General features: G+C 32.9%; 1 protein-coding gene across 1 annotated transcript; it reads left to right on the forward strand.

The window, feature by feature from the left end:
- Window positions 1–6,262: 6,262 nt before the first annotated feature.
- Window positions 6,263–37,563, forward strand: LOC145240275 (uncharacterized). Its single transcript, XM_080103856.1, has 6 exons — window positions 6,263–6,334; window positions 13,709–13,838; window positions 24,043–24,461; window positions 31,989–32,239; window positions 35,163–35,281; window positions 36,877–37,563. Exons 1-6 carry the CDS (start codon window positions 6,263–6,265, stop codon window positions 37,431–37,433), a joined length of 1,548 nt encoding a protein of 515 aa, XP_079959982.1. The 3' UTR covers window positions 37,434–37,563.
- Window positions 37,564–60,000: the final 22,437 nt, after the last annotated feature.

Here is a 60,000-nt window from a genome sequence, read left to right on the forward strand (position 1 = left end):
CAAGAACGTCTACTCGTATGATGTTAAGAGTTGATATTTATTTGCTTCCCCACGAAAGCCAATTAAACGCAAGGTGGTTTTTAATGTGGGAGAAAATGTCTCAGCATGAAGGGTTTCCCCCGACATTGACCAAGGACTAATTAACTTAATTTAAGTGAATCATCAGAACAGATACTACACTTTGATCCCGGATATATTTATTTGCTTCCCCACTGAGCAAATTAGGCACAATGCTGTTTTTTTAATGTGGAGAGATTTGGGCAATGGGGACCAGCTCCCCGGGGAGTAGGAGAGCTGGATAGTGACAATTGGTAAGAAGGGTTTCTTCTACAATTACCAATAACTGATTACCAATGGTAATGGTCTTATATGTAGGGTTTCCCCCACATATAGTCTTTGATTGCAGTATGTACATTGACCAGAAGATTGCCACAAGGGAAATGGCGTTTGATTGCAGCATTTGCCGGAACAGATATAACACTTTGATCTTGGCTGTATTTATTTGCTTCCCCACTGAGCAAATTAGGCACAAGGCCGTTTTTTAATGTGGAGAGAAGGATGAGGTGGAGGGAAAAGGGGACCAACTCCCGATGGGTGGGAAATGGGAGCTGGATAGTGGCAATTGGTATGAAGGGGTTCCCCTACATTGACCAAGGTTACCCCCATATATGGTCTTGTTGCAGGGTATTTATTTGCTCCCCCACCGAACAAATTAGGCACAAAGCCGATTTTAAAAGTGAGGAGTGAAGGGGAAGTGGGGACCAACAAACTGGGGACTAGGGGAGCTGGATAGTGACAATTGGTATGAAGGGTTGTCCCTACATTGACCAAGGTCTTATATGTGGGGTTGCCCCCACATATGGCCTTTGCTTGTAGTATCTGCCGGAACAGATACTAAACTTTGATCTTGGCCCGAAGGCTAAGAACATCTGCTCTTAAGAGTTGGTATTTATTTGCTCCCCCACTGAGCAAATTAGGCACAAGGTCGATTTTTAATGTGAGGAGTGAAGGGGAAATGGGGACCAACTCCCCGGAGCTGGATAGTGACAATTGGTATGAAGGGTTGACCCTACATTGACCAAGGTCTTATATGTGGGGTTGCCCCCACATATGGTCTTTGCTCGCAGTATCTGCCGGAACAGGGTGTTTATTTGCTCCCCCACTGAGCAAATTAGGCACAAGGCCGATTTTTAATGTGAGGAGTAAAGGGAAAATGGGTACCAACTCCCCGGGGAGTAGGGGAGTTGGATAGTGACAATTGGTATGAAGGGTTGCCCCTACATTGACCAAGGTTTATATGTGGGGTCGCCCCCAAATATGGTCTTTGCTTGTAGTATCTGCCGGAACAGATGGTATTTATTTGCTCCCCCACCGAGCCAATTAGGCACGAGGCCGATTTTTAATGTGAGGAGTGAAGGGAGGGGAAAGGGAAAAAGGGGACCAGCTCCCGAGAGGTGGGAAATGGGAGCTGGTTAATGGTCAGGCATGTGGGGTTGCCCCCACATCTGGTCTTTGCTAGTCATAGCTTGCAGCATCTGCCGGAACAGATGGTATTTATTTGCTCCCCCACCGAGCAAATTAGGCACAAGGCCAATTTTTAATGTGAGGAGTGAAGGGAGGGGGAAGGGAAAAAGGGGACCAGCTCCCGAGAGGTGGGAAATGGGAGCTGGTTAAAGGTCAGGCATGTGGGGTTTCCCCCACATCTGGTCTTTGCTAGTCATAGCTAGTCATAGCTTGCAGCATCTGCCGGAACAGATACTACACTTTGATCTTGGCCTGAAAGCTAAGAACATCTGCTCTTAAGAGTTACTACGAGAGTAGTAAGTCTGAAAAAGAAAACTGTCATGATAATGCTCATGTTCAGTGCGCAGTCTAGTTTAACCGGAAGTAGCGAAACGTAAACTAAACACTCTCGCTTCCCTTATTTTTTCCTTTAGTCCCCACATTTCATAAGCGATGTTTCTCACAAAGCCGGTAGAATTGCTGGTTTCTATGTAAGAATCTATCCATCAACATGGACATAAGGTTATGATTATAAACTGATTACAAATTTTATCCACACTCTCACATTCGCAAATCAAAATATAAAATTTTATAATCCTTTTCGGACTTAGATCTCCCTCTTTCGAAACTTTACTTCCTTCAGAAGCCTTTTTTTCTCCCCCCCCCCTCCCCGACAACAACTACGCCTTGGAATATTTTGAAATTTTGCACAAACGTTAAACATGATATAAGTAAAAGTAACAGAACGGATTTTCAAGAAAAACTCCGGTTGGTCCCCTAGAGGTGCATTTCAGGTAAAAATGGCTAAAATTGACACTATTGTGCTTATTATTATTATTGATGCCTTGATTTTTATAAAACTTTCTGAAAAGTTGTCACTAACTGATTTCTATATAATTGTGTTTGTCTATGCTTCGCGATAACTCTTGGGTGTGCCCCAGCGGCTCTTTTAGGGCCAATAAAAACACTCCATCTTTGGGACTATTTTACCATATTTGTCCAAAATTTTCTGTGTGTGTCTATTTAAGTTTTGCATGGTGCTGAACTCAAATTTAAACATGTTAAGGCCTATGATGGACTTAGTTATTTTTTTTGCAGTGTGTAGGACTCAAATTTACATATGTTAAGCTCTAAAACTGCACCATTTGTTCATTTTCGCCAGGATTTTACGTACCCTGGGGATTTTGGGGGCTAAATGGGGGCGGTCAAATGCTGAACTTTGTCATTTTCTTAAGCCTCGTTCACTGTGCACTCACGGAGGACCATGCATGCTTCACTTTTTGTTATTAATATCAAACGTTAAAGATGGTTGTTGTTTTTACGCTTGCTTGAGCATTTCTGTTATGGAGACATTTTAGCTATTGAGGGAAAAATAAGTTAAATGTCTTGTATGTCGTAGGGTTGCTGATGATTGGAGAAGGGCCAGTTGTCTTTTGATTTGCATATGCATATTATTATGCATATTAACGATTATTTAAGAGCATTTCGCCTGGCTTTGTTTTATGCCTCCTACCGGAAGTGAGTGATTTGCAAATGTGTCGATTACTGGTTATTTAAGAGAATTTTCACGCTAAATGTTATCAAAGGCAAGATAAGTTACTTTTCTACCCAACTGGATATGTTTTAGTGTTTATATTTAATGTAACATGTTTATTCAGCTCGAAAAACATAGTGTTTACCGACGTATTGGAACATTCAAAATGGCGGGCGACTCTCTCTCTCTCTCTCTCGGAGACGATGAGTTTGGGAAAAGGAGTTATAAATATAAAACCAGTCAAAATAGTGTTAAAAACCTGCCGAATATATGTCAGCCTCTGTCACGGTAACATATATTGAGCGAGTTTTTAACAGTATTTTGTCTTGTTTTTTATTTATAACTCATTTTCCCAAAGTTACCGCCTTAAAGAGAGAGTCGGCTGCCATTTTAAATTTTCCAATACATCTGTATGTTTTTCAAGCTGAATAAATATGTTACATTAAATGTAAACACTAAAAACATATCTAGTTAGGTAGAAAAGTAACTTATTTTGCCTTTGATAACATTTATTTGTTATATATTTGTTTTATGACAACTTTTTCGTATCTACGTGTACAGTAAAACAAACCCCAAGTTCATAATCTTTCTCCTGGCAGAGTTGAAATCGCGATCTAGCAATATTTCGCAGCTTTTTTTACATCTGACTCAACATTGATCTATTAACTATCCCTTAACATCGATTTTTTTTACAAAGTAGTCATCACTTATAAAGGCCATTCCAGGATAAGGGTTAATGAATGTACGGTAATCAATGAGACGATATCGTAGTAATCATTAGTAGTAGAAATTTGATAAATTGGATGACTTAAGGGGACGGCTCATCAAGAGCTTGTTTACGTTGGACTTTTTCGACACTTTTGTTACATCAAATAAATCATAAACCAACCACAAGACACTTCTCTACGGTGTCGTGATTCAACTGCATACCCTCCCCCCCCATTTTTAAAGCTGGCTATAATGTGGTTTTCGTAAATTTGATGATAGACACTAGTTATTCAATTTATTCCTTATTAACATTGTCTATCTAGCTAATCTCTCATTGTTGTAATCTTTAAAATAGATTCATTCGCTAAGCTTAAATATTTTTTTGTATCAATGCTATATTTTTGAAACTTTTAGATTTTAGAGTTAGATACATGTTTAGAAATGACCGCGGTAATCTTTTTATATAAGTTCAGCTTACCGCGGTAATCTTTTTATATAAGTTCCTGAATTTTATCCATACGTGCCGAGAAACTATTGTAGCAATTCATCTTCAGTTTCATTTCCGCTTCAGTTTCTAAACGCTTGCTTAAACGTATATGTAAATCTTTCTGCTTGGCCAATATTAGATCTTGGATTGTGTGGAGTACCTGTCTTCTGAGAAATTGAAAGCTATTTGCATAAATCTCCAAATTCTTTCGTCGTAAATTCTGTTACCTTATCAGAAATAATTTTATCATGGATACCAAATCTTGGAAAAATTTGGTGACAAATGTTTATATTGATTTTGCACGTCGGTTCTTACATTTGACAACATCTAATCACTTCGCAAAGCTATCTTTCACAATAGGGTGGTAAAATCTAATCATTTGGCATGTATAATCAATATATAATATTGATCACAGCCTACTCGTTTTCGACCACGGGTTACTTTTTACGTGTGTTACTGCAACACGTCCTTTTTTGTATCTCTCGGGTCAAATTTTTCTTTTATTTTTATTCTTTCTTTCTTCCTCGCTGCATATAATTTAAAACGACGTAAAAAAGGCAGCAACAATTAAAAAGTGAGCGAAAAATAAAGACATTAGAGAGAGACAACAAAAGTGAAGCGCAAACAAGAAGTTCAAGCTTTAATGAAAAAGCAAAAATCAATGTCAAATTAAGCCACAAATAGAATGAACAAATACGAAGTTAGTTCGACTGCACCAGCTTCTAACATTTCAGTTACTTTATATGAACGCCTAAATAACGATGATGATGATGATGATGATAATAATAATAATAATAATAATAAAAAATTAACTGAACTTGCAAAACGGTATTAGAATGTCACTCAAAAACTAATGCATGATGTATTACTAAAGAAACGCAGACCTTGTAAATGACTGGAGATATGCTCTACCTAATCCGTAGCCCCAAACAGAAGTCTCAAAATCTTATAGTTTCTAAGAATAGACGACGCCATTCAGGGCTTTGTGAAGTTAAGATTTGGAAGGGGTGCTGTGGTGTGAACCGCCTACGGGTAATAATAAACTCTTCTACTCTAACTATAAAGACCAGGAGAATAAATCTCTCGGCGTTAGCACACAAGTCATGCGCACTTGACAGTCTGGCTGATGCATATCCACACTCATTTGTTGTGCTTAGTTTTTTTTTTATTCAATATATTCTGTTTTCACTGCATTCCGAGTTGTGTCTTTCTTGGGGACTCTTATGAACCACACAACCTTTTTCTATATTTACGTCATTTATTTATTCACACCACTCACTCATTCATTCTTTTTCTCATATGTTGATACTATTGCAGATACTACTCTAGGATCTTCATTTTCTACTATGCTTACGTCATTTATTTATTCATCGCTTAATCATCTTATATGCTGCAATTACTACTACTTTAGCCTTTTCCTTTTCTCTACAGTTACGTCATTTATTTATCTATATCGTTCACTCACCCCTTTTCTAATATAATGTAGCTATTACAACGAATACCATAGCCTTTTCGTTTTCTTCTATATTTACGTCGTTTGTTTATTTACACCATCCAATCTTCTTATCTGCTCTTTCTATTACTATAATTTGAGCGTTTCCCTTTCTTCTATATTTACGACATTTATTTATTTAAGCCACTCATTCTTATCATATGCTGCTGCTTTTACAACTGCTACTTCAGCCTTTTCTTTTTCTTCTATATTCACGTTATTTTTTTATTTGTATCATCATCTTACTCTATCGTTCTGCTGCAGCCGCTGCTGCTGCTGCTGCTACTACTACTACTACTACTACTTTTTATTGTCGGCTTTTCCCGACACTTTACGTCTCATTCGTTCTACCTCCTGTCATCTAAAACGTTCAATGTGCAAACTAAACAGCAAGATTACCGATTACCGGTCCCAAGGAAAGAACCAGCGGAGAATATCTGCAATCCTGACTAACGACATAGAGCAGCAAACAAGATCTATAGACCTCTGCTTCCACCCTCCTTCAATGCAGATATGAAAACCTTGAACTTTACAAATTATGCTTGGATTCTATTATAACGAAGAGGACAATAAGAAAGCTGTGGCAACGTCTGCTCAGAAAATCGACGCAGTAAATTCGTCATTCTCAGTCGTTTCTGCGCTGGGGGTGATTGGTCTCCGTGGGAACTGGGACAGATACAGTTAATAAAAAAACAAGAAATAGATAGGTAAGTAGCTAGATAGGTAGGTAGCTAGGTGGGTAGAGAGAGAGAGAGAGAGAGAGAGAGAGAGAGAGAGAGAGAGAGAGAGAGAGAGAATAAGAGGGGGTGAGGATATGGGAGTGCTATAAACGCCTGGGGTTACGCCGCCTGTCACATATATTTATTGCCTTTCTCAACTGAATTGATTTATTCCCTAGGAATGTCCGTAGGGGTCCGTCCGAATTTACCGATGAGCTTTACCCTTTCAAAGCTATGCAGGCAGATTTTTTTTTCTCTTGAATATATATATTTTAGGTATGGAATATATATGTACTATTTCAGTTTTATTAATTATTTCTATATTTACAAAGTTACTTTATATATATATATATATATATATATATATATATATATATATATGTACAGAGTGGAACGATAAATTTGTCGCCCTAAAGAAAACAATACTACAGCTTTATTTAAAAATTTTCATTGAAAAAATCAATTCAGATAACTTGATTATGTAGTAGAGCTGACGTCTATTTAATGCAGTCGCCTTCAGCATAAATCATCGCTTCGATACGGGTCCGGAACTGGGAGCATGCCTTTTCCACAAGCGCCGGTAAGGGCTCGGCAAATACATGGCAGATGGCGGCGATCAGGCTGGCTTTGGTGTTGTGGGAGGTCATGTTGGTGATGTTCTCGACATATGACCAAACGATGTAGTCCAGCGGGTTCAGGTCGGGAAAGGAGGATGCAGTGAGAGAAGGGTACGAAGTTGTAGGATTGCTTCTGAAACCAAGCCTGGGTCTCTTTGGACTTGTGGGGCGCGCGCCGAGTCCTGCTGTCACACCCAGAGTCTGCCGGCGGCTAGATGATCACGACAATTTTCAGCACATCCAAGTACACTTTGGTGTTGACTTTCATACCGACTTTGAAGATGTGAGGTGGAATGATGTGGCGTTCACTTGAAACCACACCAAAGACCATAACCGTGGCTGGAAACTTTGTTTTCATCACGCTAGGCACGCCCCTGTTATTCGTGGCAACCCAGCGATGTATTTTAAGGATGCTGTCAATGGTCCTGTTTTCATAACTTCGATCGGTAGAAAATATGAGTTGTACAGTGACGCATCTCTAGATGTATCAGAAACTTTGTGAAAAATATTGAATAATTCGACCACCTGTCTTTCCAAGCTTATAACTACTCGAAAAATGTAATTCAAACCCTAATTTATTTTTCAATTAAAAGAGCAAGGACCAAGGTTTCATTTAAAAAACAATAAAAAACAAAACAAACAAAAAACAAACAACATGTTAAAAAAAAAAAGGTTTTAAATTTCGGACTTTGCAGGTAATTTTCTAAAAAACACTACTTTTTTTGTTTTAAATTTGAATATATTATTCATTGATCTTTTATCTTCAATTCGTGATATATAAAACTTTGGTGAGTAAATTAATTATTTACTTTTTAATAGACATTTCAAAATGGGGGAGGGGTGTGAATTCAAACAAAACGTTTGTCTAAAATATTATATTCGGTTTATTGGAAAGAGCATAAAATTTCACATTGACCCTGAAAATATCGTAAAAATAGAATCAATAAAAAAATTTGGATAGATTTTTAAAGTTTAAATACTGAGCTCGTAAAATTCAATTAATTTCATTACTGTTTTTTTAAAAAATAATATTTCTATTACTTTTTATACAACTTTAATAGTTTATTTTGGAAGTATAATCCATGAAGAAAATAAACAACCCACTTTTAAAAGAGAAATTACGAGTTTTTTATATTTTATTCGCAGTTTCGTGTTAGGGGTGTCAAAAACTCCTACAAAAATTCTGATACACCTAGCGCATCTCCGATCTCGCTCGTTGAACATTGTGTCACTTTCAGACATGATTAAAGGCTCCTATCGCTTTTGAGATTTGTACACTAGCCAACTAGTAGATGTTTTACAACAAAAAAGGAAACCGGTTTTCATCAAACGGAAATGGAATCATGTCGTCTTTTCTAGGGCGACAATTTTATCCACTATATATATATATATATATATATATATATATATATATATATATATATATATATATATATATATATAATGAAATTTTTACCCTTCACCAGACTATCCATTCACGTGAAATCACTTTTTTTATTCACCCTATTCCCTCTGCTTCCCTTTTTGTTATCAAGTAAGATCTATTGCTTACTTGTAGTTTCATTTAATACTTTTGCAAGCAAAATCCGATCCCGCAGTTTGCTAAATCCTACCCTCTGATGAGAAGGAAAGTATTTCTTCGAAACTCCGCGGATTAAGGACTATCCATTTACTTAGTGTTTCATTTTTCAAATTAAATATGTTTTTAACACTTTTTCAAAGTGTTTTTAAACATGTTTTATTAACTACTTTTTCTTATATATATATATATATATATATATATATATATATATATATATATATATATACCAGCAGGCCGCTCGGACGTAAAATCCGCTTAAAGTACGACATGTTACTTTATGCAGATTTCGTATTTACATTCTGAGTTGTACAGTGTGAAAACTGTACCGTAAATCCCTTGTAAAATCAATAGAGGTATTTCTCTATTGATTAGTATATTGTACCCTATATATAGTAGTTATTTCAAAAGTTTTTTTCTTTAAATATAGCTTAGGTATCACTAGCTAGACTCGAAACCAAAACTCTCTAGCGGTATTCGCTACCATGTGAGATAACAATACATCCATATCAAAATGTAACAAATGAACGCAGATAAACGTATAAATGTATATTTGCACATGCGTAGAGCATGCACATTACGTCGAACTATGCCTGCCACGTTTCAGTTTTTCAATTTTGACACCTTAGCAGCTAATTTTTTCGGCTAAAACCCAAATCGATTTTTTTCCACACGCCCGAATACGCCATATATCACGTTACAAGTCTGTAGATAAAAAAAAATTGATAGAGTAGGTTGGTAGAAACTGTTCCACAGATTGACAGTCTCTTTTATAATATATATAAATATATAGCATTTGTAAAACTTTCTTTGCATCTCAATCAACATTACCCTTTAAAATGACTCCTTTTAAAGATTTTCCAATATGCTGAAAACGAATATCACATTAAATTTTGTGCAGACAAGTAGGTTAGTTTTTTTACTCTTCAATGTAATTACACTGGTGGCTATGTTTTTTCTCCAACGAAAAAGTACTAATGCGTGTTAAAAAACAACACCCCTCTTCATGTAAAGAATGGTTTTTATTATATAATGGATTGGAAAAAATGTCTTGATCGTCATAAAAGTACTTGTCTGCGCAAAATCTAAACGTGATATTCGTTTTCAGCACAGCCAGCAATCTTCCAAAGTCGTGATTTTAAAGGTGAGTATTAAGGCAGAAAGAAAATAAAAAAATTACCATAATGAACGGATCATTATGAATTTGGGAATATATAAAAGCAAATGTGACTTCAATTGTCCAGATATTATTTCACTCTCCAAAGGCCGGTAGATGTGACACAAGAGTCGGCGGAATGTGTAATTGGAGAGCCAGTGCTCTAAAGGAAGAGTACTATTGCTTGCAATAACTGCATGGGTAGCCTCTGCATTTTCCGGCAGAGGAGGAGCATTGGGTGATTAGAAATAAACTAACCCATTCTCAAAGAGAGAATCAAAGCTTGGGAGAATGGATGTCCTAGAAATGCACAGTACTAACAACATACTGAAGTCAACAAGAAAAGATTCATTTCAGAAATGGCCTTGACCTTATTGACTTTGGTGCAGAGGGAAAACCTGTCGGCTGGAATTGTTCAGACAATCAATGATTTCAACTAAATCCCAAATTGATTGAAAACGATCTATTGAAAGTAAATTACAAAAACGCATGAAATTGTCAATAAAACATTTTTACAATCCAATCATATTTGCTACAAAACTCTCGCTTAGTTTGAACCATAAATGTTGAGCAGTCTTTCACTCGCTACTTCAGAGGCTCCAACCGAAAGATGTTTTTAAGACTCTATCTCTTTAAATGTGTAGATCTCTGTTCCACTTGATTCGGTTCACCGGATATATTCGCCATGTTGTTTTTGAAGTTCGTTTTCATGAGCTTAGCGGCTCATAAGGTTAGTGAAATTATTGAAATATTCATAAGAACCCAGTTTCTTTACGTGTTGTACATAAGACCTTGATATTTATTTCCGTTTGTTTTCTTTACCAACAACCCCAGTTGGGCATAAGTAGCAGATGGTTCCCAAAAGAAATCGTCTACATTAAATCGTTTACAATATACAAAGTGAGTCAGAAGTAATCGGGTAGTCAGTATGTAATAACCCCTTCCTAAAAAAATGCCATCAATAGAATTGATGATGATATTCATAATCATGTCTTCAATTTAACTATATTTCGTACAAATGACCTCTCGTACATGCCCGCGTTATTAGTTTTTGTCTTACAGCCATACAGTTATATAAGGAATCACTTTGGTGATCGTCTTATTAGTAAGAAGTCTGATCTTTAATATATATATATATATATATATATATATATATATATATATATATATATATATACAGTAACTTCAGTTTCCAGAATTTTTTGTACAGGCATTTAAAATTGTCATAGACTCTTGAAAATTCAGTATGTTATTGCTATACATCTTATGAGATGACTGACCAATTTTTATAGTTTCAGGTTCAAATGAACAGCTACAACAGGAATTGAAATAAATACACGCTACTAAAACCTGGTTGTCACAGATGGTGAATTTCAAAAATGCAATCTGGACGCGAAGACACGCTAGAAGAACGATATGCAATAAAATTCTGCTTTAAACTTGAAAAAAAAGTGCAACAGAAACGTATGGAATGCTTCAAACTGCTTTCGAATTATCTTGCATTACATGAATTGAGCATCAGTCTTTGAGCGGCATAAGAGATTTAAGGAAGGCAGGGAGTTTGTGAGAGATGATGAGAGGTGTGAGAGGAGTAAGGAAGTCAGAACACCACAGTTGATTGGCCAAATAAATAATTTCGTCGATAAGGACTGTTGTGTGCCCATAGACACAATAAGTGCACAGTTTGATGTCAGTGTGAGAACTGTACACACAATTATTCGCGAGGAACCGAAAATACGAAAGATTTACGCGAAGTTTGTTCCAAGGGTGTTCTATCCTTATCATAGACTATTTGATTAAGAGTTCCTCACCGTCTCTATAGTCCATACCTTGCTCCTTCTGACTTTTGGTTACTCCCTAAGCTCAAGAAAAACCTTAGAGGCTATCGTTATGAGGCAATTGAGAAGATGAAAGAGGCTGTGACGAAAGTCATTGACACGCTCACACAAGAGAACTTCCATGGACTTTCATGGGGCCTCCCAGAAATTGTTGGAACGGTACAACAAGTGCATCGAAGCCAGAGAATATTATTTGGAAGGGGACTAAAGATTCATGTGTATACTATCAATAAAAGTGCCCATTCGAAAAAAGTCTGGATTTTTTTTGAAGGCATCTCGCATATAAAGAATCACTTTGGGGATCGTCTCATTAGTAAGATGTCTCATTTTTAATGGGCTTCACATTTACCTAACATTAACCTCTCAAAACTATCCATGAACTGAAGAGATTGATTGCTGCTCAAATCAATATCAAGGGAGGAATACGTCAGAGTTATTTGCAATTTTGCGCGCTGTATCCAGGCGTGTTTATTATTGGACGGCGACAAAAGAACGATTGTTGGGTATTCAGGACTGAAATATAGTGGGCAAGTTAAAGTACAGACTGAAATTTATTTCTATCAAATATGGTTGGACCTTTTAAAAATTACTTCACTCTCTAAAACTAAAAGAAAATTCCATGAACAGATTTTATTTCCTGAATCTGTCCGTCTGTGGAATACAGTACTTGTAAGGATCCTTCTTACTGACCATATTATATAGTGTTCGAGCAGAACAGTAAGTCTATCTATCTATCTATCTATCTATCTATCTATCTATCTATCTAACTGGCGAAGTAAAAAAGAGGGGTGAAGCTATGTTTCGATAAGGTTATCAAAACATGTCGGACCTTGTCACACTGTGAACTGATCAAGTTTGCAGAGAAGGTCTGAACAGCTGACCAGTAGAACGTGTCGTATGTCACTTGTTCCGGGTTGCTGGAGCAAAGTGTTGTGTCAGATTTCAGACGTCAAACAGACCGGATGGATTAACGGATCGTCTCCCCACTCCGAGATGAGTTGACGTGTCTCAAAATGGAGACTAGAGAAACGAAGATGTTAGAGATACTCACTTTCCATTCTTCGGCATAACAACGCCTGGGAAGTGAAATAAAATCTCATATAAAACTAATCATCGTCTTGGATCCTTTGAAACATCTTTGTCCAACAGATTCCAGCTTCATTCAAGGACGCATCAACAAGATTGATCACGAGCCGTAAAATATACGGTTACAGATATATGTAAATAAGACAACATATCGTCCAATTAGTGTAGAACCAACAGATATTTAGTGACACGTATACACGATTAAGACAAGTATATACTTCGGTCATATAAACATTATTCCCCAATATGAGTAACGTTTAATCTGACACCATTACGCAACGTAACATATATTGATTTTGTGCCGTCCAACACGTAAATATACATATAACCATAACGTGGTTGTTTTCAAGTTTAAAGTAAACAAGTTCTTGTTAAGTTGTCTTCTTATATAATTAAACGATACCCAAGTTCCACCATTACTGATCGTCATAGAGTTGTCTTACTGTCTACCTAACACCCATTAACCCTTATCCTAAAGTAGACCCCGGGCCTTGTTAAACAGTGAATCCCTTGTAAAAGCAACGCTACATTTTATCCCGCTTTTAAAGATAATGGATACCCATATACTTGATATATAAAATACAGTTAACATTTCAATCATTTTTATTGACTTTTTTTTTTTTTAATAAAATGTATGTCTACCCGTCCCAAGATAAGCATTCAAAAAGAATCCATTTAACCATGTCCCACGAGAAATGTAGACGTACAGTATCAACGCTCCTGCTATTATCACAAATTTATTTTTCATGTGGCCAGAAGGTTTAATACTAATATGACTCCCTCTATGCTCCGTGTCTCCTGCCAACTGGTCTGATTTAATCGATGATTTAATATATATATATATATATATATATATATATATATATATATATATATATACTTTCTTTTCTTATTATCACGTGATGTCGCTCGACCAACCACGGTTTCGTACCTCTCAACCCTCCCTCCAACTCCTCACTCTTTGTTTGTTGTTTCTATTGTCGTTGTAGATCCCCTTAAAAGCGCTGCAGACGTCACCGTTCAGGGATCAATGCCTGAAAAGGACCAGTAATTTTGATGATGTCATGCCACGTTTCGATCTTCAAGGTTTGAATGAAATGTACTCATTTCTTCACAATGGTAGGTAAGACGGTGTTTTTTTTTCACTTAAATATGACTTTGTTGGGAAATTTGGGGACTGGTTTGGGGTGTTGATACCACTCGATTATACCTCATATGCAATCAAGTTGGCGATCCTATTTCTATCCAGCTAATTTTAGGGTTAGGCTTAGAGATGATGTATGGCCCTGTTCAACCCTGGAGGGTTCACCCTATTCAAGCTTAACACTTCCTCACTGACAAAGGGTTGGTTTTTTCATAATCACCTAAGTATTGGGTCGATCCATCGGAATCGGGAATCGAAAAAAATCGGAAATTTTCGGGGTATCAGAATCGGTATCGGAATCGGAAAAATTTGTGCCTATTTTCCGATGCAAACAACAATTCGTTTTAATTGGCTTTTTTATTTGATTTTCTTTAAAGAAAAATATTCTACCGCTTATAGTAATACTAAAATAATGAATATATGTTGACTTCAACCTATTAGTAAAACTAAAATCGATAGCTCATCGCTTACAAGTGTATCCTTGCGTTTAAGAAAATATCTGCACATTTAACATGTTTTTACGATAATCATGAAAAATACCAACTTTATAGTTAAACGTAGACATTTTGAAAGAATCGGAATCAGTAATTGTATCGGAATCGGGAATTTAATACGGAATCAGTAATTGTATCGGAATCAGTAAAAATATGGGAATCGACCCATCCCTAATATATATATATATATAAATTTTATAACTACAAAATAGTTAATATATTAACGGCAAGCAAACAAAAAACTTATGTTTTCTGAAAGTTTTTAATTTCAGCATTTGAAAATATTATATTTTCCCCAACTATTTAATGGCCAATTATTCTAAATTTAAATCTATATATAAAATTATATGTGTGTCATCATTGTTTTTTTTTTTGTTTTTTTTTGCTAATTGGCAAATTTACATATTCCGATTGGATTCTACCATATATTTTTTTCTACCTAATACCAAAACAAATGGAATTTAAAATCTCTAAACTTGTACTGTTGCCAAGGATCACTGTCATCTTTTCTAGACGTTGGATTCCACAATTTTGGACATTGCCTTCGATATTGGAATCATTAACCAGTATGAAATATAGCAGTAATCTTTATCACTATTCCCGGGATACCATTCGAATCGTGCAACTCGAAATACATATCCTTTTCATGATTAATCCAATTCTCGCGTTGGATCACCTTAAACAATTGATGTCCTAATCCATTTTTTTTTTAAAATACTTTTTAACTCTAATTTTCAATATATGTGCTAAATAGCAAAATTGAGTTATTCACAATGATTATTGTGCAAAATATATTTCCTCTGAAGACATGAACCATGCATTTAAAATACATGGATTAAGGAAATACAATAAATCTTTTGTTTAAAAATTCTATATTTTTACTTCACAGAATTTAACTATGAATCCTACTATTTTTATTTTGCTCTATCTTCTATATTGAGCTATTTTATTTGGCTGGGATTGTCTTATAAAATATGTCCTCTTTAAAATATTTTATAAGACTGTAAACCACAAAATAATTAATCTGTGATTTAACTCATCTCATTGTTCGGATATATATGTATATGTGTGTGTGTGTGTGTGTGTGTGTGTATTTAAACAGAATTTTTTAATTGAGACAAAAACGATTGCTACCGGTCCGAACATTCGAACCGGGCCACGAAGGCATCGCTTACTCTATTAGCAAGGAACAAACCCACACGGCCAATTTTAACCGCGAGAAATATCGTTGAAATTTAAACATTTATTTTTAAATGTCGAGACGTCTGTCCATAATAAAAAGAAAATTTGCGTGTGTATGTGTGCGTGAGTTCGTTCCCTATGGACTCGGTTTTTATGAAATTTCACACGAAGGTACTGGCAGTGTTCTTAGATAGGTTTTGTATCGGAATGTCTTGGGTTAGTATCGATAATCGAAATAATCCTATGAAAGAAGGAACAGGCGATTTTGACCAAAGTTAACACCTTATACAGCCTAACATCACAAGTGAGAATTTTATTACCCTACAAGCCGGAAGGCCCGACATATAAAATCAACAGTAGGTTCTTCAATATGGCAAGGTCGCGTTTGAAATGATTGACTCTGTTTAAAGCACAGCTGCACCATGATACTTGAAGTTTTCATTTTAAACTTTAATTCAAGAACTTATCACCACACAAGCAGTAATCAACAGTAGGTTCTTTGATATGACAGAGGCGCGTTCGAAATGAATCTTTCTGTTTAGGGCATAATTGATGCATGACAATTGACTTTTGCATTTTAAACTTTAATTCAAGTCATTATATATATAAAAAAATAATTTTATAAAATCAATAGTAGGTTCTCTACAGTGCAATGTTGACTTCAATGTCTTGTGGACAAAGACACTGCGAGGAGGCATATGAAGCTTACTCCCTGTGCACGGCGATTGGTCCCCAACTAGAGGAGGCAATCAATCGATTTGATTGAAAAAAAAATAGACGATTTCACAAATATCAATAAAATATGGGAATGTGAAACGTTCGTTGATCATCATTCAATCCCGGGCAACGTCGGGTCTCCCTGCTAATATATATATATATATATATATATATATATATATATATATATATATGTACCAAACAAAGTAGTAATTTCTAAGTGAAATAAAGAAAGATATTTAAGCGATAGAAACCGTTAAAAATGCAATTTTATTAACATTTGTAAATCCAAAATTTCGAGTAAAATTCTCTTCTTTGTATTTATATCAAGAATTGCTCCATTTTTTGTTGTTTTTTTTTGCTGCGGCTATTGTTGTTGTCGTTGTTGTTGCTAGCTGCGATGTCTTAACGATCACATGGACTCGTTTTATTTCTTAAACATTTGATGTATCATCGACTCGCTGTACAGATAGAAATAGGCACAGCCAAAACGGAAGGAGCGAGTAGGTATTTTTTGACGGAGTCTCTCTTCAAAAATCTACCAAAAATCAAGTAATTATCCAATCTATACGAAATTTTCACCGATTATTAAGTGAAGAACGAACTTTATAATGGTGTATGGTTTCATAATCGATATTCATATATCTATATATATATATATATGAATATATATATATATATATATATATATATATATATATATTTGTGTCTACAAAATCCCTTTTCTTTATTTGTGGGTACAAATATGCTTAAAATAACTAGTCGAAACCGAACAAAATATATTGTATTGTGGGGAGAGTGAGGATTGTAAATAATAATAATAATAATAATAATAATAATAATAATAATAATAATAATAATAATAATAATAATAATAATAATAAAACAACTCTGCACGTATCAAATTTTAAGGTTAAAAATCCGAGTTTTGAATGTGTTTTATTTTTTTTCATCTTTTTTGAATATGTTAATAATTATTATTATCTTTCAGATTAGCAAAAAAAAAAAATATATATAGTTTCATTATTTTTACGAAATACACTATTTTAAAATCTTTGAAAAATAAATTAATCATTTTCTCTTAGTAAGCTCAATATTGCTAATATACCATTAAATAAGAAATGCTTTAAAGAATCAATACCAAATAAGAAAAAATCGATAAATAACTGCGCATTTTGCTAAAAATACGATAATTTCTGTTGGCAATTTGTTTTTACATATTATTTTTTCATCTGTGGAAGACCATAGTCCTAAAAAACATCTGTTCTGTATTTACAAACAGTTGTTACCTCCCCTTTTCCAAAATTACGTCCAAGTCTGCCGCTGATAATGCTGTGACTTATGCGCAACTTAGTTAAAAGTGTGGGTACTTACATCTACCACACTCTATCGTCCAGAAACACTTGGTCCTGATGGCAAGACAGGGTCAAGACTACAAGGCGTGATACTAGATGCAGGTATTGTCTCAAACACATACGACGCCCAGCATTCCCAAAATGGTCACCCATCTGGTACTGGTCAGCCTCATTGTTGCTTAACTTCTGGGGTTATGTAGGCAATACACACACACACACACACACACACACACACACACACACACACACACACACACACACACACACACACATATATATAATACAATTCCACGATCCTAGCCAAAAAGGAGAAGCTCAACATTTAAGCATAGAGCAATATATAAGTTTAGTGCTTATATTTAAATTCTAAAAAAACAACATATAGACACATATATTCCCTTTTCCTATAATTATTTCCATATAATTATCATTTACCACTTAAAAAACTATTTTCAATATTTGTGCTGAAAAGCAAAATAAGCGTCCATTCACAGCTGAACATTTTGCTAACCGCATTTCATTTCCTCTGATGATATTGTTACATGATAAGGGCTGTCCCCTTTTCATGTAAGTATAAAAATGGAGAATTTAGTTTAAAATGAAAATGAAATAGCATAGGCGAAATTCGAACCTCGTAATCTTGGTTTAGAAATAGATTACGCGTGAGAATTTAAAAATGTAAAACAAACATTTGTTTAGAATATAGATAAATATTTCAAGGAAAGAATGTTAACTATCAAGTTTGTTATGAAATTTTAAATTGAAAGAATGCAGCTTATAAGATAATGTTTTTAACATATTGAATATAGGTTAAAATTCCTTTTGTAGAAATAGGAAAAGTTTTGGAAACGTATGTCCATAACACGTGAAAGAAGGCACATGGTTTAACATGTGTATGACGTCACGGAAAATAGAAAGTTCTAGGAATAGAGAAAAAACTTTAGAGTTAGTCAGTCAGTGAGAAAACTCGGAGAGGGACAGTCAGGCGTCTAGGGAGCGAGACGTCACTCCAATGAAAAATGTGAGACTTTGAATTCTTGGTGATGGAAACACGGCCGTGTGACGAAATAAACGATCAAGTGTTTTTTGTAAAGCTCGTCTTGTGTCTTATGATTCTTACAGAAAGGTAAAGTGGAATTGTATTATATATTTGTGTTATATGTCTTTACATACACGTCTCAACATCATCATGTCCGAACTGTCTGAACACTATATGTCCTCACTCAAAGAGTTTTCTCTTCTTCCATTCAACACAATTAAGGAATGAACGTTTTAATATATAAGAATCTCTCCTAACATGAACAATATATCTCTAAGTCTCTTATAAACGAACAATCTCTCTCTCGGAGTCTTTCAACATCCCTCACTGTAATAAGACTCCTTCTAAGCATCTCTCTCTAAGACTCATCTTTTAATAAAACTCTCTCAATGAAACTCCTATATAACAATATGAGCCTTTATTGAAAATCCATGGATTAAGGAAATCAACATAACCCCTTCTATATATTCCTTTTATGAAACAATAAATTCTTAATTCGAATATATGTGTCTATATGTTGTTTTTTCAGAATTTAAACATAACCACTAAACTTATATATATATATATATATATATATATATATATATATATATACACTCATGAGAAAAAAATGGGCCAAGAGTAAAAGGAAGAAATCGATTTTTCAATATTTTTCCATGAATTTTTGTTAAATTTAACGAAAAATTTCTATTTTGCAGATCATTATTATTATAGCATATAATAATAAGTGGAAAAATGAATCCTTAAAATGGTAAGACCGCATCTTGGCGAGGAGATAAAAACCGAATTGCAGGATTAAGGCAGTACAAAACGACTTACAATCAGATGTTTTATATTTTAAGAAAATAAAATGTGAAAATATCTCTTTCTGTAGTGAAGCGAATTGGTCCAAGGTTCGAAGTCGAATGCTTGGTAAAAGGGAAATCTGGATCTGGTCGCCCTAGAGCATTCACTTTGAAGGACGACCACAGGCTTAAATTAACTGTTTTGAAGGATCGAAAGAAAACTTATGTTGACCAAGAGTTCAAAACAGGGGTTGGAAATTCTCTTTCTAGATATACAATATCTAGACGAATAAACGAAATGGGGTTTTCTTTTAAAAGGTGTGCAAATAAGCCATTTTTATATAATAAGAACGAGATTTTTCTCGTATTATAGCAAGAAAGATACAGCCTGGTTCATGAATGTTTTCTGGTCAAATGAATCAAAATTTTGTCTTGTTATTGATGCTCCCGATGCACCCGAATGGTGCAATCGAAGAACTAGAGAAAGATTTTCACCAAGTTGCATAAAAACGACAGGTAAACACGTGAATGGAGAGATAATGGTAAGGGGAACTTTTACTGCAGCAGGAGTTGGGGAACTTATTATATGTGAGAAGTCAATCAATACAAAGGAATACATTCGAATATTAGAAACAGGACTGTTACCAAGTATGCAGAAGCTGGGAATATCTCAGAACATAATACCTCTGCACATACTGCTAAAGTCACAAAAAATGGTTTTCTTATAATTCAATTAATGTGATATTTTGGCCAGGTCAAAACTCCGATTTAAATCCAATCGAGAATATTTGGTCCATAATATCTCGTGCATTGGATGGAAGAACTTTTGAAGAACAATGACAAACTGTGGGAAGCTGTGCAAAGCGAATGGAATAGCATTTTCTCTTCACAGTGTTCCACTTTAGTTGAGAACATATCTAAAAGGATTGATCTTTTAAAGAAATTAAAAGGAAATGCGATTCTATCCTAAGCATTTATTAAAGTAAATGTCTTGTTCTGTGTTATTAGTCTCATTTAAGTTTCCTTGTTCAATTGTTCTTTGTTCAATATAGCTTTTAGTGCAATAAAATGTATAAAAATTTTTTTCTCACGAGTGTATATATATATATATATATATATATATATATATATATATATATATATATATATATATATACAGTGATGATCATATTTATTGGCACGGTAAAATAAAAGTTAAATTTTGTCTAATAAATTCTAAAAAAGGGATTAAATTAAAGAAAATAACAAAGTATATTATGTATTTTTAACTGGCCTTTCCGATGCAGCAATCAGATTTTAGAAAAAATAAATAACAAAGGAACAACAAACATAATTGCAAAAAACCCTTGTTCAAAATTATTGGCACGATTTATTTAATAATCAATTGTATAGCCTTTGGCCTTGATTACCTTCCTCAGTCGCTTTTCATAGTTTACAACCAAGTTGTTGCACTCTTCAGTAGTAATTTTAGCCCACTCTTCCTGACAATAATCTTCCAATTGAATAAGATTCTTAGGCTTCCTTTGCATTACCCTCAATTTTAATGTTCTCCATAAATTTTCAATTGGATTAAGGTCTGGGCTTTGTGATGGCCACTCCAAAACATTAATATGATTGTCCTCAAGCCATTTCTTAGTCAGTTTAGCCGAATGCTTTGGGTCATTATCTTGCATGAACCACCAACGACGACCAAGTGAGAGCTCTTTAGCAGAGTCTTTCAGGTTTTCATCCAATATTTTAACATAATCTTCCTTTTTTATGCTACCTGTGACCTTAACAAGTCGCCCTGGTCCAGAGGCAGCAAAGGATCCCCAAAACATCAAACTGCCTCCACCGTCCTTCACTGTGGGCATGGTGTTCTATGGCCAAATAACTCTATTTTCGTTTCGTCAGTCCATAGAACACGTTTCCAGAATGCTACATCTTTATCAATATGACGTTTTGCAAAGGCTAGCCTTGCTTTCAGGTGCATAGGCTTCAATAAGGGAGTCTTTCTCGGACGACATGCTTTTAAACCAGCTCTCTTCAAAACTCTACCAACTGTATGTCGAGATACATTCACTCCAGAGGTGCTCTGTTCATCAACAATCTCCCCAACAGAGATCCTTGGGTTTTGTTTTACTTGTCGAACAATTTTCCGTTCATCTCTTGGGGAAAGAATCCTTTTTCTCCCTCTACCCTCTAAACTCATAACGTGGCCTTGCGATTTGAACTTGTTTATTATGGCTCTAACAGTGGATTTGGGAAGGTTTAGCTTCTTTGAAATCTTATCATAGCCCTCCCCATTGGTATGGCATGCTACAACAAGCTTCCTGACGTCTTCGCTGTGTTCCTTAGTTTTAACCATGGCGATTGAAAATTATAATTTAGTCACTTATAATAGTTTAAATAAATCGCTATCTAAAAATTATCTGAAAAAAATTATTCACTGAATTAGGGTTAAACAAGCATAATATGGCTATAAAAAAGTTCAGAAAGCACGTAAACCGGAAATTGATTGATATTATACTGATACTAAAAGAAAAACAAAGCCGTGCCAATAATTTTGAACAAGGGTTTTTTGCAATTATGTTTGTTGTTCCTTTGTTATTTATTTTTTCTAAAATCCGATTGCTGCATCGGAAAGGCCAGTTAAAAATACATAATATACTTTGTTATTTTCTTTAATTTAATCCCTTTTTTAGAATTTATTAGACAAAATTTAACTTTTATTTTACCGTGCCAATAAATATGATCATCACTGTATGTATATAGTATCATAAAAGTGAGTACACCCTCACATTTCTTCAGATATTTAAGTTTATCTCTTCATGAGACAACACTGAAAAAATAATTTGTTAACACAATGAAAAGTAGTTTGTCTGCAGCATATATAACAGAGTTAATTTATTTTCCCCTCAAAATAACTATAAATATAGCCATTAAAAGTTAAATCCCTGGAAACAAAATGTACCCCTAAGGAGCGTTATGAGTGCATAAGCCCATTAAAACTTAGCTGTACCCCATTTTAATTAAATTTAAATCATACATATAACATTTTCCGGAGCCGACAATGCAAGTAGTACCCTCATAAACTAAGAGCATAGGGACCCACCTTCCTTTAAAACTTCAAATCTATCGAATTTTGCTGAAATTTATATTATATGTATATAATTCTCAGAGTAAGACAATGGAACTCGTCCGGATATCTATATTACACTTAATGTGTTGAATATCCATTTGACTCCACTTCTACGACGAACCTCCTAAAAACTCCAGATACGTATATCCAACTTTTCTTATGAGTGTTATTTTAAAAACCAACTAAAATGCCTAAATTATTTAGTTAGGGAAGTCAAGGACTACTGAAAAAATTAAATATGCTATTTCGATTGTACCCTTCCTCCGATTTAAAAGATATGAAACGAAAGACTCACGTTTTTCATTTCTTTAATATAAGTGAAGGATTTTAGTATTTTATTATGCATCACCTCTGTATATCTCTGCATGCCTTTCAATTTCTCTTCCTCCTGTTCTTTATCACTTTCGATATCCTTAGATTCATCTATCTATACATATATAAAAAATAACATTTCTCTGTCTGCGCGTATCTCTTAGGTAGTGTACCTGAAATATAAAAGTATTCACATGTAAAATTTGCAAGTGAACACAATGAAAGGAGTTCTGCGTCTTTAATTTTCCCTCAAAGGAGCTAATGATACTTTTCTATCACGTTACCAAATGACGTTGATCAATTAATTATAAGCGTTAGATTAAGTATATGGACATATGTCTGAGTACCTCAGTGGGTAAGATATCTAGCCGACAACATCAAGCTTGCTGTTAAAGTAAACTCTCCTCAATACAACGACGCGCATGGTGGCATCCACCGTTCCTACCCGGACAACGCCGGGTAACCCTGCTAGTTCTTAATAATATAGCTCAGGAGGATTTTTTCCCCCAAATTTGTATAAAACATGTTACTAAACTTACATGTTACATGTTACTAAACTTACATTGTCAACGATTTCTATTGCTTAAAATAATCTTAAATATGAAAACAACTAAACGTTACACACGGGCAAAAGTTATAAACCGTTGATTGCTTTCTACCAAAATAATGATTGAGTATGGTTAAATTACTATTACTACTCCCTATTAATACCTATTAATCCCTATTAATGCCTATTAATACGTATTAATCCCTATTAATTCCTAACTGTACATATAACGCATTCTATAATACTTAGTTCACAGCACCTTATCATAACAAAGATCGATACCAAATTTCAGCAAGATCGATCGAGTAGTTTCCGAGAAAATATATGGGGTAAACGTATTATTCTGACGACTAATACCTATTAATCCTTATTCGCCCCTAACTATGCATCGAACGGATACCATAATACTTAGTTCGTTGCATCTTATAATCACAAAGTCCAGATAAAATTTCAGCCAGATCGGTGCAGTAGTTCCCGAGAAAAAATTGAATGGACACACAGACAAACAGACAGACCAAGAAAAGTATAATATAGATGTTTCTTAAATGAATAACTTTTAAAAAGATTTATTTTAAAAGACAACTATATATATACTATCATTTCCTAAAATTACTATTATATTTCCAGAAAATCTTGTTAATAGAGGTAAAGAACACAACAGCCGGAAGTTACACTCTACCTCCTGCGCTATCTCAGACAGCCGGAAAAACAACGGTGAATACATCACCAGGGGGACGTGTGACATGTCGGACGACTGTCAGCAGATCAATTCGCCGTTGGAGATAGTTCGTTCGTCGCTTTTAAGATACCATGACGGCAGCATTAGGCCTTCTGATTGGAGCGTTTTCCTTCCTTCTCACGTAAGAGAGTTCGCACGTCACTGGTCTACCGGCAGTTCAAATGCTGATTTCGCTATCAACGATGCAGATCTTGGCGCGAGGCCGCCACCGGCCATAACCACAACCACGACGAGTTGCAACAAACCAAGAAGACACTTCGTAATGAGGACTCTCCTTACTCATCCCGAACAATCGTCGCAGCAGGGAGTAAGTTGTCTTTTTTTCCCCATCTGGTTATTAGAAACAGTGGTAAACTTTATTAAATTTTTTATTTATTTTAGTTCAGTTAGCTCTTAGAGATCAAGAGACCCCTCTCTTGGGGCTAACTGTTGCATCATTTAAAAGGTAACAATACGACTTAAAGAAACGACAAACACGATAGTAAAATCAAGAAAGAAAGGATTATTGTAATACAGAGTACAATAATAGATAGGCAAAATACATTTGTAAGACATTAGTAATCTACGAAGTAAGATCGTCGGGTCATGAAGTGCTTATCATATACAGTTCAGCATCAGAAATTAGCCATATTAAAAAGAGTAGAAAGTGAACTTGGATATATTTTCGACATTCTCGTAACTCTTGGGTTTATTTTCGACATTCTCGTAACTCTTGGGTTTATTTTCGACATTCTCGTAACTCTTGGGTTTATTTTCGACATTCTCGTAACTCTTGGGTTTATTTTCGACATTCTCGTAACGCTTGGGTTTATTTTCGACATTTTCGTAACTCTTGGGTTTATTTTTTACATTCTCGTAATTCTTGGGTTTATTTTCGACATTCTCGTAACTCTTGATTTTATTTTTGACATTCTCGTAATTCTTGGGTTTATTTTCAACATTCTCGTAACTCTTGGGTTTATTTTTGACATTCTCGTAACTCTTGGGTTTATTTTCGACATTCTCGTAATTCTTTCTTCCCTTATTTTGTTCTTTAGTCCTTGCTGTTTTCTGGGTTGAAATCTATCCACGGTCGCTCTCCAGAAAACATTCACAACAAATACTCACCTAGCCGAAACAATTCCCAACAACTTTCCTCACTCCCTGTCTGTGTCCAAAACTAAACGAACATTCCACGAATAGAGCTTCTTCCTTAGAGCTGTCTACTATGGAACACAATACCTTCTGTCCGCTTCCCGACTGACTATAACATGGTCATTTTCAAGTCTAATGTGAATAAATTCCTATTGTCGCTCATTTAGATAATCTTATGCTACCAAATTTCCGCCGTGACTAATATTGTCTCATCACCTATATAACGCTTATTACTTATCCCTGAGGGCATCTGGATCTTGATAAGTGATGACCTTCATAATAAAAAAAAAATTGTAACATTTATCGTTGGCTAATTTTTTATCTTTTTTATTTTACTTGGGAGTCAGAACTTATCAAGACTCGAAGACCACTCGAGGATAAAGGTTAATGAATGTAAGGTGGTAGTGTTGTACTCATTAATGGTGTAACTTAGGTAGAATTTGATTATTTATGTGGACGGCTCAAACAGGAGCGTTTTTTTACGTTGGATTTGAAGGCTGCACTGTTGTACTCAACCGAGAGACAGACCAGCAGAACGGTGTTCCAAAAGCGGGCAATTCTGGAAAGAAGCCTTGTTCATGGATCTTGAATTATACTTTTAGCACCTTACATCAAGTGGTCTCATGCGTTGTCTGGATCATAATAAATATGCTTGAATAACCATAAAACCCCATGTAATATGTGTATATAATTTCATAATAAATATGTTTGAATAACCATAAAACCCCATGTAATATGTGCATATAATTTCATAATAAATTTGTTTGGATAACTATAAAACCCTATGTAATATGTGCATATAATTTCATAATAAATTTGTTTGAATAACCATAAAACCCCATGTAATATGTGCATATAATTTCATAATAAATTTGTTTGAATAACCATAAAACCCCATGTAATATGTGCATATAATTTCATAATAAATTTGTTTGAATAACCATAAAACCCCATGTAATATGTGCATATAATTTCATAATAAATTTGTTTGAATAACCATAAAACCCCATGTAATATGTGCATATAATTTCATAATAAATTTGTTTGAATAACCATAAAACCCCATGTAATATGTGCATATAATTTCATAATAAATTTGTTTGAATAACCATAAAACCCCATGTAATATGTGCATATAATTTCATAATAAATTTGTTTGAATAACCATAAAACCCCATGTAATATGTGCATATAATTTCATAATAAATTTGTTTGAATAACCATAAAACCCCATGTAATATGTGCATATAATTTCATAATAAATTTGTTTGAATAACCATAAAACCCCATGTAATATGTGCATATAATTTCATAATAAATTTGTTTGAATAACCATAAAACCCCATGTAATATGTGCATATAATTTCATAATAAATTTGTTTGAATAACCATAAAACCCCATGTAATATGTGCATATAATTTCATAATAAATTTGTTTGAATAACCATAAAACCCCATGTAATATGTGCATATAATTTCACAAACCTTTTTTTTTTAATCCACTACTATTCATCTACTCTCACCGCTCTTAGATTCATCAGGCCCTTTCTTGATAGAAAAGAATTTCAATTAAATCACCCAAAGATTTTAGATTAAGCGAATATCAGTCGGCTATTCCGAAAATGTAATGCTTATACATTCTGAGACAACGGATTACGCTTTAACGAACAGATCACACCAGGCAAATAAAAATAGCCACACCTGCATCCAAGCGTTGGTACAGTTTTAACGTTCAAATAATATCAGATGGTGAGTTTACTTTTCTAAAAGTTAATACATAATTACTATTAAACGAATGCAAACACTTCTCGTCAAAGGTGTAATGCCATTGTTACATGCAGAAACCGTTTTTCTTGTGTCAAAAAATTCACCGCAAACAAGGCATATTGCCACTGAAACGTAAACGGTTACGGTGAGTTACAGACTTTCTAAGTAAAGAATTGAGCCGCAAAATGTCTTTTTCTAAAACATTTAAATTTCTACATTTTAGTAAGTTAGGAAAGTAAGGAACAGGGAGGGAATTCCAAAGGCTATCAGATTGAGAAGATAAACCGTTAGAGCAAAACCGTTTTTAGCATTTCTGAAGTGAATGGAGCTGGGATTTTGCTGCCTGTCGGGTTGGTCGGCAGTGTTTATGCTGAGAGACATAACTAGAGATAGTTCATCGAAGCACATTCTGTTGAAATACTTGTAAAACAAGCACAGAGATGCAACATTGCGGCGATGGGACAGGTGTTGGAGCTTGGTCGAGAGTGCAGAACCTATTAAATTGGAGACCTTTTTTGGACAGTCTAATAGATAGAGACTAATGTCTGCTACTCCCGACTAGATGGAAAAACATTCTCCATGCATCTGAATGATGGCTTAGACGGTATGGAGGATACTTGCTCTAGCTAGACAGGAGGAACCCACCCTATTTGCAGCTGTCTTGCTAATAGCTTTATTTTATTTTCTCAAATACACCTCGAAACTAAAATGAATGTAAATTTTCACCGCTTAAGAAAAAAAAAAATCCATCCCTTCATTTGTATTTATTTACATGTTTTAACTTATTTTTAAAACATGTCTACACCGACAATATTTTATTGTATGGAAAAAATCAAAATTCATTTTAGTGTTTTATTTTATTGTAAAACAGAACAAAAAGAAGGTAATATATTCAATACAGAATAATACCGAATAACTTTTTTTTCGCATTAGAAAAAATCTTTCTTATTTTATTTGCAAGGCAGAATTATCCACGAATAATAGTATTTAAAAAGTTTATTAAATTATATTTTTTTTTATTATAATCAATGTTTTCGTGTTTGTTTGAAACGGTGTTAAGGCTAGGCTATATATACCAAATGTACATCTATAAATATCCCCCTCGAAAACCCCCTAAATGGAAACAAGCTAAAAAAAAAAAAAAACGAAAGAAAATGAAAGATTTTTTTTGCATCGCATAAGAAATAGTCACCGCTCCATTTGCATTTGTCTACATGTTTAATTTATTTTTAAAACATGTTCCCCCGTTCATCGTACAGTAAAATGTTTTAGTACATTATTTATTTACCCCCTTTCAGAACAGAAAAATAACATATTCAACGTAGAATCTGTTTTTTTTTTCAACGAATGTGTTTTTTCAACGAATATGTATTTTTTTCAACGAATGTGTTTTTCTCTACGAATGTGTTTTTTTTCAACGAATGTGGTTTTCTTTTTACTTCGCATAAAAAGAAATTCTTCTCGAAGAAAGCAAATTTATTTTATTTGGAGAACGGGATTTTCCACAAATATTAATATGAATATTTAAAAGTTTATTTTTAAATAAATGATCTTTTTGTTTATAATTAAGATTGTGCGCTTGTTCGAAAATACATTTTAAATAGCTTTAATCGAAAATAAACACAGTGTAGAAGTTTGTCGAAGAAATTTTTATTTTGTTTAAGAAGAAATCCTTGTAAACTGAAGCAATATTCATATTGTATAGGTAAATAGATGTTATTTATTTCAACGTACATATTACATATGACTTTCCACACGAGAAAAACTGTTCCTGTGTGTAACAATGACATTCGTGCTTTGACGAGAAGTGTTTATATTCGTTTAATAGTAGTTCTGTATTGACTTTTAGAAAAGTAAATCACCAAAGGAAAATGTGATATTATTTGAGCGTTAAAACTGTACCGACGCGTGGAATAAGGTGTGGTTATTTTTAATTGTCTGGTATGATCTTTTCGTTAAAACCTAATCTTTTTCGAGCAGTATATCTTCCATTGGTGGAATGACCTTGCTCCAAATCAAATGGACTGAGACTAGAAGTGAAGACATCTTTTTCGTATGTTTCGATAAGCTCTTTGACTTTTGTCTACAATTCTCAAATCGGCTTTAAATTACATTTTAATCCTCCCTGGAGTTTGATTGATATGCATGTGACAATGTCACCTCAAAGGGGCTGCACTCTTCTAGAAGAAATGTTAACGGGGCGCTACGGACAAATTTGTTTTTAAATGACCTTCGGCAACTAAATATTTTCGTTTACTGGCCAAATATAAAAGTTACTAGCCAAGCCCACGTGATTTTTGGAATATGGCGTCTTCGTTCTGTGACGAGTACGTATATCATGAATCATGTATTTTTATTTGAATAAGTGTAATTCTAAATATGCATAGAATTTTATGTTGAGACTTGAAGGTATAAACATTTGAATTTATTCACATGTTTTTTAAACAGCCTTCATTAAAAAAGTATATTGTTCTATTAAACCTTTATTGTTTAAAAAAATTTAACTTTGCTTGTTTTAAAAATAAAGTTTGAAAAGACATTTTTCACTTAGTAATGAGCTTTGGAAGATTGTCAGTGAAAGAAACATAATTACCAAAAGAGAAGCGTGTATTAAGTTTGTTTTAGCCGCCATTTGAAAAATAGGATCACTTGCAAATGCAACTGTTTCACTCGCAACGTAAAGCCCTGGTTAATGTTCATCACAGCCACAGAATTTTCTTTGTATGTTGGCGTGTGTTTGTATGTGTATGTTTTCTATATATTGATGTTAGATCAAGCGTTACATTCATTCATTTCGTACGAATCAGATGATTATATTGTTGGCATTGGTTTCTCCGATATCTTTCTAGTTAGAATCCTTTCTTACTTACGGGAGAGACCACATGGATGTCGTCATCAACCTTAATGAAAATGCTTTTATGGAACGATCTGGATTTGAACTTGACATACACAAGTTGTCAGTCCGTGTCGTTAATCACTTAGCTACCGTCATCTTCGAAGTATTCCATGAAATAAGTTTATGGTCTAAAACGTTAAAGGAAGCCCAACTTTCAAAGGACTTCGTCAACGACATTCTTATTATTAGCATTGGCACGAAGCAACTTTTTGGCACATATCTAGCTTTTAAAGCAGACAAAGCCGAATTTTTGTTCGGCATCTTCCGGATATTTATATAGACATCCGGAAGATGTAGAACCACTAAGCCAATCAGACCGCTGGAGAAGCTGATGACAAATTAACTTGTAAATTGAAGTAACTTTTAATGTTACTGGCAGGCAGAAATAGATGAAATGACCGGGATAAAAAGCGAATTTTTTAAAACCATAAACTAACCCTAACTTGGTTTTTGTCAGTTTCAAAGCTGTCCCAATACCTAAAATAAAAAAAACAAAAAAAACAAAAAAAAAAACAATTTGTAAACATAATTGTTGAATTGATTATGTGCAAAATAGCCACATGCAAGAGAATATAAAAACATAAGAGGTTAAAGTAGTTTGTTTGAAGCATTGTATAATGTGTATATAAACGAAATTTAATTTTATACAAGGCAAAACAATGCAGAGATGTAACAGATAGACTCACACTGACGCAACCTAAGCGTATGCCAACTGACCACCTGACGCAAGTAAGAACATAAGCGCATATTACATGTAGAAAGTTATATAATATATATATGTATGCATATTATTATTACTATAATAATAATAATAATAATAATAATAATAATAATAATATTGGTCCTGGATATGACCTCAAACTATATCCAGTGGTGAGGCCCCAGCTTGCGGGCTTTGGGTAGTGTGGAGCCACCCTTTAATTACCATTGCTCCCAGGTCCACTCTGACCCGGAGTGGTAGTACCTGTTAGTAAGGGTTCCAACTATGGGTTAAATAGAAACCGACTTGAAAACAACAAATATATTCTATTAAAAGAATTTTCTTCAAAATATTTGGATTCGGCATTAAATAACCCGAAAAGGGTTGATATGCCGTAAAACAAAAACAACCAACCAACCAACTATAATAATAATAATAATAATAATAATAATAATAATAATAATAAGGTTAAGCTCATTACCGTGGTCCCGATTTCGAATCTCGCTAGATTCAGCCACTCTGATGAGTCATAGACGACGAAACAAGTGTCAGTGGATAATTATATTTTGAAAACAATATATATATATATATACTCCTCCCCATGTGGGGGTACCAAATTGGTTAAAAGGGAAAATTATTCCCAACTCGCATTTAGGTAAAAATGCACTTTCGTAAATTGAATTCATTCAAAAAACGTATCACAAAAACAAAAACAACATGTAAGCAAATCGTAGGGTCTCGATTTCGAATCTCGCCAGATTCAGCCAATCTAATGAGTCGTGGACGACGAAACACATGTCAGTGGATAATTATATTTTAAAAACTATATATATATATATATATATATATATATATGAAATAAAATGGAGGTGAAAGGACCTGGATACTCAACGTTTCGCCCGATTTATGCGGGCTTCTTCAAGAGGGATGGTCATTGACGAGAGAGTCGGAGGATTGGGGCTATATATAATGATGGGGGAGAGCAACGTGTTTCCCTTATGTAAATTAGATATCATATATACATATAACCCTATATATATATATGATTGTAGATGCACACATGTATCGATTCAATAAAGTGAAACTGCATGGTCGGTTCCACCATTATATCTGAAGTTGCTTCAGTGTGAGCCTATCCGTTACATTTCTGCATTGTTCTGCTTTCTATAAAACTAAAATTCGTTAGACGAAATTGACGTTTTGTTCAGCATTTTGCGGAGGTTTACATAAACAGCCAGAAAACGCCGAATCACTTAACCAATAAGAACATCAGAGAATTTAGAAAAAGAAAGAAGGAACTTCTGACCATTGATCTCTCATCCTTTGTTTTTTTTCAGATTCATCCGTTGACTTCTGACAACTGTTCCCTATGCTCGTATGTCAGCGTTTTCTATCCGGATACACAAAATGCGTCGAGTCAGGAAGACACGTACCGATGCCAGTGGGCTGACTGCGACAACGAGTACGTCTTTATGGATCACCTGGTCCGTCACGTGAACGAGAAGCATGTGCGAGTTGGACGGTCGGAGGTTGAGTACAGGTGTCAGTGGGAAGGCTGTCCACGGGACGGGAAAGGATTTAACGCTAGGTAAGAAGCTTTTTACAACAGAACCAGAAACTACGAAACCATTCCTCACTCTTAAAAAAATATATGTGGAAGAATGTTGGGATTAAAATATCACCTCTTCATCTTTTGTTATCGGATCGGTTTATGACGTATTCAAATACTCTTTCCCTTTCTTTTTTATTTCCCTTTCTTTTTCCTTCTCTCACTGTTTCTTTTCTCCCTCTTACTTTTTCTCTCTCTCTTTCTCTAACTCTTTCCTTCTCGTTTTCTGTCTTTCTCTCTCTCGTTTTCTTTCTCGCTTTCTTTCATTTTTTCTTTCATTTCTTTCTTCTTTTCTATCTCTTTCTTTTCTTCCTTTCTCTTTCCTGTATCCTTTTCCCTCTTTCCTCTTTCTTTCTTTTTTCTTTCTTTCTTCATTTCTCTTTCTTTCTTTTTTCGTTCCTTTTCTCTCTTTCATTGATTATTTCTTTTCTTTATTTCTTTCTATTTTCTCTTTCCTTTATCTCTTTCTCTTTCTTTTCTTAATGTCTATTTCTCTTTTTATTATCACACTCTTTCTCTTTCTTTGTCTTTTTCACTTTCTATCCCCTTTTCCCTGTTTCTCGCCCTCATATACATCCTGTATTACGGTTATGTGTTTTCTCACATAGAAAAATATAGACATTATATAGAGGTTCATCTTTATGTACGTTTCCCTTGACGACATTAATGTTTCATTTTTTGTAGGAAAGGCTCCAAGAATCTATCGTCATTCTGAAACATACATACGGTATCTAGAATTCCGAAATGTTCACCCATCTAGCACTGACCAAGATCAACGTCACTTAATTTCAGTGAGAATGAGAACAAACGTGTCAACGTGATTATGGCCGTATTCAGATTACTATTTTCAGATTATTTATTTATTTTTTACATAGAAGTAACCGCTTATCAAGGTCCAGAGGCTACTTGAGGATAAGGGTTAAACAGTGTACAGTAGTCAATGGGACAATATCATAGTAATCGTTAGTAGTGGAAACTTGGTAAATTGAATTACTTAAGAGGAATGGCTCATCAAGAACTTGTTTACATTGGACTTGAAGACGACCATATTGTAATCAGCTAGAAAGCAGACAAATGGAAGACAGTTCCACAGGCTGGCAGTTCTAAGAAAGAAGCTGTGTTTATGGAATCTACGTTCAGGTTTAGGAATAGATAAAGAGTGGGGAAAATTATTGATAGGGTTTTCAGCTAGACGAGTTTTTCTCGTGAAAGTTTGGCGAGGGAGGACCATAGATTAGAGCTTAGATGAGCAGTTGCCATGAAAATAACGATAAAGCAGAGACAGGCTCGTAACTTCTCTTCTGTGAGAAAGAGGTTGCAGGGAAGAGAAAAGGGCATCCGCCACTAGGTTACGAAGTATATTTTGTCAAGGCAGAATAAATCTTTCTAGCAGCTCCTGCCCAGATGTGGCAACAATACTCCATCCTTGGACGTACCTGCCTCTTATATAGGTAGATAATTGCATCAGCAGTGAGATATCTACTGGATCGATAGAAAGATCCCACCATTTTCCCAGCGATATTGGCAACGGATTTGATGTACGTGTTCCATTTCAAATCAGGAGTAAAGGCCAATATATAAATACATACATATAGGAATAAGAGAATATCTGTCAGAGAACTAATAGAAACAATATGCATAATTTTCAGTTAAATATTTTCATACGTAGACACATATAAGAGATACACGTGCACTCTATACATGCAATAAGTGACGAAACATAATTTCGTTTTGACTGCTATTTAAATACAAAGTGCATAAGGTATTTGAGGACACTTATATTTTTGTAATTTAAATTAAAAATATACTAAGTAATGTTTTTTGCTTTCAGAAGATCCCATAGCAGATAATACTATAACTAATGAAATGAAAAGACATGCTGTAATGTAAACTACCATTTATATAATAGACTAGCCTGGGTTTCCGGCGTTGCCCGAGTGTTTGGAGGTATGTGTTGAGGGGAAAAATAGTAGTAGGCAGGCAGGCTTGAACCTGTACCGCGAAAGAGGAAAAGAACGTGACCCCCCTAAAAAAACAAAAACAACAACAACGTGACGTGTTTACTGTTGCGTCCATCGTCAAACCGGAAGTTACGTAGGTTTAAATTAAGGCTAGACAATCAAAAAGAAGCGATAACTTTCGAAAATATGGACGAAAAAAAAAAACGACCCCTCTCTGTAAAAAAGTGCCCAGTTGAGGGCGAAGGAATTAATGTTTTTGGTCAATTTTTTCGATATTTGTTGTCCGAAGGACCGCGCTTCAAAATGATACCAATCTCGTGAAAATCTCTCGCCCCTGTAAAAAGTTTTAGGCAGACATACATATATACATATATACATATATACACGCATACATACATTTGAACAGACAGGTGAGATTTATATTATAGATGATAATCGCGATGATAAAAGAAGATGATAAAGAGTCGATCAACGTTTTCGTTATAATGTTGTACGCTGATGCTATCGACGACGGCATTCCTTTGATAAACGTTAATTGTAAATAACAGGAAGTTTAGAAGCGCCTTCGCATTTCGATGAGAGGCGTTGTCCATCGGTCGGTCGGTCGGTCAAGCTGAAGTTTTAAATAGCATTCTCACCACTGAACACGCAGATTGAACAGACGCATGTTCAGACCATACGTTCTTGTCGCTACGATAAGCAGAAATACAAGCCATCATGTGGCCTTTTGAGAAGCGTATTAGTGTCTAGCCGTTTTCCTTTGCAGTAGACATAATAAAAGAAATGTTTAATCGACACCAAGTGTTGTTGCGGGGTTTGTTCTAGTTTCCTTTGTCCAGTTGGATCCAATATTAGTCTATATATTTTAAGTAACTTTTTCTTTTAGGTATTAAAAAAATGTTCCTCATTTCCATTTTAATTTTTCTTTTTTTTTTCTGCAGGTACAAAATGCTTATTCATATCCGGACGCACACCAATGAAAAGCCGCACAAGTGCCCTCTTTGCGGCAAGTGTTTTTCTCGACTGGAAAACCTTAAAATTCACAACAGATCTCACACAGGTAAACGCGACGAAACTATTTGAAATCTCCACACGCACGCACGCACGCACGCACGTACGCGTTTGGTGTTATATTATTTTGTGACTAATTTGCTGAATTTACTTTTTATATGATTTATCGTTTCGTATCTTTTTCCAGAGAGTCTTCATCTATCTATCTATATATCAGCCTCTCTCTCTCTCCCCATCTCTCTCTTACGCGTTCGAAAGTAACTTGTCTCTCTGATGTTTTATGTGACTGTTCCTCTCATTTTTAATATACATTTTTATAAAAACTTCGGTAAAATTGCTTTCGTTGATTATGTTGGTAGAAACCAACCAACATAACTCCGAACGCAAATTAAACGATTTTCCTTATTTATTTTCCTTATTTTCATTATTGTACTTCCTTTTACGGTCCCAATCTTTCCTTTTATTCCAATTTCTCCTAGTTGTTGCCAATGTTTTCTGAACTGTAACCCGTACTCATACAATTATTGGTAATTTTCTTCATATACATTTTAGTTCTCGGGCAAGCTCGATCTCAAGTATTTTCCCTGATTTTCTGTGTGCTTAATCTTCACCCTGTGAAATTCTGGGATGGTGAAATCTGCGATTTAGCGTATTTTCCTTCTTGTTGGATATTATCAAGAACGGTCTCTTTGCTTGGGCAAGTTTGTTTGTGAGTTCATATCCCAGAAGATTTGTGATTTTCATCTTCCAATCCTGTCCCTGGTTTGTATTTGTACCATTTGTCTGCACGTTCAAAGTTAAAATGTTTGGATAGTTCCCAGTTTATTGCCTTTTCCACATAGTCGTATCCTTTCTTGTATTTTTTTCAGGCTAGTTTGTTGCATTAATTCATTATTTGATTTACTGTTTTCTTATATTTCAACTTTAATTCAGTTTGTTTTCATTGCGTTGTTCTGTGTGGGTGTCATTCCATTTCTCTGTTCAGGTGACCTTTTCGTAGCTATGCACAAGTGTTTTCGCATATCTCTTCTCTAATCAATCTTACGAATCTTCTAAGTATCTGCTTTTATTTCCATATTTTCTCATCAGCCTTGTTTTGCTTATTCCCGATGTGTCTTGCTGCGGTGATTAGCCTTTCTATGTTATATATCATGCATTTTTCCATTTTTTTTTTCATATCTTTCAAAAGTCTTCTATACTAAGCAGCCCTCTTTTCTCTTCTTTCTTTTTTACTTAGAATCGGTCAATATCATTCTTTTGGTTTAGTGCCTTGTGCATAGTCATTCGTTTCCTAGTCTTCTGGTTCATGTGCATGGGTTCTATTGTCTAGACTAAAAATGGTCCGAAATATCTTACTAGAAAAATTGCTCGGCTGTTTATTCTTTTGATAAGGTTTCTTCTGAATAACTTAGTTTCTGAGAGTTATTATTGACTCACAAGGGGCTGTAACACAGATCATCAAAGATCTCTCCTCGAAAGCAACCTGTGGTTATTATTATTATTATTATTATTATTATTATTATTATTATTATTATTATTATTATTTGATTACATGAATTCTAGTTGATAAAACTTCGTTTGTGCTTTTAACCTACATTGTCACTTGTCTACGTCATATCACTACATTTCTTTCTTTTTCTTTAGGTGAAAAGCCTTATTTGTGCCCGGTGTCTGGATGCGACAAGGCCTATTCTAACTCGAGCGACAGGTTCAAACACGTGCGTACCCACCAAGAAAAGAAACCGTACATTTGCAAAATGCCTGGATGCAGTAAACGTTATACAGATCCGAGCTCGCTGCGCAAACATGTGCGCACGCACGGGCACTACTTCCGGCGAGAAAATCGCCATCTTGGTTGCCAGAAATCGGTATTGAATACCAAGTCCGTCCGATTTCAACTCAATGCTCTCCAGAAGCAGCAAGTGATCGACAGGTTCGAACCCGATTCAATACCACCCGGCAAAGATTCGCTCACAAAGGTGCACTGTCTCGAGGGCGATGATCATTGTACACCTTCATTTGGTTTAAGGCCCGTTTTCACTTTTCCTGGACGACGCCATGACAGTTCGAAAATAAAGAAACATAGTAATATGGCGCGTTTTAAAATTTGTGGTCAGTTGATGTCAACGGGTTTGCACTATTTTGACTCCTTTGATACAGGCCCACAAGAGAGTCCGTTAGATTTATCCTTAACAAAATAAGCGACAGTTCATAATCTGCTGACGCTCCTTCGTTGCTGAAAATATAAATTGATACATGACCAGTTATTTTTGTTTGTGGTTTAAAATGTTTAAATTTTAGTAATATGAGGAGAGACTCTCCCTCTCTCTCTCTCTCACACACACACACACACACACACACACACACACACACACACACACACACACACACACACACACACACACAGTGTGCCTCAAAAATGTATAAATATATTCACATTCCGAATGACGATAAAAACCTTTATGAACACAGAGTGAAATGGAAAGGCTTTGAATACAGAAAACAAATATAATTATTTTCGAAAATGTTCAAATTGATGACAATTATTGCTCTGAGAACGCTGATAACAGTTAAAGTGCGAGTACTTTTTTTGAAATACCCATTATATATATATATATATATATATATATATATATATATATATATATATATATATATATATATATATATATATATATATATATATATATAACACATATCTCGATGAACATACAAACAATTTTCGTTTTTTCTCATATATATGTACGGGGGTGCCCGGCGTTGTCCGGGATTTTGGAAGTGTGTGTTGGACAAAAAAAAAAAAAAAAAAAAAAAAAAAGAAAAAAAGAAAAGAAAAAAGGGTAGTAGACCGGCAGGCTCGAATCCGTACCGCGAAGGAGGAAAAGAATGTGAAAAAAAGAGGATAGTGAGTGAAATGAGTTTGTAATTAACTTATGCTCGGGATATTGGTACAAGGACGAAATAGAAGAAAAAAAAAAGAGAGAGCGGTGGGACCGAACTCGAAAACGTAGGGTACCTAGTCTTCTTCGCTAATCATTAGGCTAAAGAGAACAGTGTATTAAATGAGTTGGTAATTGACTTAAGAATCATAGGAGTCGGCGTAGAAATGAAAGTTGCTGTTAAACTAGGCTAAGGGCCAGTTAAGCTTTCCGCTTTCTACCGTGGTATTTATTTGTTTCTCCACGAAAGCAAATTAAACACATGGGCGTTTATAATGTGGTGGAAAACCAGCCCCCACCCAAAAAGGGGGTACTCTGGCAGTCTCCAAATAGTAATTGTCTCAGTATGAAGGGCTCCCCTACATTGCCCAAGGGCCAATTACAGAACAAATACTACCTGGTCGGAAGGCCAGGCGGTTGCGTTTTTTTTTATTTATTTGCTTCCCTACGAAAGTAAATTAGACATAAGGTCGTTTTTAATGTGGCTGAAAACCAGTTCCCCCTAAAAGGGGGCACTCTAGCAGTTTCCAAACAAGTAGTAATTGTCTCAGTATGAAGGGGTTTCCCTACATTGACCTACGACAAACTATAGGATATATACTACCCGGATGGAAGGACATGCATTTGTTTTTGCATCGATTAGTTTCGATTTATTTATACGAAAAAGACACACAAACACTGGAGACGAGGGGATGTTTTAAAACTCGATCAAAAAAGAAAAGAAATTAGAGACGATGTCCGTTTGCGAATCTGAGATATTACGATCTAGGAAGTATAAGAAAACTTATCCCGGAATGTAACCAACGCGAGAACTTCAAGCCAAAAAGCCTTTCGTCGACATATACAAACGCTCGCGCCCATTTTGCCTTTTATATATTAAACTAGCCTGGATGCCGGTATATCTATATTAATTGTTAATATTAGGGGAAAAAGTGTTCTACGAAACTAATATTAACAATTAATATAGATATCCCGAAAAAATTGAGCCATAGAAAAAGTTTTAACAAATATCTTAGTGACCCCCGATGATTGAACCTTCTTTATGATCTACGGACCCACCCTCAAACAAACGGTTCGGATTCTTGTAATGCAAAGCCAACCCTGTTTTTCCTTAGTAGGAAAAGAAGCATGTTCGCAACACCTGAAGAAAGTCGCAAGTTGCAGCGACCTAAACGTTGTGCTAATAACATCCAAGATGATAATAATAGTCCGATTAATCAACATAACGCAAGAATTCACATCTCCTCTAAAAAAAAATTCAGAATGACATTGAACTAATTGTTAAAGTTTTCTTAAATGTAATATGCAAATGAGGTTACTGTTGAATGTAGATTTCCTTTGAATAAACAATATATATATAATATAATAAAAAAAACTCCAACAAAGCCAAGGGAGAAAACTTTAAGAAAATCATACGCAAGGAAATGAAAAAATTAGGCCTAAAAGCAGACGTATCAGCTAACATAAAAATAATAAACTTCCTGGACGTCACGTTAAACGTAGATAAAAACACATATGAACCATACTTAAAAGATAACGCTACTCCAATTTACGTAATCCCTATGTCTAACCATCCACCATCAATTATAAAACACATTCCCAACTCGATCGTAAGTAGACTCAGTAATAACTCAAGCGATGAAAATGCATTTAACAGGTCAACCAATATCTACGAAACAGCCCTAAAAAATAGTGGATACAAAAATATCGATATCAAATATAAGCAACAAAACACCAACAACTATAATAAAATCAAAAATAGAAGAAAAAGAACTATAATTTGGTATACGGCCCCATACAATCAAATGTTAAAAACAAAACTTGGTAAGAAATTTCTAGACCTTATTGAAAAACACTTTCCCGACACCAACCCCTTACACAAAATCTTAAATAAAAATACCTCGAAGTTATTTTACAGTTGTTGCGAAAATTTAGAGATGATAATTAAAGCACAAAATAACAAAATACTAAATAAAAACAATGTAAACAACAACAAAATAAACAATAAAAAAGTAGACACCATGACAAAAATAAAACCAACACCAGCAGAAATAATATTAACAACAACAACAACAACAATAATAATAATAATAATAATAATAATAATAATAATAATAATAATAATAATAATAATAATAATAACAAACCAACCCCGGACAAGAACAACCATACCAAAAATTAAAATAATAATAATAACGAACAAGATAAATGCAACTGTAGACACCGCACACTTTGCCCAGTTCAAAATAAATGTCTAACAAAAAGCGTAGTTTATCAAGTAACAATATTTGCGAAAGAAAACCCGAATAATAAGAAATATTACGTAGGCATGACTTCCTTAGATTTCAAAACCCGATACTACGACCACAAAAGTACATTAAAAAATAAAAAAAAACACCGTATAAAAACAACACTAGCGAATAAATACTGGGAACTCAAAGAAAGCGGGCATTCGCCGGTAGTCGAATGGAAAATAATAAGACAAGCTACCACGTGCAGACATTTAGATGACCCATGTAAATTATGCCTCCATGAAAAACTTGCTATCCTGTACTTTAAAGAACCCCAAAATCTATTAAACTGTAGACGAGAAATAGCAAACAATTGTGTTCACAAAATAAAACTTACTCTAGGATAGCGATACAAAATAGCCTTTAAAACTAACAAAAACAATAGAAAACAAACAAATAAATAAATTAAATAAACATGAATATACATAAGCGACCACACACACACACACACACACACACACACACATATATATAGCTGTGTGAGTGTTGTGTGCGTAAAAAATATAAATTTGTAAGAAGCGATCAACGTTTTCACATTTCTATGTCCTCATCAGGACTCTCAAATGAATATCGCAGTCAGAAAAAAAGTAAAAAGTAAAATCTTCACAGAATACAGCCAAAATAGAAAAGAAAAATAAAAGACAAAAAAAAAAGAAAGCAATAATTTATTTATTTTCCAATTTTTGACAGATACTTCTTACACCCTAGCAGAATTGCTGAACACGTATATACTTAAGGCTTAACGTTACGTCTGATAATGCATGTTATCAGTTCAATAACTACCCAAAAACTATCAACGTACGAAATATAACTGTTAACACATTTATTTAACAACTTCCGGATTAAATGGTAATGTAGACACCGCTGGATGCATGATGATTAAAAGCTGTGATGGAGACACATTTTTGTTTAACTGTTAAACTGTTATGGCGGACGTGCCCTCAAGGGCGATAACTTTGAACCAAGGGAAATAACTCTATTATTTCTTTTTTTTTAAGTCTTTAACTGTACCGAGCGCACATGGGGTTAACATATGGATGTTTTACTCGAGTGCGACTTAGCTTTGGTTAACTCCTGTGGGGGTCTTTCATAATTTTCATTTATTATTGTTTGACTGGGAAGTGATGGAGATGGCAGTTCAAATATGCACATTAATGAATTGAATGGGATGGTTGATCTGTTATCAATTAAGTTGTCTCCAGTGTATCTAGGATGTATTTAATTTTTGTGCCGTCATCAGTATTGGCACTCGACTTGAACATCATGCAGGAATTATCCCATTATTTTGAAGATGATGCCAGGTGCCCAGTTGGTAATTCAACGCATCACTAGTGTGCATAATTGGAAATGATTTTGTTTTGTGAGACTTAGTTTTTCCTTTTGTCGTTGGAGTCGTAAAACGTCCAGTGTAGTACAAACTTTCGTCCCATGAGTACCCCAGCTGGCGAGAGACCATTATTCACTGCACCATTTGGTGCTGTTCAATGCGGAAAGAGTAAAACATCTACGTTTTCCCTCTCCACTAGTTTAAATGTGCCCAAAAGCCGTTTGGTTTGTCCATTGGATTAGGGATGATAGGCTGGCAAATGTACGCGTGATATGACGCACGATTTACAGAATTATTTGAATGACAGATGTGAATTATGATCCGCTGTTTTGTAAGTCTCGTGAAAGTCGTGTTGATTAAATAGTTGTCTGAGTACTGTTACGGAAGATTGGATGCCAATCTGCTGCATTGAAAAATTTTTTTTTTTTTTGCTATTTGGAATAGAAATGTACAACTACAAGAAAAACTAAGGCCATTGATATGGCCGGCAAAGTCTACACATATTGTGGCTATGGTCAGTCTGACTTTGTCCAATGAGAATCAACAATCTGAGGTGGATTTTTTTGCGCTTCCATACGCTAGATACGTTTGGTATTACGTTCAATATCTGTGTCTATATTAGGCCAATAGACCACACTGTAGGCTATTGATTTCACTCGGTTAATGCCGGAATACCACGAATATAGTTGTTCAAGGACTGCTTGTCTGAGCTTGGTGGGAGCAACAACACGATCTTTGAACATAAAACAATGATTAATGACAGAAAGAGAGCAACTGCGTTTTGAAATGTTGAGGGTCTCCGATAAGATTAAGAGCCCATGAATGTTGGCGAAATATACACATTTTTGAATCATTGTGAACATGCGTTGAAAATCGTCTTCGACGCTGATGGCTGTTCTTACCCTGAAAGGTAAACGAGGGAATTAGAACAATCCACGATGAGTATTGATGATAAGCAGTTCTCTGGAAGTTACTGCCAATTCGACTTAAAAATAAGCCTCTGTGAAAAAAATTACAATTTGACTCAGCTATGCATAAAATAGCATCATGTATTCAGTTAATGACATACAATATTTTGAAGTATTAATTATTTTTATTTTTTTTTTTTTTACAAAGGCATCACCACATTATCAAGGCCAAGAGGCCACTCAAGGATAAGGGTTAAAGAGTGTACAGTAGAAATTGGTCAATATAGTAATCATTAGTAATGAAAATTTGGTAAATTTAATAACTTATATGGAACGGCTCATCAAGAACTTATTTACGTTAGACTTGAACACAACCATATTGTAGTCAGCCGGAAAGCAGGAAAACGGAAGACAATTCCACAGGCGTGCAGTTCTAAGAAAGAAGCTTTATTCATGGAATCTACGTTTAGGTTTAGGCACAGATAAAGAGTGGGGGAAATTATTGATAGTGTTTACAGCTAGACGAGTGTTTCTTGTGAAAGTTTGGCGAGGGGGGACCATAGATTGAAGCTCAGTTGAACACTTTCCATGAAAATAACGATACATCAGAGACAAACTCGCAACATCTCTTCTGTGAGATAGAGGTTGCAAGGAGGAGAAAAGGACATCTCCTACGAGGCTACGAAGTCTATTTTGAACTCTATCAAGGCAGGACAAGTCCTTTCTAGCAGCTCCTGCCCAGATGTGGCAACAGTATTCCATCCTTGGACGTACCTGGCTCTTATATAGGTAGAGAATAGCATCAGCAGTGAGATATCTACTGGATCGATAGAAAGATCCCACCATTTTTCCAGCGGCCTTGGCAACAGATTTGATATACGTGTTCCATTTAAGATCAGGAGTAATGGTCAAGCCCAGAAGCTTGTCAAAACTTGAGGCCTCCTGAAGACGAGAGCCATTCATTTCAATTGATGACAAATGTGGATTAGAATGTTGATGATGTAAAGAGAGAAGCTTGGTTTTAGATGCATTAAAAGTAACCAGCCACTCCTTTCCCCATTGTACTACGTGCTCAAGATCAGAGGAGAGAGAATTGGAGAGAACTTGGTCGTTTACTGTCTTAGATGTGGTACCATAAATGGTAGTGTCGTCAGCATAAATGTCTACAAATGATGTAAGGATATGATTTGGAAGATCATTAATGTAGATCAGGAAAAGAGTTGGGCCCAGGATGGATCCCTGAGGGACACCGGCATTAATACTGTGAGCTTCTGATTTTTGCCCCTCAACTACTACTCTTATGATCCTATCAGAAAGAAATGATTTAATAATTGAGAAGACTTTTCCAGCTATACCATAGCTAGCGATCTTATGAAGTAAACCTTTATGCCATACCCTATCAAAGGCTTTAGATATGTCAAGAGCAATTGCAAATTGCTGCGAAATGTTGAGCTGAAGATGAAACGCAATAAAAAAAAACGCAGTGAAAGAACGGGATTAATAATGTACGTATTGAAATTATAAGACAAGAAATGTCTTACAGGCAAAGTGTATTTGCGGCTTAATTAAAAGACTTATTCATCTGATACTGAACGTTTAAGCTTGACAGCGTAATGCCCGATTAATTATAATAACACTTACAATATGGTTTTTCTTAACGTCAAAAGGACAGCTCTATATATAGGTCTGTGATACCAGCGAGAGCTCTCAAAAGAGGACAAGAATTTGCCTTTCGCTTTATCTGGCCAAAATTTAGTGCCTACTGATTAATTAAAGACAATTGTTTTGCTTAATCAAATGGAGGTATTTTAGAAGAAAAGAGAAGAAAATTCATTAACAAAATAAGCAAAGGAAATTCCTATTTACACTGCCTCCCCATGAGGGCAAGGTTTGACACAAGATCGGTTTTTAATCAAGTTCTTTAAAAAGAAAAACTATTGGATTGGAACAAAAAGATGCCCCAATCCAGGAGAACATTAGAACAGATACTACACTTTATAACAAATTAGGCACAAAGCCATTCGAAAGTGTGTGGAAAATCGTATCGTTGGTCAATTTTTGTCACCATAACTAAAAAAATGTCTAGCCTAATTTTAGCGAGAATCATCAATCGCCATTATAGCACATTTACTCCAAGAAACGTCCTACTTAAATTTCTCCAATCGTTTAAATAAATTTTTATTAAAAATAAATAATAAGCAGGCGCTATATTTTGTTCTTAGCAAAAAGGTCAAGAAAGTCCATCTATTTTAGGAGATTATGGTGATAATATAATATCTATTATATATAATGATAATCTCCTATTTTGTACCAGTCATTTACAATGAATATTGTGTTTCGGCATTAAAATATCATATCAAAGATTGATTTGCGCAAAACAGAAAACAAAATTTAAAAACAGATCAAAGCCGACATATGTTACTGTAAACTGTAGGAATGGTGTAGTGTCTTTGGTTTAGTCTATTTTATGATCCTCATTACTTTAAACGCCATGTGATACAAAATTTTGTAAAAAATTCACCAAAAATTAATAAAAATATACCCCAAAAATATGTGAAACAAAATGTGAAATACAAAATATAACGAACAAAATATAACAAAAAAACATGTGAAATACAAAATATTACGAACAAAATATAACAAAAAAACACGTAAAATACAAAATATAACGAACAAAATATAACAAAGGAACATGTAAAATACAAAATATAAAGAATAAAATATAACAAAGAAACATGTTAAATACAAAATATAACGAACAAAATATAACAAAAAACATGTGAAATACAAAATATTACGAACAAAATATAACAAAAAAAACACGTAAAATACAAAATATTACGAACAAAATATAACAAAGAAACATGTAAAATACAAAATATAAAGAATAAAATATAACAATGAAACATGTTAAATACAAAATATAACGAACAAAAGATAACAAAGAAACACGTGAAATACAAAATATAACGAACAAAACAGAATTCAAAACCTTCCGAAATATAACACAGAACATGTGAAATAAAAAATGTAACGTTCAAAATATAAAACAGAAACATGTGAACTACAAAATATAAAAACAAAATCATAATACGGAAACATGTTAAATACAAAATATAACGACCCAAATATAATACAGAAACTTGTAAAATACAAAATATAACGAACAAAATAAAACAAAGAAACATTTGAAATAAAAAATATAACGAACAAAATATTACACAAAAAACGTGAAATACAAAATATAAGTAACAAAATATAACACAAAAAATTGCTCAAATAAAATGAACAAAACACATGTGAAAAAATATAACGTTAAATATATGACACAAAAACATAATAAATACAACGAGCAATATATAACGCAGAAAGGTGTAAAATACAAAATATAAGTAACAAAATTATAACAAAAAACATGTGAAAAAAATATAGCACAGAAACGTGTGAAATATAAAGCATAACGTAAAAATTATAACAAAATATAACACAGAAACATAAAAAATACAAAATATAATGAACAAAATAAAACACAGAAACGCATTAAATACAAAATATAACGTCTAAAATATAAAATAGAAACATAAAATGCAAATTGTAGCGCCTTAAATATAAAACACAAAAATATCAAAATAAAATGCTAAAACGCATTAAATGAAAAATAACGTCGAAAATATAACGCAGAAAAAAATAAAATGCAAAATTAAACGAATAAAATATAACACAAAAATATCAAAATAAAATGCTAAAAGGTGTAAATTACAAAATATAATGTTCAAAATACAACACAAAACGTATGAAATAAAAATATAATGTTCAAAATACAACGCAGAAACATGTGAAGTACACAATATAACGCACAATATATAACACAGAAAAATGTCAAATTAAACCGAATGAAATACAAAATATTACGTTCAAAATATAACACAAAACGTATGAAATAAAAATATAATGTTCAAAATACAACACAAAACGTATGAAATGAAAATATAATGTTCAAAATACAACACAAAACGTATGAAATAAAAATATAATGTTCAAAATACAACACGAAACGTACGAAATAAAAATATAATGTTCAAAATACAACGCAAAACCTATGAAATAAAAATATAATGTTCAAAATACAACACAAAACGTACGAAATAAAAATATAATGTTCAAAATACAACGCAGAAACATGTGAAATACAAAATATAATGTTCAAAATACAACACAAAACGTACGAAATAAAAATATAATGTTCAAAATACAACACAAAACGTATGAAATAAAAATATATTGTTCAAAATACAACACAAAACGTATGAAATAAAAATATAATGTTCAAAATACAACACAAAACGTATGAAATAAAAATATAATGTTCAAAATACAACGCAGAAACATGTGAAATACAAAGTATAACGCACAATATATAAGACAGAAAAATGTCAAAATAAAACGCATGAAATACAAAATATTACGTTCAAAATATAACACAAAAACGTGTAGAATACAAAATATATAATCAAAATATGATATAGGATATTTGTAAAAAATAAAAAGTATAAAATTCAAAACTACAGCACGAAACACATGAAATACAAAATATAACGAACAAAATATAACACAGGAAATATTTAAAAATATAACGTAAAGATGTATGGAATAAAAAAATATAACGTTAATCATAAAACACACAAATGCGTGATATTAATATTAACACGCAAAAATGTCAAAATATAAAGCATTAAATAAAAAAAATATAAGGTTGAAAATATAACACAGGAGCACGCGTAATACAAAGTATAACGTTCTAGATTTAATACAGAAATGCCAAATACAAGGAAAATAATATAACGCTGAAACGTCTTAAAATATAACGCAGAAATGCATTAAATCCAAAATCCAAAACAACGAAAAAATATAACGCAGAAATGCATTAAATCCAAAATCCAAAATCCAAAACAACGAAAAAATATAACGCAGAAATGCATTAAATCCAAAATCCAAAATCCAAAACAACGAAAAAATATAATGCAGAAACGTATAAAAATGTAACAAAAAACGCATACATTGCAAAACATATCAAGTAAAATATACCGCAGAAATGTTTCAAAATGTAGGAAAGAGTGAAATACAAAATGTCACTTTCTAAATATAACGAAGAAACTCGTGAAATTTATGCCGTAAATAAATTATTGAAGACGAATTGTTATTTTTTTCCACGATTAGGAGACAGTTGAGGGTCATACTTTTACCTAGTTGCATTTGCTCATCAGGTAATCGAGGTGATCCGATGTGATATGAACGGAAACTATTCTACCGCACTTGGCCGTAAACATTAGGTAACTCACGTTTGTAATATTTAAACAGAATATTGACTTGTATGAATAAAACACGACAGTTTCATTATTCGTTCTAGTTTATTATGTCTATATTATTTCTTAATTTGTATGTACAATATTTTATAAAACCCATAATGCACACATTTTTTGTTAACATCATAACAATATCGTTTTTTGTTAACATTATGAAAATATCATTTTTTGTCACCAATTTTTTTTTTAATATAATAATGAACACTACCGGGACCTGTAAAAATTCCACAGCGGACCTTTTCATATGTAATATATTGATGTTGGCATTCTGTAGATGTTCAGCGTAAACGGGGGTAGCGTGCTCTTGTTCCGTCAGCCATGACTGGATAGAGGTCCTAAGTAATTCGTAATTGTATTTTTCGGTCGCCCACACTGAGGATTGAACCTTCAACCTTCCGGAGAATATCACTTTTTACAATTGATTTTTTCCAAGTACTCTAACCACTGCACTACGGGTCCTTGCGGACGTGAAGTAAGTAAAGGGTTCCGCTCGAAATTCTGTCCAAATTCCCCAGTTCAACAGAAACATTCCCGAGTTCGACAAGAAACACCTGAAGAAGCTCGGAGGTTACATCGACCGAAAAGCTGTGAAAATCGCACTACAGTAGTTCGATGAATCCAAATAATACGAATAATCGCGTGTTTGGTTTGGTCTTTTTCTCACTACCCTAAAATTATGTCACGCAACTCAATGTGAAATACCTAATTTGATGAACGAAAAAAAAAAAAAAATGACGGGTAAAATATAACACAGAATCGTTTCGAAATATAAAAGCTCGAAATATAAAATATGACACAGAAACGCCAATGTTGTCCGACATACATTCGAATTATGTTGGTTTGAGTAAATTCGAATATCTTGTCGCCAGTGTGTGAGATAGGTTTTCATACTCGTCGCCAATGTGATCTTGAATGGCTGATAATAATTAAGACAGTGTATTTGCAGAAGTACAAAATAGTATGTTACAGAAAGCTTCCGTCCGATACAGTGGCTATGACTTTTTTTTTTTTTTTTTTTTTTTACACAGTGATCACCACTTATCAAGGCCCGGAAGCCACTCAGGGATAAGGGTTATTGTAAGTACACCACGTTAGTGAGGAGATTTTATGAAGTGTTTAATTAGGGGGGCGGTTCATTAGGAATTTGTTAACATTAGACTTGAAGACATCCAAGTTGTAGTCCGGAGGGAAGCAGGCAGACGGAACAGAGTTCCACAGGCGTGCAGTTCTAAGAAAGAAGCTTTGCTCATGAAATCCGCGTTTTGATTTCGGCACAGATATAGAGTGGGGGAAATTTTTCACAGTGGATTCAGCTAGACGGGTGTTTTTCGTGAAAGATTGGCGAGGGGGGACCAGGGATTGGAGTTCAGACGAGCACCTGCCATGAAAATAACGATAAAACAAGGATAGGCTCGCAACGTCTCTTCTGTGGGTGAGGGGTTGCAGGGTAGAGAAAAGGGCATCCCTCACTAAACCACGAAGTCTATTTTGTACTCTGTCAAGGCATGATAGGCTTATTTTGGCAGCTCCTGCCCAGATATGGCAACAGTATTCCATCCTTGGCCGTACTTGGCTTTTATATAGATAGAGAATTGCATCAGTAGTGAGATATCTTCTGGAGCGGTAGAAGGATCCCACCATCTTTCCTGCGACCTTGGCAACAGACTTGATGTACGTGTTCCATTTCAGATCAGGAGTAAAGGTCAAACCCAGAAGCTTGTCAAAACACGGGGCCTCACCCAGACGAGAGCCATCCATCACAATTGATGCCAGCTGGGGATCAGAGCGTTGATGATGTAAGGATAGGAGTTTGGTTTTGGATGCATTAAAGGTAACTAGCCACATCTTCCCCCACTGAACCACGCGCTCGAGATCAGAGGAGAGAGAATCCGAGAGAACTTCGTCATTTACAGCCTTTGATGTGTTGCCATAGATGGTCGTGTCATCAGCATAGATGTCAACGAATGATTTAAGTATGTGTTTAGGGAGGTCATTGATGTAGATCAGGAAGAGAGTTGGGCCCAGGATTGACCCCTGAGGGACTCCAGCATTTATATTGCAGGCCTCCGATTTTTGTCCATCTACCACTACTCTTATGAGCCTATCAGAGAGAAATGATTTAATGATTGAGAAAACATTTCCAGTTATACCGTAGCTGGAAATCTTGTGAAGTAGACCCTTATGCCATACTTTGTCAAAGGCCTTTGATATGTCGAGAGCAATTGCCCTAGAAAGGAAGCCTTTGTCAAGAGATTCACTAATCCTGTGGGATATAACCGTCAGCACATCTGCGGTAGATCTTGCAGAGCGGAAACCATATTGTGTGTCACTAAGAAGGTTATTCCTGCTGAGGTGGTTTACTATTTCTCTATTTAATATTGATTCCAGTAACTTACTCATAACACAGAGAAGACTTATTGGTCTGTATTGAGAGGGAGATGACTTATCACCTGAATTCTTAAATACAGGGCAAACTGAGGAGGTCTTCCAGGGGGTCGGAAAGCACTTCTCCTTAAGGCAGCGCTTAAATAGTTTCGTAAGTATGGGAGCAAGTTCTGGTTGAAGCTTTTTTAACACTATAATTGGGATGCCATCAGGGCCAGTTGCTTTACTGGAATCTAGGTTTTTTATTAGCTTGGCGACCCCATGCACGGATATTTGTATGTTACCTAGCTTGTTCTGTGTTATAGGAGGAAATATGGGGAGTTGATGGCCTTCGTCGCATAGGGTAGAATTAGCTGCAAAGTTCTTTGCAAATAGTTTGGCCTTGTCTGATGCTGACGAGATAACCTCTGGTCCATTGATAATGGTTGGGATAGAACGCACACTTCTGTTCAAGATCCTATTTGTTATTTGCCAAAACTGGTGGGAACCAAGCCGCTGATCAGCTACCTTGGATTTAACAGACTGGGCATATAGCTCTCTTGCATTTTTTATTACTCTTTTACAGTGGTTGCTGGCAGTCCTGAAAGCAGCTTTAGTCTCAGTGCATCTATTACGTTGGTAGTTATGGAAAAAGTGGTTTCTGTGCGCGATAGCAGCAGCACATTCTGGGGAGAACCATGGCTGGCTGTTAGGTTTTTGTTGGAATGCTACTAATAAACTACCACCAATGACTGCTACGACGTAACTCTGTTCACAGTCTCTTGAAGAGGGCATCTACTCCGGAAATAACGTAAATCACCATGGCACCTAAGAAAACGGCAATTCTCCCCCTTTGTCAGAAATATCGCTCATTGAATGCGAGAATAAAAAAGAAACAAAAAAAGCAAAACAAAAACAAAACAAAAACAAAACAAATAAGAATAGAAAACGAGCGTATTGAGGTTGAAAGTATTTTTTTATTTATTTATCTATTTTTAATTGCCTTGTTTATTGACTCACTTATTTTAGTCATTAATTTTTTAAGATGTTAAACCGATCCCCTTCTTTTTTTGGCGCCCCGCAAAATGTTTGCGCGCGTATTCATTAGGAGATATACATTCCTGGCCAGGCAACGCTATCCCAGAATGCACCATCGACTGTTGTGTTAAAAGTTGTAGACATCGACAGCGACGAACCCCGTTGTTTTTTTTATGAGTTCCTTATGGCCGGTTCTCTTCCAGACATGCACAATCGTTTGGTTTGGTTGCTTTGTCGAGGGAAAATCAAATCGAAATGTTTTTTCTTTTCTCTTTGGTTTTGTTTTACAGCTTTTCACCCTTGCTATTAACCTTTCTGTTTTCTTCCTTCCAGAAGGTCAGCTTGACATTTACTATGACCTATCCTTTAAAAGTTACGTATGTTTATAAGTATTGGAACGTTGCTACTAAACGCAAGGGGTCCAAATGTTGGCTATATTTAATTTAATCTAGTTATATCGAAAGGAAGTAGAAAACGTGTGTGGAAGCCATTCGGGAAAGTTTAGATACGTTTGATTTTTGTGACATTTTAAGAATATTTTTCTAACATCAATTAATTAATATTCCACAAATTCTAATTTCCTTGGGCTGTTTTAAAGTTTTTTTTAAGGAACATAAGATTTTAGTTTTTGTTAGAGGAGTGGGTGAAACCTACCATTTAAAAATTGGAATGTATCAGATTTGCATTGGAAAAAAATTTCCGTGAATTTTAAATTTGGCTTATGATCACTTAAGCTTAAGCTTTAAATTTATTTTCTATGATCAAAATACCGGAATGGGGTTTGATCCAAATTGGAATAATGATTTTAAACATTATATCTTGAATTTAACGTTTTGAAAAGCAAATAAAACTGTTGTAAATTTGGTCTAATCGAGGAATTAATTTATCCGTCCTGAGATAAAGGATGTTGTTCTACTTGTATACGAGGGGCGTTCCAAAAGTAATGCCTTCTATTTTAGAAAAATAAACTCTTGAGCACAAAAGATGGTTCAATTCAATGATGCCACTCCAGTTTTCGTAGCTGTTCAACATTTTGAGTTAAAAAATAAGAGGTTTTACTTTTGGAATGACCCTCGTATATATATATATATATATATATATATATATATATATATATATATATATATATATATATATATATATATATATATATATATATATGTGTGTGTGTGTGTGTGTGTGCGCGTGTGTGCGCGAAATTGTCTTTGTGTGTGTGCATGTGTATGTGTGTGTACATTTCTCTACCAAACAACTCTGTTAATTTTCAGTCTACAAACTCGAGATTTGACAGAATGTGTATTGAGATTTGGGGAAGTCTTTTTAATCGTTTTTCGGCCAGAAATTTGGCTGTACATGGGTACAAGTAAAATGATTTGACCTTTGAAAACTCTACCAACCTCCACCGTCATGTTTGGGTCTAAACACTTGAAATTTTAGATGTAGGTTACTTGGACGTGTATCAAACATTTTAATTTGATTTGAGCCCAACGCAAAATATGTTAAGTGATCAAAATTGGGGTAAAAGTTAAAAAAAATTGACCTTTGGTCTAAACATTTGAGATTTTGCATAAAGTGTATCCAGGCATAAGGAAAGCCTTTTAATCGGTTTCTGGTCGAAAATTTGGCTGTCAAGGGGTCAAAGTTTCAAAAATTTGACCTTTGCGATGTCTAGCAAACTAGTCAACCAATTTAAGGTCCAAACATTTTAAATTTTACATAAAGAGTATCCAGACATGCTTTTTAATCAGATTTTGGGCGAAAATTTGGATGTCAAAAGGTCAAAGTTTAAAGAGTTGATCTTTGCAGACTCTCCTAAACTCCTCCACCAATTTTGGGGCAAAACACTTGAAATTTTATCTTTTATATATACATATATATATATAACAACTTAATTTACTCACATAAAATTAATATACGAAAGTATAGATTTATGAGTGAACTTTAAGTATTCACTTCAAAAGTGCTCAATACGTAGGTAGAGCTAATTAGTAATTTATAAAATATATATGGCGATTAAGCTACACTAAATATTCCGTGTTTAATCCACTCTAGGACCCTGAAGAGTCATAGAGTGGATGAAACGCGGAATATTCAGTGTAGCTTAATCGCCATATATATTTTATAAATTACTATATATATATATATATATATAATATATATATATTATATATATATTATATATATATTATATATATTATATATATACTATATATATTATATATAATATATATACAGTATACATTATATATAATATATATATTATATATATTATATATTATATATATTATATATAATATATATATAGTATACATTATATATAATATATATATTATATATTATATATAATATATATATATATTATATATATTATATATATGATATATATTACATATAATATATATATTATACCATATATATTATATATTATATATATAATGCATATATTAAATATTATATATAATATATATAATATATATATATATATTATATTATATATGATATATATTCTATATATATTATATATTATATATACAATATATATATTATAAATATAATATATGTATATTATAAATTATATATATATATTAAATATATTATATATACATATATATTATATGTATATATATTATATATATTTTATATATATTACATATATATTATATATATATTATATACATTATTTATATGATATATATTATTTATATATTATATATATTATATATATATTATATATATATTATATATATTCTCTATAGATATTATATATATATTATATATTATATATATTATATATACATTATATATATTATATGTATTATATATATTGTATATATTCTCTCTATATATTATATATTATATATATATTATACATATATTATATATAATATACATTATATATATTATATTATATATGTATTATATATATTATATATATATTTTATATATTATATATATATATATTTTATATATTAGATTATATATATACATTATATATATTATATATATTATATATATATATTATATGTATTATATTTATATTATATATAAATATATATTGCATACCAATATATTATATATATATTTATATATAATATATATATAAATATTATATATATTATATATATATTATTTATATTATATATACATAATATATATACTATATATATTATATATGCACACATAATATATATATACATGATATATATAAGAATAATATATATATATACACATAATATATATACATAATATATATTATATAATATATATAAATTATATATAATATATGTATATTATATATATAATATGTATATATTATATATATTTATATTATAAACATAATATATACATAATATATACATTATATATAATATATATATATATTATATGAATAATATATACATTATATATAATATATATATTATATACAATATATATATATTATATACATTATATATATTATATATATATTATATAATATATACATAATATATATATTATATATATGATATATATATATTATATATAACATATATAATATATATATTATATATATGATATATATATATAATATATGATATATATATTATATATATATATGATATATATATTATACATATAATATATATAATATATATTATATATTATATATATTATAAAGAAATATATTATGTATAAATTATATTATATATTATATATAATATATATATACATTATATATAATATATATATACATTATATATAATATATATATATTATGTATTATATATATAATATAGATATATTATATATTATATATATATTATATATATTATATATATAATATATATTATATATTATATATATATAATATATATATATTATATATTATATATACTGTATATCATATAATATATATATAATATATATAAAATATATATATTATGTATATATTATATTATATATATAATATATATATTATATTATGTATATACATATCTATTATATATATTATATATATATATTATATGTATTATATATAAATATTATATATACATATATATATTATATGTATTATATTTATATTATATATACATATATATTACATATAAATATATTATATATATTAATATTATATATTATATATATAAATATTATATATATGCATAATATATATATATACTATATATATTATATATACACACATAATATATATATACATGAAAGCTTCCTTCAGTCTTGACAGACTATGAATACCCACACTCTCAAACCACACCTCTCCCGATTCGATATTGTTGAATACCAGTGGCAAGTGGAGGTTCAGAACGACTGGAAACAATGCCGAGATAAGCGGAAAGCACATACAGCGTCTAGAATTCCCAAATGGTCACCCATCTGGTACTAGCCAGGTATATATATATATATATATATATATATATATATATATAATTATTCCGTACATAATATATATATATATATATATATATATATATATATATATATATATATATATATATATATATATATATATATATATATACATACGTAATATGATTATGCCGTACATAATATATATATATATATATATATATATATATATATATATATATATATATATATATATATATATATATACATAATATGATTATGCCGTACATAATATATATATATATATGTATATATATATATATAAATATATACATAATATGATTATGCCGTACATAATATATAAATATATATATATACATATATATATATATATATATATATATATAATATGATTATGCCGTACATAATATATATATATATATATATATATATATATATATATATATATATATATATATATATATATATATATATATATAATTTAATTATTATAGTAAAAAAATAATTATGACAGCCCCTTTAAGAAATTCGTTTCTTATCGTTGAGCACTTTCCGTTGAATTAAAAGTCGGTCAATTTAGCTCTTATGCGTAGATCATCGTATAACGATTTGATCACTGTCTGTCTGACGTAATGAACATTTAAATTAAAAAAATGTTTAAAATTCAACGCTATTTCACACGGTTAATAGTAGCCGAATGGATACGGCCTCCTCGAATCGAGCCAGAGATGTCTCGTGTCGCGGGGTTCGAATCGTTCGACTGGTAGTAATCGTGACACCCTGCATTGAAGAATCCCGAAAGGATGAAACACTAGTGTCTGTAGGTATTTAATTATTATAGTAAAAAAATAATTATGACAGCCCCTTTAAGAAATTCGTTTCTTATCGTTGAGCACTTTCCGTTGAATTAAAAGTCGGTCAATTTAGCTCTTATGCGTAGATCATCGTATAACGATTTGATCACTGTCTGTCTGACGTAATGAACATTTAAATTAAAAAAATGTTTAAAATTCAACGCTATTTCACACGGTTAATAGTAGCCGAATGGATACGGCCTCCGCTAATCGAGCCAGAGATGTCTCGTGTCGCGGGGTTCGAATCGTTCGACTGGTAGTAATCGTGACACCCTGCACTGAAGAATCCCGAAAGGATGAAACACTAGTGTCTGTAGGTATTTAATTATTATAGTAAAAAAAAAATAATTATATATATATATACATAATACATATATATATTATAATGTATATAAATTATATATATTATATATAATATATATATATAATATATACATTATATATATGATGCATATATACTAGAAATATATAAATAAATTATATATTATATATATGTTATATATAATTTATATATAATATATATATATATTATATATTATGTATATATCAATAGATCATATATATTATATATATATATATATATATATATATATATATGAAAACCGGACCCAAGCCGCCCATGCACAGTTATCATTCATCACTGCCAAAAGCGCATTTAGATTGGTGGCGACTATATTAAATTGTAGAGTACATAAGCTTGTTTGAATTTTATTATGAAAGCTGCAGTTAAGATCTTGTATATGAATTTAATTACTATTTCTACTACCAATTATAATATCAACAAGTCTACTGCGCATGTATAAGAAAATACAATTAGAAGTAGATCATACAGAATACTAATTTTCTTACATGGCTCGTGGAAATTCCACAGAATCAAGCAATATTTTTTGATAAAGTTAGCTTTTTGGACGGACCGCCCCCCTCCCTAAAAAAAACTCATAGCACGCAGCAAATATGAGTATATTAATATTTCTAGGAAACTAGTGTCCGTTATGTTTTAAATATAGACCTGACCCAAATGAGATAAGTACTAATAAATACTCAAGTAATACAGTAGAACCCCGGGATATGACGACCCAAGGATACGTTTTTCTTAGGTTACGATGTGGAATACGATGTTTTTCCGGCCCCTTATTACGATATTTTCCCCGCCTTACGATGTTATTTATAATGGTCTTTGTTACTAATATTTAATGCCGTATCCAGGGGTTCTACTGTATTTTGCTACATAATTCAATACAAAAAATAAAATCATATTGTAAGAGACAATCTTTAATTTACTCATTCTGTCCAGCACATCTTGACAATGTTCTTTTTTGCCCTTTTTTTTTCGAATGTTCTCTTTTATACGTAACGTATTGATGATTTTCGATGAAGAAATGTTGCAAATCGAAATTACTACGAATTCCCTTTTTACACCATTATAACAACGGTAATATATTATTAAAATGATATTTAAAACGAGACAACATGAAAGGACGATCACTCTTATAATCTTATCCAAGGTTGTCAGATTGGCCTTTTTAAAGCCAACTTTCGTGAATTTGGTCTTCTTTTCAGCAGTTTGACCTTCAAAAAATTGTATTTGGCCTTTTTGAAAGAGTAACGTACGGACTAACTAACAAAGGAACAAGAAAAATATTAAATGCATTATATATATATATATATATATATATATATATATATATATTCAATAAAAAAATGTATGATTTTTTTCGATTATTATATAAATAGAACATATAAAAATATTTTTATATCACTGTAATTAAATAAGACTGATATGTTTATTCATTTATAAGAGAGAAAATTAAAAATGAAAAAAGAACGACAATCTTTCGAAAAAACAAAAAACAAACAAATTGTTATAAAAATAGAGAAACACGGTATATGCTTTAAAAACCTATCAAATTTAAAAATTAAAAATGAAATGTAAAAAATGAAAGTTGAAAATGGGCATAATTTGAGAATTGCCAAACTAAAAAACAAAACCAAATCAAACAAACAACAAACAAAAGAAACAAGACAAACAAACAATCAAACAAAAAACAAAAAAAAACCCAAGCAACAACAACAACAACAACAACAACAACAACAACAACAACAACAACAACAACAACAATAAAAAGAAAGAACAAAACAAAGAAAAAACAACAACATCAAACCAAACTAAATAGAATCTTATTATTTTTTCGATTATTAGGTAAATAGGACATATCAAATATTTTTTTATATTAATGTAATCAAATAAGACTGATATGTTTATTCATTTATAAGACAGAAAAAACAAACCGAAAGGTTTTTGAAAAAACACAATTTGTTAAAAATTTAACAACGCGGTATATGCTTTAAAAACCTATCAAATATAAAAATTAAAAATGAAATGTAAAAATGAAAGTTAAAAATGGAAATAATTTAAGACTTGTGAAAATAAAAACCAAAACCAAAACAAAGCAAACAACAAACCCAAAAACAAACCAAAAATAAAAGTAAAAAAGACAGCCCCCCCAATAAAAAAAACAAATAACAAAAAACCAAAAAAACAAAAAAAAAAACAAAACAAAAACAAACAAACAAACAAACAAACAAACAAACAAACAAACAAACGAAATATCAGCTTATTAGAAAGTAATATTTTAATATTAATGTTTTCATTTTGGCTTTTTGGCACATTCAAAAACTACATAAACCTCATTATGAAGTAAAATACTACAAATGAACTACTACGAATACAATTTCCGACAAAGATGTAATAGAGTTAACAGCCGAGAAATTGAAAATAAACAAAACATACAAAAAAAAAAAAAAAAATTTTTACCGGCCTATATAATTTTAAAGTGTGGAAACTGATTATGCGATTTATTATCTCATGCGCAACTTTCACTTAATAAAACACAAAATGGCGGTCGGTTTCGTTTGGAGACGATCGATCATTACTAGCATAAAACATAGAAAAATGCTTACCCATTATTATTAAGGCTAAGTCTGAGGGATTTCAATCGGATTTAAGTTTAACTGTAAAACAAGTCATTCATTTGAACTATTTTTAAGTAATGAAACACAAAGAAGCAGAAGCTAGGTCGGCCATATTGGATTGGTGCTGCGCAAAATAGAATCAGACGAAATCTTATGTTGAACCCCCCCCCCCACAAATCCTGTAAAACAAAAATAAAAAAGCAACACTTTCAGAAATTAAAGTCTAGTCAAACAGTTAAAGGTGTCAATTTTATTGCATTTGGTAACAGTTGTTTGTTGTGTATAAAATAGAAACACACGGTTAGTACTTAAAAATCTATCTATATCTCTGCTATTATATAAAAAA

This window comes from Euprymna scolopes, chromosome 19 (genome assembly GCF_053919585.1).
Source record: "Euprymna scolopes isolate OS-2025 chromosome 19, ASM5391958v1, whole genome shotgun sequence".
Taxonomy (NCBI): Eukaryota; Metazoa; Mollusca; class Cephalopoda; order Sepiida; family Sepiolidae; genus Euprymna; species Euprymna scolopes.

Excerpts from the sequence above, each read along its gene's own strand:
- LOC145240275 (XM_080103856.1), top strand. The coding sequence starts at position 6,263 with ATGCTTGGATTCTATTATAACGAAGAGGACAATAAGAAAGCTGTGGCA. Across the intron at positions 6,335-13,708 it reads CTGCTCAGAAAATCGACGCA|ATCCCCTTAAAAGCGCTGCA; the intron begins GTAAATTCGTCA and ends TTGTCGTTGTAG. Across the intron at positions 24,462-31,988 it reads AACAATCGTCGCAGCAGGGA|ATTCATCCGTTGACTTCTGA; the intron begins GTAAGTTGTCTT and ends GTTTTTTTTCAG.